Source organism: Convolutriloba macropyga, chromosome 8 (assembly GCF_964194025.1).
Source record: "Convolutriloba macropyga chromosome 8, txConMacr16.3, whole genome shotgun sequence".
Lineage (NCBI taxonomy): Eukaryota > Metazoa > Xenacoelomorpha > Acoela > Convolutidae > Convolutriloba > Convolutriloba macropyga.
This window is the reverse complement of record NC_134475.1, coordinates 37919237-37991325: the sequence shown is the minus strand read 5'-3', so window position 1 is coordinate 37991325 and position 72089 is coordinate 37919237. Positions and strand designations below refer to the sequence as shown.

General features: G+C 36.2%; 1 protein-coding gene across 2 annotated transcripts; it reads left to right on the top strand.

Annotated features, from left to right (window-relative positions):
* The first annotated feature begins 19990 nt into the window (after positions 1 to 19990).
* Positions 19991 to 58871, top strand: LOC142344715 (uncharacterized). Of its 2 annotated transcripts, none has more exons than XM_075396590.1 (4): positions 19991 to 21079; positions 32400 to 32555; positions 46313 to 46483; positions 57826 to 58871. In XM_075396590.1, exons 1-4 carry the CDS (start codon positions 20365 to 20367, stop codon positions 58668 to 58670), a joined length of 1887 nt encoding a protein of 628 aa, XP_075252705.1. In that variant the 5' UTR covers positions 19991 to 20364; the 3' UTR covers positions 58671 to 58871. The 2 variants fall into 2 exon arrangements, with proteins under 2 accessions (XP_075252705.1, XP_075252704.1); XM_075396589.1 differs by having other exon boundaries at positions 19995 to 21079; positions 32400 to 32551; positions 46309 to 46483.
* The last annotated feature ends 13218 nt before the right edge of the window (positions 58872 to 72089 follow it).

The window sequence follows — 72089 nt, the reverse complement described above, 5'->3', positions numbered from 1 at the left end:
ACGGCTCTCGTAATACTACACTTTGTAAAGGCGATTGCATTTAACCATAGCTTCAGGTTCACCACAGCCGGGTCAATATCGGCAATAGCGATACCTCATGACTGATGCAGATGCAAAGTACCAAAGAAAACAATGGTGTGCATGAAAAGAAGCGGTTGGAATGAGGGGTGAAGTTAAACAGTTATGTTACGCTACTTTGTCTTTTTTTTTGGTCGAATAATTAACTTGAATAGGAAAAAATTGTTGGCAGTACAATTCATCAATTTTTGCAGTTTCCCACTAAATCATTTGCGAATCATGTTTCTTTAATTGATTTTCTTTAAAATTCAATTAGTTCAGACCAAATTAGTTTACCCTTGAAGAATCAGTTCGGAGACGCTCTCTCAGTACTAAAGGGGGCACAAAAATTGAAACAAAACAAGGAGGCTCGGTAATGTGCGTTCGCACATTAAGTTCCGACCCCGCTCATCTACATTTTTCACTTAATTGTCTACCAAATGAGGAAGAGATAAAAAAAATTAACATATCAACATATCGTTCAACAAACTACTAAAAGAAAAAAAACAATCTTTTCTAGAGGGCCTATGAGACCTGTGGTTACCATAATATGACTACCAGAAAAGACGGCAATAAAAATCAAATAGTTACAAATATTAATTACGACCAAAACTCCTTTTCCATTTTTTTGAAAACCACTGATAACCAAATCAAAATGGCATCAGGTAAAAAGTATACTAAGAAGATGAAACGGTGCTTTTTGGATCAAAATATGGAATTTTTCCTCAGTGAGAATTGGCAACAAGTCGGCTAGAAATGAGCAAAAGCGGCAAAAGTTTATTAAAACATTGCTTTTTTTTTAAAAAAAAGAATTAAATTCGAACTGATTAGAAACATTACGCATCAAATGAAATCATTGAGAGAGTCTTTTATTTCTCAATAGAGGGCGGCTGAGGCCTTTCATTATCTAGGCTATGTCATATGACTAGAAAAAACACGACAAATACAGGCAAAAACGAAAATATTGCTCGAAAAATTATGCACGAAAACGATGTCCCCCCAATCAATTAAATATTAAGCTGATCACAAAAAACAATAAAAATCTTCGTTTGCATTTTTTGCAGGTGACAACAGTTGAAAGTCAAAGGAAGCGCATTATTGCGATAACAAAAACAAAACAAAACAAAGAAAACAAAAACCTACAAAAAAAGGTCAAATTTGCAAAAAATCACGAAAATTGGTTTTATGAAAACTGGTTGTTGCAAGAAGAAAGACCATTTGAGTAAAATTAAAACGTTATAAAGAGCAAATTGTATTCCAAAAGATAAATGATGTGAATTGTATATAGAGATGCTTAGCTACAATTTAGCTGAAATAAAATTGGCAGATCTCAAAAATCTATCTATCACTTTTATTAAAACTAAATATTTTCAAGTTTCATAGCCAACAAAAGCCTTCGACTAAAAGAGTAGACAGTTTGTCTTGCAATTACTTGGAAAACTATTTGCGACCGTTATTAATGAGACTAAATCATAAGACTATAAGATAACATTAAAAACAAGCTGAACTAATAAGTTTCACAAACAACTTTACGAAACCACAGCTTTGAAGCCATTAAATTTAACAGCGATTAACCATAAGATGTTAACCGCGAGAAGATAACATCTTCATTTGCGTCTCTTTTGATCGTCATAACATCTTTTTGTAAAACGACTATCACAAAATGACAACAAAAAGAACCATAAAAACTGAAAAGTATCTAAACTTCACAAAATTCTTCTGAAACAAATTGTCTAAGCCCTGAAGACATCATTTAAAAAGTTTAAGCAACAGAAAATTTATTGTTATATTCAAGAAAACAATAAAAAGAGCTCTAAATAAAGATGCTACTTTACAAAAATGATACAACATTGTAAAATACGAAAAAAAAAAAGCAAACCAGATCAAAAAGCGTTAAGTTGAAGAATACTATTACTTTTTTTAGAAATTTAATTCGTAAGTCAAAACAGCCATTTGTTATTTACTGATATGAGTTATTTAAGTTCACTTGTTTATCTGGAGTCGGCCACTGAGACCTCAAATTACACAATATTTGGCATACGACAACAAAAATTAACAACAAAAAAGGGCAAAAATAAAAAACTCGACCAAATCCTGCAAGAGAACTGTGTCGCAGCCTTTCAAACTATAAGTTGTGAAAACAAAAATTGTGTTCAGTTTCAAATATTGTAAAGCTTTTTTCAGTTTGATTAATAAATAATGTGACAATTTACAAAAGAAACAAAAACAACAGCGAAAATGGGCAATTATTCACAAAAATCAGAAAATTTTGTATGAAAACTCGTAGTAACAAAAGCAAGAAAACCTTCTGTTAAAACAATCGGCCACAAATTTAGTTTTTATTTTATATAGAAGAAAATTTGACCTGTACTTACGGATAATAAGCAAAATGTTGACTAAAATAATATAAAAAAGTGACAAGTTCAAAAAATCACAGAAATTTCCTTAAAACAAATACATTCAATAACATAAGAGACTTTAGGTAACAACCGAATGAATAGAAAAGGTCCACTTGCACATCTTGAGGAAGAAATTTAGATCTTTGATTGGTTAAACTTAAAAATCAGACTGCCAAAAGAATAACAATTGAAGGCAAAAGACAAGAATTCATTTAAATTTTACTAAAACTCTTCCTCAAAGCCATAAAAACCCTTTGGTTCTCTGAAAACAAACTGTATCTACATTTGGCCTCAAATTTACAAAAATTGGAGTTGTGATTAACGGAGCCCTGAATAAAAAATATTGTCAGTAATCAGTAAATAACATTAAAAAAAACAAGCAAAATATTTTGAAAAACGGCAGCATCAAACTAAAAGTCTCTGATTCTAAGAGTCCATGATATTATGAAACCTCTCCCGGATTTTGTTGCGCGCCCAGCTAACCGACCAATTGTTCCAATTATTTGTGAATTAGACCAATTGATGAGTTGATTTCTTCAAATTGTGAAAAAAAAAACATTTTGTATAATTATTGAGTTAATTCTGCAAAAAACGGCAAAGTTTTGATTCCTGAAGACTTTCTTACGGTGCCTAAGTGCAACTAGCGCTCTTTTTGAGTTTAGGGAGTCTGTGTTAAGGTTTCTAGGTCACTACGTCTGGCAAACTTTAATAAAGTGGACCAAAAAAGCATAATTTGTACCTTTTTTGTTGAAAGTTTGAATTTTGAAAGTTTTATGAAAAATATTTGCCAAAAAAAACTTCATTCAAACAATACAGCAACACTCTTCTATCTCTAACGGTAATAACAACATTCTGCCGTTAAATGTTTTAACTTATTTTGAATTATATTAGCGAAATTGTGCCAAATTTTAACAAAAATTACTGAAAATGTGAACAAAAACAGTCGAATATTCACAAAACTTTAAACCACGATAACTCCATGTAAAACACGAAAATTGAGAAAATCTTTTTAATTCCGTATTCTACGCTTGACGGGCTTTTTAATGATACCACTCACAATTCTCTACGATTAATTTATCGGTCGGCCAAAATTGACTGAACAAAAAAAAACCCAGTTAAGTATATAGTTCTTCCCTCCCCACTAAAGTGGGGGTCGGAACAATAATGTAAATTCGAGCAATTTTGTATTTAATAGAAACAAAATAATGTGAATTCGAGCTATATTTTCTAAATACACTAAATTACTGGCACAGGCTTTCACCATTTGTCAAAGCAATTTAAAACAAAGAATAAGTTTTTTTTGTTTATTCAAAATTACCAACTTTTTCGCTGAAAATATCAATTGACTTAAATTATCTTTTAAATTCCACCAATTTCAACCTTTGGTGCGTGAGCTTAAAACTTAATCTTTCACCTGGATGTCTTTTCAGTTCGTGCCGACCTTACTGGTGCCATAGCACTCCTTTCATTGAAAGAAGTTAGTTCGTCGGCAATTACTCAACTAGTTTCGTGTTTGCTTTTCAATGCGCGCAAGTACGCTGGATAGAAACTGAGCCACAAATTCAAGTTTAAATTCGAGTTTAAGTGCGTCATTTCTCAGCCAATTAGATCCGAGTGTTAAAATGTGTCTAAAATACGTTCTATTTTGCGTATAAAGCTCAGAAACGGTTAATTTAACATTATTTTCAGTAAACTTACTAATGAATTAAATCGATTGCGCTCTTTTTAGGCTTAATATTTGTAAGTTGCAAAATTGTATCGGTGACTGATCTCAGACTATGTCCTGTCAAAACACATTGCTAGATTTGCCGTTCCTGGTGCATTGGCTCTTTCCTTGATGTGATAACGAGTAAGTTGCTTTCTGAAGTACGAAAATACCTCAAGTACTCCGAAATAAAGTGCCGATAGATTATGTTTAGCACCTACATTTTCGATGCCTTGCCGTGAAGATAGCCACCAGACCCCACATCAAATATTGTGGTGCATTTATACACGCGCCACATATTCCGAGCTAAAGACGCGCCCACTCGTTCAAACTACCCACTACAACGCACTGCACGTGATTACGCTAACGGGTAACTCGGAAGAAGCCAAAGCCGTCCTTCAGAACTTCTGCATGGAGGCTTACTTAGACTCATTGGATTCCCCCGAGAATTCCCTCAATAGCAATAGTTCGAAGGAATTGGTGCAACTTTCCATCTAGGTGGGTTCAAGGTTATTAATTTTGAAAGTAATTTACCGGATCTGGCTGGCCAAATTGACTGGTCTTGTCAATACACTGTATTGAAAGTGATCAATCCATGTAAGGGAGAGTAATTGCATGTGCTCGGCCTTACGTGGGAGCTCAACAAGGACTCTTGTTTTGAGTAGAGGTGCCATCCGCACAGCACCATCACAAAGTTTAATGGAACGCCCGGTGTTAAGTCTCGTCTAAAGTCTTCAAACCTATTGGTATTGTAGGATCATTCACAGTGGGTGCACGTTTAAAACTGAAGATCATTCGGTGTGTCAATGGCGTGTCAGTCTGGGGATGATGAGTTACCTAAAGAAATGATTGGTAGGTTCCTTGCGTGATGCGTTGAACTTCCAAGAGCAGGCCGCAATACCAATTACTTCTCAGTACTTATCGAACATCTCGAACTCCACATGTTTGGTCATTGCTCTCAAGATGTATTTAGTGCTGTCGCATTTCTTAGGATCAAAGTAACGTATCCTTCCGGTGAGACTAAAACGAGCTTGCATTTGCCCTGGGCGAGGCCCGCGTGGTACCTTTGAAGGTAATGACCGGGCCATACTTGGAACCGCAGGCCGCTCTCCTCATTGCATGCTTAAAAGAAAATCTGTCGAGCGTTGACTGTTACTGTGATCAAAGTGTTCACGTGGACAGATAATACGATCTTCTTGCAGTGGAAGAATTCGATTAATAAGCGCCAATGTTCATTGCAAGCCATGTGAGTGCATTTTTGGAGAACATCAGATTTTACCAATTGAACCACGTCGTCACCTCTGATAGTGTTGCCGCTGCTGGCACTCACAGAATTTTCGCCGATGTTTTGCAATCTACTAACTGGATGAAACGGCCTCACTGCTTTGGAACTACACACTTTTCGAGCCAAACAGTGACGACATAGATAGCATCAAGCTCGGTGTTCTACCCATGGAACGAGATAACAGCTCGCCAATGCCTGAAACAGCGAGAATTTCTACTCAGTAACCAAGTAAAGTTCTGATCCCGTTTGATAAGATCATCTCTTATCAAGAACTCCTCCGCATAACATCTTTCATGCTTCGTCGCTTAACATCACACAAATTGCCGACTCTGCTGAGATCTACGAGGCCAAGCGCCATCTTCAGTACTTTGATCAATGAGAGTACTTTTGTTCCGTAAAAAAGAACCTTTTTGATAAGATAACTGTAAAAGCAGCCGCATTGCTCAGTTGTTAGCGTTTATTGGGCCTCATGGTCCCATCTGGTTCAGGGGCTTGGTGGAAATTGACTTCGAAACATCGTATCGTATTGGATGCGCTTTGTACTTTAATTAATGTGTGTCTGCGACATACGCGAAAATCACCATCAAGGCACTGACTGTTTGCGTTCTGAAGTACTGGAGCGTTATGCCGTCGTACAATTACGTTCTTCGCTGCGTTCGATTAAATCGATCTGTTTTTTGCAGGAGGTTTTGCGCGACAGTCATTGAGCCAACGATGGCTGAGCATCCTAAGGAAAGATTTGCATACCAATCTTCCTTTAACAATTCCGAGGTCGATTTTACTTCAGCCCCGTTTTTCGCCATTGCTCGGCTGACTAGCAAGAAGAGGTGGGGATTCCTCATAAGTGGATTGTCTACTGGTGCTGTCCATGTAAAAGCCAGCACTTCCATGGACACTAGTTCTTGCGCAAAAGGCGTCGAGTGGTTTGGGGATTGCCTGGAATGATTTTGTGTGATAATGGTGTTAATTTTGTTTGAGTGGAGAAAGCTGCGTGAATGTATTGAAAAATGGAACGCGATCAACATCGCCGGGGAACTTGCGCACAAACACAATGGCATAAAGTGGAGGTTGAGTCTACCCAGTGCAACGAAGCAAGGTGGCATCTGGAAGAGGCTGCTCTGTAGTTTAAAGAGATTACTGTATATCAATTTTACTTTTTTCGCAGTTGATCTCGCAGCACTGAACGCACGTCCGTTAACGCCGGTACGTACCGACATGTCTGACCTACGCGCAATAACTTCTAATCTTTATCCCTCAGTAACCAAGCAACAGGATCTCCGTCAATTGTTGGCGTTAACGAGTTCATCATAATTGATACGCCGTCTTATCTAAATGCAATTTGGCCGCCTTGGCTCAAAGAGTATGTAGTGGTCTGATCCGTAGATCTAAGGCGGTAGACGCTTGCCGAGAAGCACCAAGATGGGTGAACTAGTTTCGATAGTCAGGATAGTCAAAGAAAGCAACCCTAGGGTTTTATCCCACTGCTCGAATCGAAGATCTGCTTTACGGTTCCGGCGGCGCTCTGTGGTTGTGCGTACGTCGTCACGGTTGGTTGTCCGCCCGCTCATTAAGCTTTTCCCAGTCTTCTCAACATCCATGTATAAATGTCCATGTACAAATGTTTTACCATGTCTAAATGTCCCGAGTGCGCGAATTGATATTTTCTGACAGTCTTCATTTTTCAAAGGCCCTAGATAATCCTTTGTCCAGGCTGTCGCTTTGATTAAATTGTCAGATCTTAATGAAAAGAGCAATTTTATTCCATTTTTCTCCATGACTCAGGTCGTATCTGCTTGTTGTTCAAAAGTTGACGATCACTATTTTAGAGGTAAAACATTGCGAAATCTTACTCTGATTTTTTTAGGCTGAACTTTTTCTTCACTCTTGAAAATAGTTGTGTTATTCTCTTTTGTGATTATCAGAAATGCTGAAAGCTTCACAATTATCGAAATTCACTGTACAGTTCATTATTTGAAAAGAAACTTCAATAGTTTTTCTGTGGATGAAACGTCAACAACTTCTTTTAACTGGTTTTTACTTAAGCTGTTGAGTTTTAGCATAGTAGGTTTCAAAATTTGACTGCAGAAATTCCAGGACCCCTTGTTTATTCTATCCCTTTGTGTTTGTCTCCGAGAGTGTACGAGATTTTGTAACTTGTTTTTTCGCATCTTCCATTCCCATCATTTTTGGGTCGTTTGCTCTCTCATTTCACTGCATACCATTGATTGCTTCGCTTTGGAGTTTTTTATGCTTAGTTTTCAGGTTTTTCTACGATTTTATTATCTAATGAAATAAATTTTGTTCTATTTTTAAACTTCGTGTCGGAAGCATCTTTTAACTCTCCTGAGATCATAAGGCGATGCTCTATAGAATTAGGTGTGACCAGTTTCGCAAAAACTTTTTGAGAAGGTTTAACTTGTGTTAAAATTTGTTTTTAGTTTTGTTTTATTTAGCTCTTATGCATCAAATGTCTAAAAAAACATTTTGAAGTGAATTTAAACCTCCAACTAGCTCTTTTTAACGAGAATATTAGCATTTAATTAATGAAGTGTTCTTCCCATCTCCATTTTTTAAAATTTCAACTTCGAAAGCACTGTCAGGACCTTTCACCAGTATTTTAAACGTTTGAACTGTTTTGATTTTTTGTGGTTTTATCTTTATTCTAACTAACAGCAAGGGTTTGGTGGTGTGCAATTTTTTATCATCTTGGGGAACCTGACATTTCCATTGCCAATTTTCGAATTCGGCGACCTTATAATTTTATTCTTATTTTACCGGTGTTTTGTTTTCGGGCAAATTTCGTTGATATTTCAAATTTGATGCAGTATACGTTGAATTGTTGACGATTGTTGGGCTCGAATTCGAGAAATAAGTTGTATATGTGTGCTTATGACCAAGTTTCCTCAGTGTCACCAAATGTCATCAGCGCCATAGAATGAAACTATTTTTACGGCAAGGGTTATTGTTCTTGTTTTTGAACATTCACTTTCATTAGATTACTGCGAGACAACTATCAGATAAAATGCTTTTCGCGGAATAACTAAATCGTCAGCTTACTGAATTTAAGATATTTTTCCGTTGGTATCGCCCCCAGCTTAGTGGGTGCACATTATTTGCACCCCGGACGCACGTACCTTGTTTTTACATGGGAGGCGCTCTGTAACTGGGGCAGCATAACGTACGCGCGGCACAAACAGAAAAGATCCTCAATCTAATCTGTATAATTCTAAGAAATTACATAATCGTAGACTTAGATCTCTTTTAGACCCAAGATCGTCTCTTCGTAGATTTTCTTAACTGCTCTTTGACGAAGTTTTAAGCAATTTTTGTAAACGTTTGTATAAAACGTTTATGCAAGAGTTTTGTCTGACCGTTTTGACTTTTTGAGTGAGTTTTATGGCCTTAACTTTTTACATTTTGCGTGATCTAAATCTCACTCGCAATTGGTGGCAATTTACTAGTGGTCAAGTGAAAAGTGCGCCTAAAGTGGTGTCCGTTTTCACTTCAAATTTTATTAGTGATGTATAATCCTATTCCCATCTGCTCCAGGTAAACCCTGTGTAACGGCTGCTGTCCTATCAAGGACAAGGAAAACATCTCACCACCCAGTTCGTTTCAGCGGTTTCAAAACTGTCCGGATATTACGTTTCTGCAGTTGACTTCTGTGAACTCTATTATCCGCTGTTCTGTACATTACCGTTCCAATACTTCGCAATCAATTGGTCGCAATAACTAATAGTTCATATGCGCCATTCATTGGCAAGCCCACAATTCGAACAAAAAAATTAACATAAACTATATTGGTGGGCCTGGATTTTTATAATTGATACCAAATCTTAATACGGGCAGACTATAAAGATTTGGAACTCTTTGTAAACAAGTTCTTAGATTAACCTATCAAGGAACTAAAATCAGCCTAAGAAATTGATAGTTGAATGAAACAAGAACGCACAGATAATCTGCTCTATTACTCTACTTCTTAGAACTTAGTCATTGAAGTTAGGCTGTACAACCACTACTGATGATTTACAGAATCACGACACAGTAGCACGTAATATACTGCTCAAATAGTGTGCTTCAATGCGAACTGTATGTCAATTTGATCCGACCAAAGTTGCAAAATTCAACTGATTTTTCTTAATTTTTCAAGCTCTTTTTTTGCTGCTAGTCGTGTGATTTTACATGTCAAAAAAGCATCTCTGATTGGTTGTAGATTAAGATGTCGACAGTGTGAACAGTTTTACCATAACGTTTCTTTTTTAGTGTACATTTGATGCCTTGGGAACTTTGTTAACAATCTAGATTTTTATCGAATATTCTGTATCAACAAGAGATTGATTCGCAAACCAATAATAAAGAATCGGATGCAATTTTTCCAAGTCAGGTATACATCGTAATACTGTTGGGCTGATATTGACGTTGTTCGAGTTTGAGTTTCATTTCATGAATGATAATCAGGTACTAATAATACCTACTAATTATAAATGTTAACAAAGCGAACAAATCAATTTGGCTTCGATAGAATGTAGCATTGAATTTTGCTCGTCATGCTATTCTTTTTTTTACTGCTTTATTTAAACTTGAGATGATTTGTATGAAGATCAGCCTTCACACCCTGCACTCGAGAAAATGGGCTAAAATAGATTGAAGCTCCCAATAGTTGTTAGAGAGCAGCTTTTCCGGCATTGGTCGGTTAAGTTTTCTACAGTTTAATTTTAGTGTGCTGACGATTTAGTTATTAGGTTAAGGCATCTGCTTAAATCTCCATCAAAATTTGTGAACGAATCCGTCGCAATTTAAAGCCGTTTAGCTGATGGCTTCAAAAACAATTCATTGAACTGAGGTTTGTCTAGTTTTTGTCTAGATTTAATTTCTCTAATTTTCAAAGCTTGAGAGCTTAAAAGTTCCAAAGCACAAAATGTAGTTAAGGATTTCCCTGGTTTGTATTTTCTGTTGGAGATTTCAGTTTTTTTAAAATGGACATATTATAGCTAAAATTCAAGTCTCGTGTGGGTTTAAGAATAGACTGTGATCAGAGGTCTTGAAAGTCTGATCAGAGGTCAGTTCGCTCTGAAAAGTCTGATCATAGTCTGTTTATAGCATGGTTAAGGGTCTGATTTTGAGCCTGATCATAAGCCCACTATAGTTTTGACAATGGTCTGGGTATTGTCTGATCAGAAGTCATCTTGGTCTGAACAGAGGCCATTTCGGTTGGGAAAGTCTGATCTGAGGGTCTGGAAAGCTGATCAGATCTTTTCAGTCTGAATACTCTGACCATACCTCAATTAGGGTCTAGACCTCAGCTTGGGTAGCTGTTTGGTACAATTATTTCAAAACCGAACGGTCGGGGACCAATTTTTTTCTCTGAATAAGATGTCTTTCAGAAGTACTATTGGAGCAAAAAAAGAGCTTGACGTATTCATATAGAAAAATAAGGTAAAACTAATGGTTTTTGAAACTTATCCCGGAATACTTGAATTGCTTATTTGCTCTCAAACGAAGTTTGTAGCAATTACATAAGTCCTGTTTCTTTTTTATGCGATTTTTCGTCTGACCCATATGAGTTTTCGTCCTTAACACTGAAGAAACAGGTAGCGCCCAGATGGCATTAATTTTATTAGAGGCCCCTAGCCACGTTTATTAGTCCTTCAAGTGCTTAGTGTGATGAAGCTACCTGGAAGGCCATAGTTTAAGGTTAAAAGGTCAATTGTTAGCAGTTTTTGAGCCCAAAATTTTCCGATTTTTCGTGTTTTGTCATTTTTTGATTTTTTCGCGGGACCAGTCGCAAATTGGTTCTGGTTAAAGTTGATAACGGTCATTTGCCAGACTTAGGTACTTTTCATGATCTTTTTAACAGCTATATGTTTTGGTAATCAAACAAAAACACAAAAATTTGTACTAATTTCCACATTTTTTTCAATCTTTTTTATCATTTTTTATGTTTCTCAAGCGTCAAGAGCCAAAGACCTCCTCTGTGGTTTGCTAATAGTTTATTGTATGGTTTCGAGATGTAATATCACAAATGTTAGCATTTTTTTAAAAGAAAACTTGCATTTTTTTGTCAATTTCTTTTCACATTTATTGTCATTATTTAGATTTTATCAGCCTCAAGGGTCAGAAACCTCCTCAGGGTTTTAATAATAAGTTACTGAAAAATTGTTCTTGGCAATGCAATAGGTTTCAGCTTTTCTATCACAGTTTTTAGCGTATTTTAGCATAGCATATTTTTTCAAGTTTTTGAAAATTGTTTATAGATCCTCCAGCCTCAAGAGCCAATGAACCTCTTCTAGGGCTTGATAGATTAGTGCAGAGTTTCTAGATGTAATTGAATGTCTTTCAAGATATTAATGTTACAAATTTCAACAATTTAAAAAAATTTTGCAATTTTTTTCGAGTTTTTTGAATAACTTTGATTTTGGATTTTTCGGGACCAGGGACCTCCTCCGAGGTTTGATAATAAGCTGCTGCCTGTTTTCTCGAGCTAACGGAATGGATATCAATATTTTAATGACTCGAGTTTTAGCAATTTTTTGATAATTTTTTTTTCAAATGTTTGAAAAATTTTTATGGTGCAAATTAATGGATCTCTGAGCCAGTGAAGCGATTTAAAGCGTGGAATAGGGATACTGGATGGTCTCTTGAGACAATGAAATGGTTCCGAAGGTATTAATATCACGAATTTTAGAAAGATTTTGATAAAATTTGCAATTGTTTTTGCAATTTTTGAATAATTTTGTCCTTTTGAGTTTAACGATGATTACTGGCCAACAAAAATTTTGAAGTCCCTCTTTGAGATAGAAAATTGACTTGAACAATTTTTCACTGAAAAAGTAGAACGGTTTCTTCTGAAATTTATACTTTAATTTTTCTATATTTAATTACAGGGCTGATAAAACTAGAAGTTGCAAAGTAGAATCTGATCATTGAAAATTTTCTTAGCTCTCTCTCTCCCTCTCTGTTGGTTGGGGTTTCTTTCCTTCTCTTTCTCTTTCAAGTTTTTTCTCTCGCGCACTCTCTCTCTCTCTCTCTCCTTAATTCTTTTTTTGATGCCGCACTTTAGCTACTGACGAAGCGAACCGGTCGTTTGAGAGCAATTTGCCCGACGTTAGTTTATTTTGTTTAAATATCACCAAATTATTGCAGACATTCTCAGCTTACCACATGCATACCTCAGCTCTATGAAACAAGAAAAAAAATCGAATTTTTCTCACTGGTTTCCAAAAATATACTGGGTAAATATGGTAGATTATGCGCTCACTGCTCTTAATTTCATTAACTGTTTCAGAGTTTAAACAGATTAAATACACTTATTATCCAAAATTATTTCAGTTTTGTTATTCTCAGGTTTTTCAAACCAATAAGTAACGTTTATGGTTTTCCGTGTACATAAATATATAACTAAGCTTACTGAACAGAAATCTTGTGTTGTCTGTGTTTCCGGGGTCAAGAATTGTTTTTTCTTCCAAAAACGAAGTCTTCAACATTTTCCAAGTTTTATTATATTTCGAAGAATTATCAATAGTTCTTTTATTCAAACTAGCTTGGAATGTTTCAAAATGTATTTCCAAGTTAAAAATTTAAAACATTCAATGCATTTCTTTGTGGATATGTAGTTGTGGAATCCTAACCTTATATTTAAATACGCCTTTCCCCTTAAAACAATATGTATAGATTTTTTACTGTGATGGAAGGATATAGAGAAATCAACTGTAATAAAGTCAATCAATAAAGCTTAGGAAGCTAAAACGTGGTTACATAAAATTCATGACTTCTACATTTCAGATTTGACGATTTGACTTTTCTTACATGACTATACTTGATACCATGTCCTCCTATTGCTACTATATCCAACATATCCCCCCTGAGTGTCGGAGACCAAGATACTGCCAAACTTGAATAATCACCAATTTTGGCAAAATACCAACATATTATCGTAGAATATCCACCAAAATTCGCAAATTAGCCAGAGTATCGTTGAATATCCACCAAAATAAAACCCATATCGTCCGTTTTCTCCGCATTACCCAGTGACTTGGCCACATTCCCAGTAGGTTGTCTACGCCTCTCAAAAGTAAAATAAGCTGAAATAACCTAAAACAACCAAATTTATCAAAATAATGGAAAATAAACGAAAATGGAAAGTAATTAAACAAATATAACAAGCAAAGTGTTTTAATGCCAATTAATTGTTGCAAATGAGTAATGAATGCTCAATTAGGCCAAGTGTTTTTCGTAAAAGAGGAGAAATTATGTGCTAAACTGGACGAATTTCGTCATAGTTTGGGAAAATTTGGTTCTTTTCCGTACGAAACTTGACTTTAAGATTGCTTGTGTTTGTAAATAATATCAATTTTCATTACTGACATTTTAAAGGGGAGCAAAATTGTAATAAATAACCGATAAAAATAATCGGGGAGAAGAACAAGCTTGCAGCCAATCTGCAAAAGCTGCAATTATGTCAACATAATGGCAAGGTTGTTCAACTACTGTCAAATTTCTCAGATTCAATGTGCACGTGCTTGACAGTGAGAGTGCTTTTGCACATTGAACAGAACCATGAGCCTTTTGGATGTGCTCTTAAGCCAACACAATCTAAATAAATCCATTTGATGAGGCCGTTTTTGTTACAACATTTGAGCATTGTTCGATTATATGGCTCATTACAAAGACAATAGCGCTCTTGAAAAGATAATTTTGTTTGACTGATAGCTCTTTTTGACTGATTTTGGCTGATAGCTCTTTTTGACGGCTAAAGGCAATTTGCACGGTTCTAGAATTTGTAAACTAACTGTTTGGCTCACCATTCACTTGTATTTGTGCTGTGTTCAACTCATGGTTGAAGAAGACGACTTCATGTGGACCAGAATAGGGAGACTATCATGGCTGTTGTACACGGTCAACACGCAGCCATATATGAGAACATTCAGAGATTTCTTTCGGAATAAAAATGTCTTTTCCTTAAAACTTGATTTTGTTTTTCCCTCTGAGGTGAAAACTAAACAATTTAGGTGACTTTGTAGCTGGCGATTATGCTCAAAAGATAATTTCTCTAATTGCTCGTGGAATATGGATTTCGGGATTAGAACATCAAGACCAGTCGTGGCTGATAATGCAGAAATTCCGTTATCGTCGGTTTAATTCGAATTCCAAACAGAACAATAGGCAAGGCTCTGAGCTAATCAATTTTAGCCATTTTTAAAGCCTCTTTAACTGTTCTATGAGATCTTTCTATCTGACCATTTGATTAAGGATGATTAGCAGTTGTTCTTAGCCAATAAAACCAATAGTTTTTGTTAAGCATTCGACAAGTTCTTTCGAATTGAGAACCTGTCTGTGGTTATGTTTAAAGGCACGCCAAATCTAGATAACGACGACTTTAGTCACTTATAACATCAGCTGTAGTTGATGATACAGGTTGTGCTGCGACCCTGTTTGTCATTCTGTCGGTAAACGTTACTAGATACTTATGAGGAGCAGCTAAAACTGCTTCATGTGGTCCCACAGTGTCTAGGTGCATATGACTAAATCTGGTAACGCCTTCATTAATCTGGCATATATTAAGTTTCGTGTGTCATTTTTTTTCTATTGGCACTGAAGACATTCTTTGCACCACAATTTCATAACTTGACCAGCTTTTGGCCATGAAAATCTTGCTATAATCATCCTTATCGTAACTTGCCAATCAGGATGAGTCATGGAACTGGCTGAAAATAGGAAAGCTGTCTGGCTTGTCGAGGACTGTTGTTGCTAGATGCGGTTATTCGACGAAAAGTGCAAGCTGAGGGTTTGTAGTCCGTAAAAACAAGTTTTTTTCTGCCTTCTATGATATGACGAAATTTAATGGTTGCAGTATAAATTGCAAGCAATTATTTGTCGAATGATTACGTTCTGCTTGTGTTAGACGTCTAGAGAAAAATGCTAGCGGTCGGTTTTTGTCCGAGTTCGATATCTCATGGAGAGCTGCACCAAAAGTTGTTTCTGAAGCATCAGTTATTAAGGACAAGATGGTATCTAGTGATATATGGTGAAGTACTGATTTGCTCAAGCTACCTTCAAGTACGCTAAAAGATTTTGAATGCTGGGGAAGCCAATCATAACTGGGTTCCATGGTATTCAAAAGCAAGTTTGCTTTATTTCTTTCTCTGTTTCTGTGCTGGCTGACTTGAATTAAGAAGTTGCTGTAAGGGCTCAATAATTTGTACATATTGGAGAATTTGCTTCCTGTAAAACAAAACCATGCCCATTGTTCTTCGGAGCTGTCAACCTTTGATGTAAGTGCTTTAATTCCGTCAAAGGAAATTTCAATTCTTAAGAAATCGACAGTCTCTTTAAGTCATTTGCATTTAGTCAGATTTACACGCAAGCCATATTCAATCTCGTTGACAAGCGATCAAGTGTTTCAAGATGGGACTCAATATCAGAGGACGCTACCAATACGTCGTCTGAGTACAAAAACACATCTGATATGTTCTGAACAAATTTACGAATGAATCGTTGAAATGTTCTTCCTGCATTCTTCAAAGCGATTGACATTCTGATAAATTTGAACAAACCAAAAGGTGTAGTTAAGGCCGTTTTTTCTATGTCAACTGAGCGAATTGGTATCTGATGACATGCTTTGACCAAGTCAAGTTTGCTGAAATTTTTTTCTGCTTGTAAGCTCAACCATTGAAAGTTGAGTAATTGGATAACTATCTCTGACAGGTATGTGGTTAAGAGATCGATAGTCACCGCAGGGATTCCAATCGCCAATTTCGTTCTTCGGAACGTTATGCAAAGTTGATGAAAACGGACTCTTAGATGGCCGTATCATACCGAGCTGTTGCGTTTTATCAAAGACATTTTTGGCAATATTTAGTTATTCTGGAGTCAACTGTCTTGGTTTAGCGAAAACTTCAATTTTCCGGATGTTTCATATTTGTGGACTGTTATGTTTTGCTTCGGCATCCTAATTAACGTCACCGAAAAAAAACATCGGAACAGTTTTCCATGGTTGCTCTTGGCCTATCATTTTTAATTGACGAAAAGTGATTGTTAACAACCTGTACTGATAAGTGATTGTCTTCAACTGTTGTTAAACATCATTGTCTCGTGTAAAAACCTGTTAAATTGTCAGTTAAGTTGAGGTTATCATAATTAACTGTAATTTTGAATTCTTTCAGGAATTCTCAGCCAAGAATATGGTCTTTGACATCTGCTATAAAGAATGAAAAGGGAATTGTCCCTCGGAAAGAAGGAATCGAAATTTATAACGACCTTCTGCCAAAAATTTTACTTGCATCATCATTAACTGTTTTAAGTTATGTAACAGTAGGAGTTACGAAGTTTGTTTTAACAAAACTTGGCATAATTTTTGATGTCATTGAACCTGTGTCTGCTATGGAATCAATTGAATTTTCTCCTAATTTAGCGGCTATGCGAATGCAGAGATTACCCCCAGAGGTTGCAGCACTCAAACTAGGGGTTACTAGTTTGAAGGACTTGCTAAAGAGTTTCGTCGAGACGTTGGCTCTATGTTTTTTTTTTGGCTTTTGTCCAGGCCACTTACACTATGGTTTGCCTGATGTTGCTTTTTCAGCAAAATAGAGGTAATAGCGACAATTTTTTGGTCTTTGACCTGCTTTGAAAGGTCTGTGTATTCTCGATTGACCTTTAACTTTGATTGGTTTACTTATTGGTTGGTTTTTGTTGAGTGCTGATTGTACATCTTGGTCTTGTTACTCCTGGTTTTGCTGGCATCTGATGAGTAGAGGCTGCTAATACATTTGGAGGACTTGTGGCAACTACATTGTTTGAGTAGCTGTAAATTGTATCAGCTAATTTGGCAAATTGTTCAACAGGAAGTTCTAGTTGGGCTGAGGGCGCCGTTTTCTCAGAAATTGGCATTGTTTGCATTAACCTTTGCTTTATTACATCGTCAGCTAACGTCAAGGTACATTCGGCAAGCTTTCGTCGAATTCGCATCAAGCACAATGAAGATTTTCGACCATCCAATGAGTTTATTCCTAGGGCTTCTTCAATCATTTCTTGTTTCGACTTCCGAAAAACACCGCAGATATGATCTTTGATGTCTCTCTAATTGTATATGCGCATTGGAATATTGATCGCAACGTCTTCAGGAATTGCGGCAAGTATGTGATGAAATTTTGTCATACCGACGAGGACAAACCGAGATTCCATTTGACGGAACCGTACTTCATGATTTGACCGGTAGAAAATAGGAGGTTTCACAGAAACTCTTCCAAAGTAGCCACCTGAAGTTAAATGTTGTTGAGCGAACAATATTATTGGATCTACTGCTCCAGCTAGAGTTCGTGATCCTGATTGAAATTATCCCCTAATACCTGAACCTACCGAACCTGCAGCTTCAACTGACACTGTACCCGCCATACCAATACCTGTTTTTACCGTACCCGAACCTGTACCTACCAAACACTGACCAGTACCTACGAAACCCTCACTGGTACCTACTGAAACCGAACCCAAACCTACCGTACCCAAACCCCTCAAACCTGTACCCACCGGGCTACCCCTCGAACCATCCATCGCCGTAAAACCAGTGATGGAAAATAACGGGGCCCCGAAAAAGAAACAAATTTAAGATGTCGAACAAAGGTAACGTTCGACTGCAATATTGTTCCGATGAAACTATTTAATTTGATTAGCCTGAAGTAAAAAAATAGTTATTTAGCTTCTGTATTAGGCGTTTATTAACAGTTAAGGGTCATCATTGTAGGAGTTGGGGAATCTTAACCTTATATTCAAACACGCTTTTCCCTTTAAAACAATAGGTATATAATTTTTACTGTAATGGAAGCATAAAGAGAAATCAACTGTAATAAAGACAATCAACAAAGCTTATGAAGCTAAAAAGTGTTCACATAAAAATCACGACTTCTACATATCAGATTTCATTATTGAACGATTGGACTTTTCTTACATGACTTACTTGATACAATGACTTCGAAATGCTACTGAATCTTACAGATACTTCCGACGTAAAAAATGCTAAAATTAACATTTTTAAAAGTTTTGCTATTTTTTCTCACATTTTCTGTTCCCTTTTCTCCGACCAAAACAGCATTGTTCCCATCCTGTCTATTTACCTGTAGGTATTGCTCTATTTGGATATGTCCAGCTATGTTTTTTTTTTCTGTTTTTGGTCTCCATCAAATTTTCTCTCGGTTATTTGGTCGCGTTTCAAGCTCAAAACAGTCAATTTTGCTCAGTGTTGAAGTCGTCCTGAAACTATAATTTTGTCATATTATTACCTTGCCAAAATTGGTTGAGGTCTGCTCTCACTTGGTGAGTTGGAACTAGATATTCAAATCTGAATTGGAGGTTAGCTGGATGGATCTGATTTGAGCCGAAATTTTATGTAGCACTTTGTGTTTAAAGTTAGCTTTTCTTTGGTTTCCGATCTAAATTGGTGTTTTTGCAGATTTTTTTTTTCACTGCTCTATTTGATATTTAGGTATAAACGGCCTATTTCACAACTAGTATCCGCCAGTCTGTCGAAATGGTTTGCGCGAGCTCAAACACTTAATTATTCAGTGAGTTATGGGAGTTCAGTGAATGTGTATGTTAATATCGAGAGATTGTATATGTAAATATACAGATTATGAGCCGTATATCGTTATCACCGTTTCGGTACTCTGTCTCATTCGGCATTATTAGACATCAATTCTTTTTCTTGACAAAATTCGAAACTAAGTGATCTCTACTGTGATTTGAATTGCAAATTGGCAGTTTAACTATCTTATATTAAACTTATGCTTATGTATTTATAGGCTATATAATTTATCGCTTGCACATTTCGCGCTCTTATGTTTTTGTTTAATGCTGTAAAAATTTGTAGCCGAATCTGTATTTAAACTTTAATCATATTCAGGCCAGGTCTTTCTTTGATGTTAGTTGATTTTTGTTTGATGCTTTTGTCATTAATGCCATTAGTGATAAATATCAACAATAACAAGCATCTCTGGGTTTTAATCATCGATTTATACGTAACAGCCCGTTTTGTTTTCGCGGAATCGCCATACAGAAGTTAAAATGTATTAGTGTTAGTTATGAGTCTTGATGATCATTAATAGTTGCTGTTTGCAATTTATTTGTTTAGTTACGTTCTGTAGTTAATTCTTCAAAAAAAGAACATTATTAGCCGTAGCAGTCGTAATAAGGGAGTTAAACAATTGTTACAATACTGCCTGGAGTGTAGTTATTTAGTTGAGTGAATGAGTTTAATTAAATAACTTAATTCTTAATTACAAATTATCTCAGGGTTTTTGTCGATTTGTAGTTTTATCTCAAAAAGTTTCTCTTGGCTAGTTTTTTTCTTTTCAATCAATTTTTGGCTCTGACAAGTATTGCGCAATTTTACGTAGCGTATAGTGAGAAATATTTTAGACATAAAATTATTGCGACAGCCTTCAATCAGTATGTGTAATCGAGAGTTCATTTTGAATAATTTATAATTGTTTTTGAATAATTTATAATTGTTTCAGATTTAGCGCAGATTACTTGAAAAATGTGAATTTTCTACCGCTGTTTACAATTTTACATTGCTAATATAGTTGATGTTTGTATTCGTGTTTCAGTTGCTTGCATGTTTGATTAGAGTTACGGCGGAGTTTAGAACAGCGCGTTTGAGTTGTTCATTCTCGGTGAAAAAACCATAATTATATATGTGGTGTTGCTGTATTAGAAGAGCAATGCGTGGTTATTCATGTGACCATGATCTATCGTCATCATTAGTAGATTTTGTTTTACTGCAGCTGAACAGTACTAGTACGACGTACAGACCGTGTTTTGTTGACTTAGTTTAGTTTGAAGCAACTTTGGAGTTGTGTTATATTTGAATTTGTCAAACTGACGTGACGCTACCTTGCTTTGGTGATGTGTTTAAGCCAGCAGGTATAATGCTGAGCGAAATTTCGAAGCAATTACTTGAATCGGAGGAAACCTCGTTGAATTCTTCAAATCAAGAGTCCAGAACTGTATCTGAGTTGGATAAAACGACCTTGTCAAACGACAGTAGCATTTCTGTGGCTACAACTACTAAAGATAGTTTTACAAGTGCACATTGTAATAATAATAATAATAATATCGTATATGATGGAAATGCAACAACGAACCCGTGGGCAGTGGTGCCTGGTAGCAGCGACGCTTTGTCAAATCAAGGTATATCTGGTCCTGCAGTTTCTGAGAGCCAAGACTTGCCGTGGAAGAGCGGTGGAACAAGTTCAAGCGTTGACGTGACTATGGCGACAACGTCCTACACAACACTACCTGAAAATAGGTCTGGATTGTCAGATTCTCTGCAAGTTACTACAACTGATAACATCGCATCAACTAGTCTAGATATACATAATCAATCAGTAAGAAATGGCGCGACAATGCATACGTTACAGCATGCAGCTCCAGGAGTTGTAGGCGGACCTTCCTCAAACTCGAATTTGGGCGGGAATGAAGGACCTCTGAATGGTGTTCGTGGTGGCTTAAATGTGGATAGTCTAGGAGTGAACATGCCACTGGGATCTAATCAATTTGGGTTACATGGACTGGGTGTTGGAAGTAGAATGTCTCCCTTTGCTCCCAGTTTCACTCCAGCGTTACAGCAGTTGGCGGCCACAGGTGTGAATAGAAGACTTTCGTTATATTCAGTACACTTCGTTTCATTGTGTTTCGTTCGTGTGTTTGCGATGTTATTAATAGCCGCACAGCGATAGCTGGGACTATTGTTGGCCTTCTCTTGGTTTTTTACAATTCAAAGAATTTGAATTGTATTGGGGCGCTGTCTTTTTACAATTCAAAGAATTTTTACAATTCTAAGAATTTGAATTGTATTGGGGCGCTGTCTTTTTTTATTAAGATCTGTTCACACATTTTCATGACTTTTGAAGTCAAATTGGAGTGGTGATTTTGGTCACGCCGAAACAGGAAATGGAGCGAAAAAGCGAGTGGTTTTGCGGGGTGAATTTTTTTCGCTCTAATTTTAAAGTAGAGTGAGAAAACGGTGTTTGAACAAAAATTCGGTTTCTCGGTAGGGGTTTTTTGTTCACATGCGGCAATTTCACTCTGATTTTCACGTTTTTTTTCGATTTTTTGGATCGGATTTCTTTCTAAATGGTTTTCCCAATCCATTCAATACTCATTCTAGGCCTAGTTTTTTGTTTGAATTGAATTTTCTTTTCTCGCTAGTGGTTATTTTGTTCACATGCCGCATTTTGACATTGATTTTCTGTTTTTTCTTATTTTTTGATCTGATTTTTTTTAAATGGTTTTCTCAATTCACTCATAGTCCATTCTTGGTCTAGTTTGGCTGTTTAGTCAATGAAAATTCTTTGAATTATACGTCAGGACTTGTCCTGCTATGTTTTTTAAGATCTGTTCACACATTTTCATGATTTTTGAAGTCAAATTGGAGTGGTGATTTTGGTCACGCCGAAAAAGGAAATGGAGCGAAAAAGCGAGTGGTTTTGCGGCGTGAATTTTTTTCGCTCTAATTTTAAAGTAGAGTGAGAAAATGGTGTGTGAACAAAAATTCGGTTTCTCGGTAGTGGTTTTTTGTTCACATGCTGCAATTTCACTCTGATTTTTACTGTTTTTTCGATTTTTGGATCGGATTTTTTTCTAAATGGTTTTCCCAATCCATTCACAGCTCATTCTAGGCCTATTTTTTGTTTGAATTGAATTTTCTTTTCTCGCTAGTGGTTTTTTTGTTCACATGCCTCATTTTGACATTGATTTTCTGTTTTTTCTTATTTTTTCATCTGATTTATTTAAAATGGTTTTCTCAATTCACTCATAGTCCATTCTTGGTCTAGTTTGGCTGTTTAGTCAATGAAAATTCTTTGAATTGTACGCCAGGACTTGTCCTGCTATGTTTTTTAAGATCTGTTCACACATTTTCATGATTTTTGAAGTCAAATTGGAGTGGTGATTTTGGTCACGCCGAAACAGGAAATGGAGCGAAAAAGCGAGTGGTTTTGCGGCGTGAATTTTTTTCGCTCTATTTTTAAAGTAGAGTGAGAAAATGGTGTGTGAACAAAAATTCGGTTTCTCGGTAGTGGTTTTTTGTTCACATGCTGCAATTTCACTCTGATTTTTACTGTTTTTTCGATTTTTGGATCGGATTTTTTTCTAAATGGTTTTCCCAATCCATTCACAGCTCATTCTAGGCCTAGTTTTTGTTTGAATTGAATTTTCATTTCTCGCTAGTGGTTTTTTTGTTCACATGCTGCATTTTGATTTTGATTTTCTGTTTTTTTTTCTAATTTTTTGATCTGATTTTTTTAAAACGGTTTTCTCAATTCACTCATAATCTATTCTTGGTCTAGTTTTTCTGTTTAGTCAATGAAAATTCTTTGAATTGTACGTCAGGACTTGTCCTGCTATGTTTTTTGTTTCTCTATGGGTGTGTGTCACTCTAAATGAAGGTTATTTGAGATCAGCTAATAGAGGCAGCAATAACTTATACAGATTTTCAATCAAAATAAAATATTTTTTTGTGTCTCTTTTACTGTTTTTTTAGACTGCCGATCTACGAATCTATTGCGGCTATTTTCTGGCAATATGCCAGCTATGTTCGAAATTGGTAAATTGGCAAATTTGCTAAATTTGAGCAGGAGAATGCAATATAACTTATCATGATTGTTTATTTATAGATGGCGTTTTCGCACCTAATTTCTCCTTGGAAAAAACAGCAGTGCTTAATTTTTTTAACTTTTAAAAAGTGGATATTTTTTTGAAGCTAGTTTGCCTAAATATTCAAAAACTGCTTTGATTTATTTGCCTTTTGATCTTTCGAAAATCAATTTGACAACGTTAGAAAAAATTACATTGAATTCATTTCAAAGCCCGTTTTCTGGAGGATTTTTAAGTTAGTTTTGCTGAGGAGTTATATAGGTTCAAAGGTTTTTCAGAAATGTCTACGTCTTCGCCCAATGTTCCACCTACTTTCAAACATTTTTATTAATAGCTGCACAGCGATATTATTTGCATACTGTTGGCGAGGGCTACTATCGGCCTTCTCATGGTTTTTTTATGACTCGAAGTTTTTTTTACCGGAAGTACTATTCGCTCAGGCGGCGTTTTGACCCAAAAGCGAAAGTGAGTAAAATTGCCGTGTGAAGTAATTTTTCTGAGCGAGAGAAGTTTTTTAATCATGCGCTGCGTTTAGTGAATGACTTTTTGACTGTGAAGTGTTTTCGACAGAATATAGATATAGATAACGATTTTATAGATAAGATTTCAACATATAGATTTTTAGCCGTTTTTTCGTGTAATTGGCCCAGTTTTTTGGCTTGTAATTTGGTTTTTTTGTTGAAATAGAATTTTATTCGATGACATATTCAAATTAAGCTTTCGGAATTTGACACCACAGTGTTTTTGCTTAATAATGCGTTTCAAGTTCAAACTGAGCACATATCTCTTGATTTTTTTGTTATTTTTTTGGCGTTTTTCCAATAATTTCTCAATTTTTGGATTTTCAGCCGTCTTTTTCCCAAAATCATTTTTTATAGCAACCTCCCATTGATAATTTATATACGGAATGCTTCTTTCTACTGTGAGGTAATTTTGTTCTATAAAATTGTGCACATGCGCATCCGATCTTGATAGTTGTTTCCCAATTTTTCTCTTTTTTGTATTTTGTTATGAATTACTAGATTGTTTTTCTTTGCAACACAAGGGATTTTAATTTCGTTTTACCAATAATTCATTTGTTCTGTTTGTTGGCGGTAAGTTTATGAAATACAGTAAAAAAATTTTATAAATGCAGTTTTAAAAATTTTTTGACATTTTTTTTGAAAAATATTTCAACGTTTCCAATTCTGTTTTCAATACTTTTTTAATCGGTACAGGAACAGAGCTCTCGTTTTATTCTAGTTCTAAAATGCTAAATTTTGAAATGTATTTGTTATTCTTCATTTTTCGTTTTGAATTTTCTTTTAAATTTTCGAGTATCAAGTGGTCTTTTTGTTTGTAATTCTTAAATTGTGTCTATATTCTGTACATTCTAGCATCTATCCCTCTAGAAATCCATTAACAACTGCATTTTTCTTTGCTTTGCTTTTTTCAGCTGTTAAAAAAATTTAACGATTTTTGATTTTTGTCATTTCTTTGGTTTGCAATTGATTTCATTCAACAGAATAAAACACTGAGAATTTGCTGGATATAATTTTGCCCAATTTTGTCTGAATAATACTTTCTTCACTTTTTTGGGGCGAATGGTATTGTTTTTTGCCTTTACAAATTTTTCTTTTGCTTTTCTGTGATTACTTTAATTTTCAAATAGTCTGATTTCATTTCGTGTATCATATCTCCAACAAGCAAGAAGTATATCTTATTCGTGTCTTAATTAGAGTGATTTGAAAACTGAATTTAATGGTTTCGTGAGTCTTTGTTTCTAGTATTCTTTCTCGTGAAAAATTTTGTTCAGTTGCTAAGATGTTCATCTATCTGCCTTCACAATGTTTTCGGGATTTACAGTTGATTGCGGAGTTGTATCTTTTCATATCCCACATCATAGTTATTTCATGAAATTTTATAGCGCGGTCAGTTTTTTTAGCCTATAAGTATTTTGACCATCCTAAGAATATTGGACATTTTTTAACGTTAACAAATGAAATTTTGCTGCATTTCTTTCTTGTGGAGACTGCTGTATAAATTTCAGCAATTTGATGGCTAAATTCAAATATTTATGGTATCAGCTGCAATTATGGTTTTTTATGAAGCTTTGACGCTTCGAGTCGCTTCCGGAATTCTTCCGGCTATATTTTTTATTTCGTCGTCAAATTTTTTGTTAAGACTATACGGCGTCACAACCACTTCAAATCTGCTTTTTGATTTATGCAATTTCAACTGAAGGGCGTGCGTTACTTTATTTCTCAATCTTAGTGCAGCTAGTTTTTTTGTTCAATCGTGTGATCAGGTTTTTGGTCACACGTGACTTACCTCACCCTCAAAAATGACTTCTTCACTTTGAAATTGACTTTTAGTTACTTTAATTAAGAAATAAGGTCGAATGGGTGTGTGTCACTCTAAATGAAGGTTATTTGAGATCAGCTAATAGAGGCAGCAATAACTCATACAGATTTTTAATCAAAATAAAATAAATTTTTTTGTCTGTCTTTTTTACTGTTTTTTTTTAGACAGCCGATCTACGAATCTATTGCGGCTATTTTCTGGCAATATGCCAGCTATGTTCGAAATTTGTAAAATTGGCAGCAAATTTGCTAAATTTGAACAGGATAATGCAATATAACTTATCATGATTGTTTATTTATAGATGGCGTTTTCGCACCTAATTTTTCCTTGGAAAAAACAGCAGTGCTTAATTTTTTAAATTTTTAAAAAGTGGATATTTTTTATTTGAAGCTAGTTTGCCTAAAAAATTCAAAAACCGCTTTGATTTATTTGCCTTTTGATCTTTCGAAAATCAATTTGACAACGTTAGAAAAAATTACAGTGAATTCATTTCAAAGCCCGTTTTCTGGCGGATTTTTAAGTTAGTTTTGCTGAGGAGTTATATAGGTTCAAAAGTTTTTCAGAAATGTCTACGTCTTCGCCCTATGTTCCACCTACTTTAAAACATTTTTATTAATAGCCGCACAGCGATATTATTTGCATACTATTGGCGGGGGCTACTATCGGCCTTCTCATGGTTTTTTATGACTCGAAGTTTTTTTTACCGGAAGTACTATTCGCTCAGGCGGCGTTTTGACCCAAAAGCGAAAGTGAGTAAAATTGCCGTGTGAAGTAATTTTTCTGAGCGAGAGAAGTTTTTTAATCTTGCGCTGCGTTTAGTGAATAACTTTTTGACTTTGAAAAGTGTTTTCGACAGAATATAGATATAGATAACGATTTTATAGATAAGATGTCAACATATAGATAAAGATTTTCAGCCGTTTTTTCGTGTAATTGGCCCAGTTTTTTGGCTTGTAATTTGGTTTTTAGTTGAAATAGAATTTTATTCGATGACATATTCAATTTAAGCTTTCGGAATTTGACACCACAGTGTTTTTGCTTAATAATGCGTTTCAAGTTCAAACTGAGCACATATCTCTTGATTTTTTTGTTATTTTTTGGCTTTTTTCCAATAATTTCTCAATTTTTGGATTTTCAGCCGTCTTTTTCCCAAAATCATTTTTTATAGCAACCTCCCATTGATAATTTATATACGGAATGCTTCTTTCTACTGTGAGGTAATTTTGTTCTATAAAATTGTGCACATGCGCATCCGATCTTGCTAGTTGTTTCCCAATTTTTCTCTTTTTTGTATTTTGTTTTAAATTACTAGATTGTTTTTCTTTGCAACACAAGGGATTTTAATTTCGTTTTACTAATAATTCATTTGTTTTGTTTGTTGGCGGTAAGTTTATGAAATACAGTAAAAAAATTTTATAAATGCAGTTTTAAAATTTTTTTGACATTTTTTTGCAAAATATTTCAACGTTTCCAATTCTGTTTTCAATACTTTTTTAATCGGTACAGGAACAGAGCTCTCGTTTTATTCTAGTTCTAAAACGCTAAATTTTGAAATGTATTTGTTATTCTTCATTTTTCCTTTTGTTTTTTCTTTTAAATTTTCGAGAATCAAGTGGTCTTTTTGTTTGTAATTCTTAAATTGTGTCTATATTCTGTACACTCTAGCATCTATCCCTCTAGAAATCCATTAACAACTGTATTTTTCTTTGCTTTGCTTTTTTCAGTTGTTTAAAAAATTTAACGATTTTCGATTTTTTGTCATTTCTTTGGTTTGCAATTGATTTCATTCAACAGAATAAAACACTGAGAATTTGCTGGATATAATTTTGCCCAATTTTGTCTGAATAATACTTTCTTCACTTTTTTGGGGCGAATGGTATTGTTTTTTGCCTTTACAAATTTTTCTTTTGCTTTTCTGTGAACTTTATTTTTCAAATAGTCTGATTTCATTTCGTTTATCATATCTCCAACAAGGAAGAAGTATATCTTATTCGTGTCTTAATTAGAGTGATTTGAAAACTGAATTTAATGGTTTTGTGAGTCTTTGTTTCTAGTATTTTTTCTCGTGAAAAATTTTGTTCAGTTGCTAAGATGTTCATCTATCTGCCTTCACAATGTTTTTGGGATTTACAGTTGATTGCGGAGTTGTATCTTTTCATATCCCACATCATAGTTATTTCATGAAATTTTATAGCGCGGTCAGTTTTTTTAGCCTATAAGTATTTTGACCATCCTAAGAATATTGGACATTTTTTAACGTTAACAAATGAAATTTTGCTGCATTTCTTTCTTGTGGAGACTGCTGTATAAATTTCAGCAATTTGATGGCTAAATTCAAATATTTATGGTATCAGCTGCAATTATGGTTTTTTATGAAGCTTTGACGCTTCGAGTCGCTTCCGGAATTCTTCCGGCTATATTTTTTATTTCGTCGTCAAATTTTTTGTTAAGACTATACGGCGTCACAACCACTTCAAATCTGCTTTTTGATTTATGCAATTTCAACTGAAGGGCGTGCGTTACTTTATTTCTCAATCTTAGTGCAGCTAGTTTTTTTGTTCAATCGTGTGATTAGGTTTTTGGTCACACGTGACTTACCTCACCCTCAAAAATGACTATCTCACTTTGAAATTGACTTTTCTTTCTTTAATTCAAAGAGATAAGGTCAAGCGAATCTGTGTCACTCTAAATGAATGTTACTTGAGAGCAGCTAATGGAGGCAGCAATAACTTATACATATTTGTTATCAAAATATAACATCTCATCCTTTAATGAAAAGTAAATTATTTGGTCAGTCTTTTACTGTTTTTTTTTAGACTGCAGATCTACGCAGCTTTTGCGGCTTTTTTTCTGGCAGTCTGCCAGCTATGTTTGTTATTTTCTCTCGAACGAAACTTGAAGCAATTATTGTAAACGCGTGTGTGTCTTTTTTATGCACAATTTTGGCCTGACCGTTTTCCTGTAGGACATTCTTTCGATTCCACTTGAGTGACATTTTACGATTGATCCCCCAGCTTAGTGATCAGATAATCTATAGCCCCCCCCCCCCCCCCACAATCATGGTGATTATACCATAATGAGGGTTGCTAAAATTTCATGGGTGTGGGCTATAATGGGAAAGACTCGTTAAGTGTTTAGTTAGACTGGTAATTTCTGATTTACTTTTGCGGACTGTTCTATGTATTTTCCCAGAACTTGTAATCATCAAATAAAACAAACTTTATTGACTGGCTCGTATCATTACCAGTTAGAGCAGACCCCGTAAATTTCCAATAAACTTAAAATCGATAGGTCCATGTTGAAGTTTTAATTTGTCCGTTTCTGATCTACGGATTTTGCGCATCTGATCTACTTGAAAAAAAGCACTTCTCAACAGAGTCAAAATAGAATCACATAAAACCCAAACACAATTACTTGTACATCACTACTAAGCTGATGGGGCCTGTGCTTAATGAGCCTAGGTAACAAGTCTACAAAAAGGGGAACAGTTCAAAAATACATAGAATTTGTTGTATTAAGTAACTCTTGGGCAGTCAACGGGAGCCGTCATTAGTGACAATAAGTCTTAAGACTACAAAATAACTAAAGTTGCAGGTCAGACTCGTAAATTCACAAATAATTTACGAAAACAGTGATGAAGCCATTAAAACCATCAACTTTACTTATGACGCGGCATTTGAACATCAATTTTGGCTGTTGTTTAAAGGGGCAATGTGAAAAGGTAGCAAATAGAACCTCAGTGACCAGTATCAAACACTCATTTTTTTAAAAAAAACTCATTGTGTCTAAGTCACAACATTATCCATTAAAAAAATCCAGTAGAAATTGCTTTACTCGAAAGTAGACCTGTCAAGAATGAGACCAAGTTACAAATTACGAAGCGAAAAACGCAAAATGCAGACATTGACTTTCTTGAAAACAATTATATTCAAAGTCATTAAAAACATGAGCTATCAGCTGAAGATATTTGATAAGTTCGTTTTTAGCTCCATAGGAAGCTATTACTTATGGCTTCCTATGGAGGTAAAAGTGAACTACGTGTAGGTGTGAACTGAAAACATTAGATAGTTTTACCTCTACCTCTTTAGGACGTTTGATTGATTCGACTGTCAATATATACTACAAGTCAATATTCGACAGTCATAATACTACAAGAGGATGAGCTAATGAAAGCAAAACCCAATAATTGTTCAACAGTTTACGAAGACACTTTGTCGGAGCCAGAAAAACCATGAGCTTATAGATGAAAACATAATATTTCTTCCTTGTGCTTAATTTGAACGGAAATGGTCTCTCATTTTAAACTGGACAGCACACCATGCAATCCGCCTCCTTTCTCATTGTTTAAATCCACGATAAGACCGAAATTTGCCTTGGTATCACTGCGCGTCTACAAAAAACACGTCATTATTCCAAATCGTAGCGTGATACTTAATTTGGCAAGAGAAAAAAATAATATAACCAGATTAAATGATGCATGTTTGATAAATATCTATTTGATAAATAAGGCCGGCAAATTATTAGTTCCATAACACTTCCGTAGAAAGCGGAGGTTAAAATAGACCTCATCTGTGTAACATCAGACTGTTTCAGCAGTTTTCAGGTCTGTACTTCCAGTAAATTTAATCGAAGTGGTCCAAAGAAGCGTATAAAGTTTTAGCTAAAAAGTTGGATGAATGGGTTCAAAAACTGTCTTCTGACTTTAGAGATTAAACCAATAACGCTAATATTGACAATTTTAACATATTTTTCATCAAAATTGTTTGAAGTGCGTGCAAATATTACGAAAACAAGAACAAAAAACAACTGAAATCAAGGGAGTATTCAAAAAAGTTTAAACCGCCAAAACTCTTGGGAGAAAGCAAGTTTCAAAAACGTTTCATTTCATATTCTTTGCATGACAGCGTGCTAATGGCATCACTCACAACTTGGAGCGATAAATATATCGATGGGGCAAAATTAACGGAACAAAAAAACAGTTGAGCATATATTTCCTCGCCCCACTAATGTGTGGTCAAATTGTTCATCAATTTTCCAGCCTATTGGAAATCGTAACATGGTAGCATTCTCTCAAGAAAAAAACTAAGATGGAGATTTGTTCCTGCAGTTTGTTCTCTTAATAAAAGAAAACTACTTTTTCTTCTCCCTTGCCAAATTGCTCGAATAAAAAATAACTAGTATTTTTGCTAAAATATTTTGAAGAAGGATTGTATAAAATGTTACGTATGTTATCCCTTCGATACTTTGACTGCTTAAAGGAAATCAGTAACATAGCTAGCTGATTGCCTGAAAATAGCTGCAATGGCTTCTGAGGCCATAGGTCTCAGGTTTCGTTTTTGATTTTATTTTTTTGTGTTTTTATTAACTGACCTTAGCTAATTAAAGTCAGCAGAAGTCAATTTGAGAAAAATATATTGCGAGTTAGGGAAGTCAAGTGTGATAAAAAAAACTGTATCAGGCAAACCAACAAAAAACTCTAATAAGAGTAACAATCGTCGCGCATGCAAATCAGTCGAATTAGCATGACTGTTTGAACAAAAAGCAGATTTGAAGTAAGCGTGATGTCATGGTTGTAACAAACATTTGACGACAAAATAGAAAGTTATTCGGTAGACTCTGGAATCGACTCAAAGTCAAAATTCCCTTAGAAATCCAGCCGATTACTTTTGCGGAATGAATAGTTTATTAAATATATTGATCATTTCGAAACCAAAATAGAAGAAAAATATGAGCAAATACTAACTTCAATTTGATGACTAATATTCACAAGTTGCGACTCCACAAACAATCCATCGCAAACGATCTTGTGATTCCGTTGAGTTTCGTACAATGAACCACTGCCATGCAATATAAGGAACAAAAAGCAAAACATTGAAACCCGAGGAAACCAAATGAAAATTAATATTCTGTTATTTTTTTTTGCAAAATTGACTAAATATTGCGACGTCCCACCAATTGTTCCTAGCATATCTTTCAAAACTTTTCTTGGAATTATGACCATCCTATACTGGACAGCAACACCATGCATAACAAATAAAAAGTCAGAAAAAAATTGATCAAAAATTTCAAAAATTGCTTCGTACAGTTAAAGCCGGTGTTTTGACCATTCAACTGTCTTGTCTTGGAATTGTCAATGATGAAGACTCTAAATTAACAATTAAACAAGAAAAACTTCCTAAAAGCGCAAACAGAAAAGAAAGAGACCGTAAAAGTAAAAAGATAGGCCTAACCTCAAAATAATATACAATTCAAATAAAAAGCCAAAGCATTTGAAAACCAATGTAAATAATAAAATTACCGTTGCTATTTGAATACGAGCTCAAAAACTTAAAATAGCGTCTAAAACGGAAAACCGACAACAAATAGCTCAAAAATTGCATCTTTTTACTAATATTTACTACTATTTAACTCAGGTGGTCAGTAATGCTTCGAAACGGACGACTACTGGTTGATATAATTAAGAAAAACCACATTAGCCGAAAAAAATTAAAATTATAAAAACTGCCTCGAAAAAGCCAGCCGCACGTTATCAAAAAGAAATTGGGGTCTCACTGATTAAACTCCCCCCCCCCTCCCTCCCCTCGCTTAGTGGTCAGATAATCTACAGCTCCCCCCATCATGGTAAATATACCATAAGCGGGGCTATAATTTTAGAGGGGTTATTTTTGGAAAAACCCAAATTTTGCTCGCTTGGTGCAATTTTCTTGAACCTAATTTCCCCGCTCTTTCGAAACTGGTATGTACAGAATCACCCCCGTTTCTTCTCTACGGCCTCCAATTTTGTTCAGCAACAAGAAAATCTAAGTTTGCCAAGTGCGGCATTGGCTTCTTTATCCCAGTTTGAAACAACTACTGTAACTTCTCTTCGAGTCGTAAGAAAACCACGGGTAAGACAATAATAGCTCTGCTCAAGTATTGTTATTGTATATATTAAGACGGAATCAATATATTTTTAATGTTTCAGGTAACCAGAATCAGTTATTGCAGAACAGTCTATTGAATGCAGCCCTGCTTTCGTCTCTTCTTCAACAACAGCAGCAACAGATTGGAAACGCTAGTTCTACTCCAGCGACTAATTCTCCCTGGGCCGCATTGATTGGGGAACAGCCCAATTTGGCGAGTGCATCCTAATTTCCACCTTTTCTGTTAAAAAGTTTTTACCATAATGATGTTGCATTGCTTGCTGGATTTCATTACGACAGAGGTATAGCCAAATCGTCACGGGCAGATATGGCCGATGCGTGTATCTCATGTTCGTTTTTACTTTGTTAATACATTGAAAATGGAACAATATTGCGGAAAATAGCTACTTTAGCAGAAACCGGCAAAATGGAAGGGAAATTAGCAACCCGTGTTCGCAAAAGTGTCCTAATCCTAGCCGCGAAATACAAGTACAAACTTTATAACCTGTTTTTCGCACGGCTTGTATCACGCATCTGCTTCATCTATGTGCGATTTTTCGCACGCAATGTAGCTTGATTTCGCATATAATCCGCAATTAAGCCTAACCTAATTACTACTTATTTAATTAAGCGTAACTTATTAATACTAGCAGTACTTTATTACTACTTATAGTACTTTATTACTACTACCTATTAGTACTATTTATCACTACTTATTAAAATCGGCCAGTCCCACATTGATATACAAAGCCTTTGATGTGCGAGGGATTTTTCGGAAAAAAATTAGCTCCATCTATGTGTCGATTTTTCGCACGCAATGTAGCTTGATTTCGCATATAATCCGCAATTAAGCCTAACCTAATTACTACTTATTTAATTAAGCGTAACTTATTAATACTAGTAGTACTTTATTACTACTTATAGTACTTTATTACTACTACTTATTAGTACTATTTATCACTACTTATTAAAATCGGCCAGTCCCACATTGATATACAAAGCCTTTGATGTGCGAGGGATTTTTCGGAAAAAAATTAGTTTTTGTGGTTGCATGTATTTAAAGCACTTTAAAGCTTTGAAAGTTTCAATTAAATCTTTATTAAAGTGCTTATTGCATGCTCAAAATGCGCGCAAATAATAGATACCTAAATTGAGCGGAAACGTGCTACAAGACTTGTAACCTACTTTTCGTTCTGAATGTTCTTTTTTTCGCAAAATTGGCGGAACCACTTTTGCGAAAAGTAAGATACAAAGGATGTCTCCTAATTTCGTTCATTGTATGTATCTAATTTTCGAGCCAAATTTACTAAGGCGGAAATTTTGGGGTATACCTCTGCGTCGTAATGATGTTTTGTCTACCACGGACGTTATTAAGCATGTTCTAAGCGTTCCGAGTGTTTTTTTGCTTCAGCGCGATTATATTTCTCTACAAAACTATCACGGTATACGTTTTGTTTAACTTTTTACACTTGTGGAAATACTAACTGCTAGTTTCTTTATAGTTGCTAGATACTGCGTAGAGTAACTTGAGTGAACTTCTTGGAAATCCAGTAACAGCTTAGAGACAACTTTCCCAAATTTTGAAGTTTAATCTGACAAAGTAAACAAGCAAGCTCTTATGCAAACAAGCTCCTTTGTTCGAGTTCGTAGATGAAGAAGTTAACCAATGAAGGTTTAAGCGTCAAAAATTTTCCAAGAAAACTTAAAGCAATTTCTCAAAATTTCTTAGTTTTGGAACTCCACTCGATTAGAGCTGGAGCACAACTAATTCAAGTTATTTAATTTCAATTTTAAAAAAATATATAACCTAACAAATATAACATAATTTTTTCTGATGTCTTTTGTTTCAAAGTAATTGAAATCTTTGGCAATTTGTATTCCTCTGCGTCATGAAAAAGTAAATTTCGTGTCTAAAGAATTCGTGTAACGTTAGAATCTTTCCTCAATTGAGCCAGACACGGGCGTACTCGCACTCAATTCTTAAATCTTATTGCCCTAAACGTCCCAGTATTTTACTTTGATTTTCAACTGTGTTGAAATATCTGAAGCTTCACTCTTGTTTCAACCCATAATTATTTTTTGGATCACTTAAGTTTAAATTTCTGAAACCAGTCAAGAAACACAGATTTTAACTTATTTTTTAAACAATTTTGCTTTGAGCTCTAATTGATTCAAATGTCCGGGGGGGAACTTTGTAAATACACAACTGATTGATGCGAAAGATTTTATGTATGAAGCTTTTGATTAAATATGAAGAATTCGCGATTTCACTCTTGATTTCCTTTTTACAGCAAACTCTGGGAAGAAGGTTGCAAGAAGATTTTGCGATTTGTTCAGTTTTCCATTTTCCATTCACAACTCAGGAGACAAAATTTTAAAACTGGGAATTGTTGTTGGCTAACTACCACCGTACACGGCTCAAACTATTTTTGCTTATAAAAATTAATTTGACATGACTGAAATACGATACGATGCAAAAAAAAAATCTCGATGCAATAAAATACGATACGATGCAATAAAAAGAACTCAGCGTCTAGCATGAATTCATTTGCATGAAAAGTGGACTGGTTACTCAGAGACATAACAAAAGTAATGAGAGACTTAGTTTGCCTTTCCTAGCCCTACACCCAGAAAGCAGTTTTAGTTTTCAGCGCAGCAACAGCATTTTTTGTGTGTCTCTGTTGCAATAAAAGCTCGCCTTAGTTTCGATGAAATGGACATGGAACGCACTGTTTTTAGACTCAATGTCCCCCTGATTAAGAAATGGGCTATGAGGGCTGCCTTGCTTTCGAGTGTTCCATGATTACAGCTTCTTTCTGGGTGTAGGGCTAGGAAAGGCAAACTAAGTCTCTCATTACTTTTGTTATGTCTCTGAGTAACCAGTCCACTTTTCATGCAAATGAAATCATGCTAGACGCTGAGTTCTTTTCATTGCATCGTATCGTATTTTATTGCATCGAGATTTTTTTTTGCATCGTATCGTATTTCAATCATGTCAAATTAATTTTTATAAGCAAAAATAGTTTGAGCCGTGTACGGTGGTAGTTAGCCAACAACAATTCCCAGTTTTAAAATTTTGTCTCCTGAGTTGTGAATGTCTAAACTATGGAACTCAATGTTGAAGTCGGTTTCATTCAAAACGGATTATTTTTTAGAGGTGTTTTTACATTTCAATCTCTTGATTTGCTTTTAAGGTTGGGCATTGGACGCCCCAATCTGCTTCTTTAGATTGCAAGCTCAATGAATTACGCTTTGCGTTGCTAATCTTTCGTTTTTGTGTAGTAATTGAGAAAAAGTTTTTAATCTTGACTTAGAGGTTCCAAGAGAATTTTGCAACCGGGTATGCTTTTTTCAGGATTTTTTCTTTGCTGAGGTATTTGCGAGATCTGAAACTGGCTATCAACAAACAGTTTCTTTATCCTGTCAACACCAATGACACCACCTAAAATATCGTCACAATTTTTACTCCAGAACGTTGAAATTAAAGTTTGGTTGGCTTACCGACATGATACGGATTGACAAGAAATTTATTCTTTGGAGCAGGATTATTTATGCACTTTAGTTATTTTCTAGCATATCTTCCAGGTTTTCTAAGGTCGCAGCATCATTGTAGAAACTTGTATTTCTTTGATTATTGCTTTTTATCAGCGGCATCTGAACAACACCGTATTTCTTGCGTAAAGCTAATGTAAACAAAGCGATCTTGAGATTTTTTTTTTCGTATATTTGTCCCTGTATGTGTTGAACCTCCTACACCTTCTGCAAACTGTTTTTATTTTCAAATATTTAGCCAATTTCCTCGCCAGTTAAATCTGCGATAGCTATACATAAGAGGCATCCTAGGCTTTTACTTATCTCAATAGTTTAAAGTATTGGCTGTTTGCCAAGTGCAATAAGTCTGAAGGAGGAAATTTCTTCTTTCTCTATGGAGCAATCTTGTTAGCAACACATCTTTGAGATTGGAACTTGCGCAAACTGTTATAACTGAAGCATTGAACCAATGATCGTATCTGCACTAGATGGCCGTGAGTTTCCGAATATTTTTTCAGTAGCTTTTTTTAGTAGCTGCTTTGGGTATGTTTAATTTCAACCCTGGACGTGGATCAGAAACATTGAGGATATCTTGGTACAGAGGTGAATGTTTTGATGCTTCAAAATGACGTTTCAAATTGTCCTGCAACTGTTTTCCAGTCTACTCTTGAAGTAAGAGAACTTTGGCAGAACTTTTATTAGATATTTTACTCGAATCTCGATGATTGGCTTTAACTCTAAAAGCTTGGAGTGCTTGAATTTTTATCTTTTTGATGAACTAAGGCTTAAAACTTCCCACCGGAGAGAATAACTTTAATTCAAACGATAGTTCATCAAAAAGATAAAGTTCAAGCTTTCCAAGCATATGAAGTAGACGATAGAAAATAGGTTGAATCATTAGTCAGCCGAGACTTCACATCACTTATTCAATCACAAACGATGTACTCAAGGGTTTAGAGGTAAAGCCAATCATTGAAATGAGGAGTCGCTGAAGTAGAAAAAGCCAAAATTTTCGTAATTCGAGAGTAAACTGGAAAACAGTCGCAATACATTTTAAAGGAGAAGCATCAAAACATTCGCCTCTGTAACTTGATATCCTCAATGTTTCTGATCCACGTCCCGGGGTGAAATTGAACATACCCAAAGGGGCTACTGGAAAAAGCTCAAAAATTGCTTGGAAGCTGACGACCATCTAGTACAGATACAGATCATTGGTTCAATGCCTCGGTTGGAATTTTTTGCTTAAGTTCCAATCTCTAAGATTTATTGCTAACAAGATTACTCCATAGAGAAAGAGTAAATCAGTTTCCTCCTTTAGACCTATTGCACCTAATAATATTTTACACTTAAATAAAGTTTTGAAGCTTTTACAATTGAAGCCTAATCGTAGAGAAAAGTTTACCAGAAGGGTTTACGATGCCAATAGAGATTAGTTGATGAAAAAAGTCTTTCCCCTAAATAACCAACCCTATAGTTTGCCGTACGAGAAAGAAGAGTTCTGGGGACACAGAGCATAGTTTGCATAAGATGTAAATTTAGCCCTCTATCTACCGCTGAAATTGGCAATCAGTACGTCCAAAACCGCAAAAAGCTAAGCTGAGTTTTTTTAAAACCTCCCACCGGAGAGAATAATTTTTATAAAAAACAGCTTTGTTAAGTTTTGAACGTACTGTTTGCCATTTTAGCCGCTGGAACGACGGCAAAAATTTTAATCTCCTTTTGTTAACTAGGCTCTCTGTGTTCACAGAACTCTTCTTGCTCGTACGGCAATTTATAGGGTTGGTTATTGAAAGAAAGACTTCTTTCGTCAGCTTATCTAATAAGACCTGATTGGCTGGATTCGTAGGATAGAAAAGAACAATATCGTTTTCACCCATATTGATGATTATTGCGGATCATCGTTTCTCCCATTTCGTCGCAGCCAGTCTTCAGTGAAAATTTGGCTTTCTCGAGCCATCTTGCTATCTACACTGAAAACTAAGGGTCTGAAAGAGATGTGTTTCTTCTGTCGTTTTCCCATTCTCTGCAGTTTTAGTTTTCAACGCAGCAACAGCATTTTTTGTGTGTCTGTTGCAATAAAAGCTCGCCTTAGTTTCGATGAGATGGATATGGAACGAACTGTTTTTAGACTCCATGTCCCCCTGATTAAGAAATGGGCTATGAGGGCTGGCTTGCTTTCGAGTATTCCATGATTACAGCTTCTTTCTGGGTGTAGGGCTAGGAAAGGCAAACTAAGTCTCTCATTACTTTTGTTATGTCTCTGAGTAACCAGTCCACTTTTCATGCAAATGAATTCATGCTATACGCTGAGTTCTTTTTGTTGCATCGTATCGTATTTTATTGCATCGAGATATTTTATTGCATCGTATTGTATTTCAATCATGTCAAATTATTTTTTATAAGCAAAAATATCTTGTCGTGTACGGTGGTAGTTAGCGAACAACAATTCCCTGTTTTAAAATTTTGTCTCCTGAGTTCTAAATGTCTAAATTATGGAACTCAATGTTGAAGTCGGTTTCATTCAAAATGGATTATTTTTTAGAGGGGTTTTTACATTTCAATCTCTTGATTTGCTTTTAAGGTTGGGTATTGGACGCCCCAATCTGCTTCTTAGATTGCAAGCTAAATGAATTACGCTTTAAGTTGCTAATCTTTTGTGTTTGTGTAGTAATTGAGAAAAAGTTTTTTTATCTTGACTTAGAGGTTCCAAGAGAATTTTGCAACCGGGTATGCTTTTTTCAGGATTTTTTCTTTGCTGAGGTATTTGCGAGATCTGAAACCGGCTATCAACAAACAGTTTCTTAATCCTGTCAACACATGACACCAACTAAAATCTCTTCACAATTTTTACACCAGAACGTTGAAATTAAGTCTTGGTTGGCTTACCGACAGGATACGGATTGACAAGAAATTTGTTTTTTGGAGCAGGATTATATATGTACTTAAGTTATTTCGTAGCATGTCTTCAAGGTTTTCTAAGGTCGCAGCATCTTTGTAGAAACTTGTGTTTCTTTGATTATTGCTTTTTATCAGCGGCATCTGAACAACACCGTATTTCTTGCGTAAAGCTAATGTAAACAAAGCGATCTTGAGATTTTTTTTGTATATTTGTCCCTGTATGTGTTGAACCTCCTACACCTTCTGCAAACTGTTTTTATTTTTCAAATATTCAGCCAATTTCCTCGCCAGTTAAATCTGCGATAGCTATACATAAGAGGCATCCTAGGCTTTCACTTATCTCAATAGTTTAAAGTATTGGCTGTTTGCCAAGTGCAATAAGTCTGAAGGAGGAAATTTCTTCTTTCTCTATGGAGAAATCTTGTTAGCAACACATCTTTGAGATTGGAACTTGCGCAAACTGTTATAACCGAAGCATTGAACCAATGATCGTATCTGCACTAGATGGCCGTGAGTTTCCAAATATTTTTTCAGTAGCTTTTTTTAGTAGCTGCTTTGGGTATGTTTAATTTCAACCCTGGACGTGGATCAGAAACATTGAGGATATCTTGGTACAGAGGTGAATGTTTTGATGCTTCAAAATGACGTTTCAAATTGTCCTGCAACTGTTTTCCAGTCTACTCTTGAAGTAAGAGAACTTTGGCAGAACTTTTATTAGATATTTTACTCGAATCTCGATGATTGGCTTTAACTCTAAAAGCTTGGAGTGCTTGAATTTTTATCTCTTTGATGAACTAAGGCTTAAAACTTCCCACCGGAGAGAATAACTTTAATTCAAACCATAGTTCATCAAAAAGATAAAGTTCAAGCTTTCCAAGCATATGAAGTAGACGATAGAAAATAGGTTGAATCATTAGTCAGCCGAGACTTCACATCACTTATTCAATCACAAACGATGTACTCAAGGGTTTAGAGGTAAAGCCAATCATTGAAATGAGGAGTCGCTGAAGAAGAAAAAGCCAAAATTCTCGTAATTCGAGAGTAAACTGGAAAACAGTCGCAATACATTTTAAAGGAGAAGCATCAAAACATTCGCCTCTGTAACTTGATATCCTCAATGTTTCTGATCCACGTCCCGGGGTGAAATTGAACATACCCAAAGGGGCTACCCAAAAGCTCAAAAATTGCTTGGAAGCTGACGACCATCTAGTGCAGATACAGATCATTGGTTCAATGCCTCGGTTGGAATTTTTTGCTTAAGTTCCAATCTCTAAGATTTATTGCTAACAAGATTACACTATAGAGAAAGAGTAAATCAATTTCCTCATTTAGACCTATTGCACCTAATAATATTTTACACTTAAATAAAGTTTTGAAGCTTTTACAGTTGAAGCCTAATCATAGAGAAAAGTTTACCAGAAGTGTTTATACGATGCCAATAGAGATTAGTTGATGAAAAAAGTCTTTCCCCTAAATAACCAACCCTATAGTTTGCCGTACGAGAAAGAAGAGTTCTGGAGACACAGAGCATAGTTTGCATAAGATGTAAATTTAGCCCTCTATCTACCGCTGAAATTGGCAAACAGTACGTCCAAAACCGAAAAAAAGCTAAGCTGAGTTTTTTTAAAACCTCCCACCGGAGAGAATAATTTTTATAAAAAAACAGCTTTGTTAAGTTTTGAACGTACTGTTTGCCTTTTTAGCCGGTGGAATGACGGTAAAAATTTTAATCTCCTTTTGCAAACTAAGCTCTGTGTGTTCCCAGAACTCTTCTTTCTCCTACGGCAAATTATAGGGTTGGTTATTGAAGGAAAGACTTCTTTCGTCAGCTGACCACTATTGGCATCGTATACAGCTCTTTTAAACTCCTTTGCAGAGTTGGCGTAGTATTTTTATAGAAATATACCCACTCCAATTACCAACAAAGCCGACGCGTCAAAATTTCCAAAATTGCAAGGGGCGACTCAGGCTCTATAACAGTGAATGGCGGCGCTGTTTTTGTGTATTTGACTTGCTATTCCACTTGATATGACCTCAACTACTGAAAAGAGCTAAAGAAATCTATTGCAAAAATAGCTGGTGGAATAACTGCCAATTCAATTAAAAATTTCTATCTGGATTTAAATCAAACTGATGAAAGCTTTGTTACTGAGTCATTTCAATTAGCTCTCTTCTGCTTCTTTCAATTATTTCTTCTCTGCTTAAACAGAGTTAAATGCTCTTTATATGTAACATGCCACAGTATTTCTTCTATACATGCCACAGTGGTTGTGAGTTGAACAATGACGGAAAATGTTGCAATTATGGGACCTTAAATTAAACCGGTATTTTCATTTAGGCATTTTGGTTTTCTCTGGATTGTGCAAATTTCTGACAAATTTGGGCATCATTCCAAGCATCTGTTTTTTTTAAAAAGAAATCGGAGATCTGGGTTTTTGTTGAGGCTACATAGTTGAGGCTACTAATTTTAAAATAGTTTCAACTTTTTACAACTTGCACAAGGGTACTAATTTTTTCAGAGACATTCATTCAAGGTACATTCCTATGTGTAAGAGTATAGTAGCAAAGTCTGCAAAAAGTGGTTGAGTTCTTGGAAATTGTTTTCTTTCGACCATGCACGAGTTGCAATGTTTGCTTTATCGCTAGAGCACACAATATTTTGAGGTTATTTTTGTACCACTGATTAAAGTTAGCTTTTATTTTTACCGCCAATGGTGGCACAGATTGCTGCTGTGTTTAGAGAGCCACGACTATCTCTTTTGATCTTGCTGAAAAATTTTATCTACAAATTTTGATTCTGAAAGCATTTCAAGTAAGTTTATTGTGTTTCTGAACTAGCGCTTCTTTAATTCAGGAACTCCTTGTGCTCTTTTTGACTTTTCATTTGTTTGCAAAAAAAGTTGGTATACATCCGAATTTTATGTACTTAAATTTTGTATTTTTAAATGTCCAGTTAAAACTGTGCGGCATTTTTTCAGTGAGAAAAATTGATGAAGTAAATTAAATTTGCTCACTCTTTTTGAGTGATAGGTAGTTTGCCTTCCAATTAAAGTTTGTCGCGTATCGAGATTTTTCTTTCCTGTTCACTCTAAGTGTTCAGGCTCGATAGCGTCTAGGATTCTGCTAAGAAGAGAATCATTCAGAAATGGATGCTATGGGATATTGAAAACGATGAGTTGTGCCGAATACGAAAAGAATAATTTTTTCAATAAATCTAGGTTGCTACATGTTTGTTCCGACATACTATAGTGGGGGATTAATCATATGCTCAGATTTTTTGTTTAGTCAATTATGGCCGACCGATGTGTTTCATGTAGAAAGATATAAGTGTGGAAAGCCTGTCGAGCGTGGATTATTTTAAATGGAAGTTTTGAATTAATCTCGAATGAAGTTTGAAGCAAATATTGTAAACGTGTGTGTGTCGTTTTTCTATGCAAAGTTTTTGCTTGACCGTTAAGTTCTAGAACATTCGTTTGATTTTACTTCTCGGGTGACCTTTTCACGCTTGGCTTCTTTTTTACGTGACCTAAATTGATCGGAAATTAAATCTGTTGCTAAAACTAAATAAACGATTGTAAGATAAGCTGTTACAAGGACATGATAGCCGCGTGGTTAATGCTTTAGTCTAGTACGCCAGAGGTCGGGGGTTTGCACCTCTGTTCCGAATTTTTTTGCGCCCTTGAAAATTCTCTAGGCTACAGCTCCATCTGAATTAAATTTCCCCAGATGTTTGAAGACAATTTATCCGAAATTCGTGGGCTTGTCCATTTTTGGTTCTTTTTCGGATATTTGTAATTAGTTTTGTCAAATTGTGGTGAAACGGCTTCAATTACAGTATTTCTCATTTCCTCAGGAACCAATTGGTTTTTTATTGATTGGAAATGGAGCTTCAAAATTTTGTCTTCGGACTATTTTGGTTCACTTTTTTAGTATTTCTTGCTCAAATTTTTCTACATGTTGATTCGTTGCCCTCTCAATATTGGTTTTAGTTTTCAAACATAATAAAGGGCCGCTGGATTGTTTTATCCAGCTTCTGCAAAAATGTTGGCTGGGTTTTTTTGACAATTTAGCTTTAAATACTCAGAGTCAGCGTCAAATCGGCCATTTTCCTCTCGTTTCGTAAATATTTGTCAAAAGCACAGCCGGGAAAACTGCGTGATTTTTTTAAACTAATATTTGCTCTTCCACTATCGAGCACAGCGATCTGTAGTCAGAGTTCTGCAAGTTTTGAAGATCGAATTTCTTCGTGTCGTGAAATATTATTGGTAGCACTCGAATTAATAAGTGATGTAATGAAAACAAAAGTCTGAAAAATTTGACCAAAATTATTTTCTTCTGCCGTAATTTTCTGTATTTCCTTGAAACTGTAAAGCAAGAACGACACTGCCAGATAAACCACTTGCGCACATTAAAGGTTCAACTAGGAGACGCGACGTTAACTAAAAAGAAACAATAACAAAAATAAAGCAATAAGAGCTTAATTTTTTTTATGTCTGTCACATTTTCCATTTTCATTCGCAAGAGTAGATAAAAGAGGCTAAAATAAAGCAAATCTCTGTTTCAGCAATTGTTAAATTGAACTAAGGTATCTATGTGAACTAACATTGACACAAAATAATATTGTTAAACTTAAAAATTGGACTTGATAACTTTAAAAAAAATTGTCGCTAAACAAAATGTGCTGACATATAAAACCTTTGTTGTATATTATTGGTTTCCTTTTTTGGGTTAATACTGCAATCATTACTATTGCCAGAAACAATATTTCCTCAATGACTTTCAAAACAGAACGTTGGGATTGTAAAAAGAAACTTTTAGAAATTTTTAGGCATATTGCCCTCGGTTTTTAAAGCTTTTTGATGATTATAGGCTGATGGGCTTAAATGAACTTCTTTGCAAGGAAAGTTGAAAAGGCTCGTATTTGACCGAGAGTTAGTTAAAAAAAATTGTTCTAAAGAAATGAAAATTCTGAAAATGAAAACGGTTCAAATAGCTTGTACCCACTGAAATTCTCAAACATCCCAACTCGAATTAGGATCTCATATTAAGTTGAGATAAAAGACAACTCATGACAATTGGTATTGAAAAGTTAATTATTCTATCGAAATCTGCTCGTTTTAAACAATCATCCTTTCTCCCCGTGAAGTCAGCTGTAATTTTCTGTTTTCTGAAATTTTGTTCTCTTGTTCTTTTTATTAGCGGGACTGCAATCATTGATGCTCGCGAATTTGAATCTTTTTAAGAGAAAAGCAGTTGTCAGCTATATTGTAAATTTTTATTGTAATGCCTCAGCATTTTTAACCGATTCTTCAAGATACCATGCAACTTCATTTTTGTTCGTTCTTTTCGAACCCACCTTAGTGCAGGATGTACTTTATGCTTAACTGTTTTTTTGTTCATTCAGTTTTGGTCGATTGGTATATTCTTCGTAGAGAGTTGTGCGTCGTTTTATGTCATCAGAAAACCAGTACAGCGTAGAATTTAGAATTAAAAAAGATTTTTTGAATATCATTTTTTTCCAAGCATCGTTATCCAAAATGCATTATTTAATTTTGATATAATTTTTTTGCTGCTATATTATCTAAATTGTATCATTTTAATTAAATTTGGAGCAATCACTCTTTAGTTTTCAATGGGCAGTAATGTCAAGGCTAAATTTGGTCGCATCGTAGTTTTTGTAATTCAAAAAGTGTGATTCTATTGGGGATGTCTTTTAAAATTTATGCTTACGTTTTGTTCAGGTTTTTTAAAGACAAGAACAGTTTCTTGTCAACAATCAGTTATTGAAAGCTCACCTTTACGTAAAAGTGAGGACACATGATCATATACTATGTTTTCAGAGATTTCATGGTTTTCTAAGGCTTCCACAAAGTGTTTTCTTTAACTGGAATTGAGTTTTTTTCTGCCCGTATCTGTTGTTCTTTTTGAGGTCTCATGATTGAAGTTTTATTTCCGGGGAATTATTTCTGTCAAATTGTAGAGTAGTCTTAGTAAATAAACGTTACATTTTCTTTCTACAGGAAGAATATACTTTATACTAGTTGTTTTTAATTAAAGATTTTGTGGCTCTGATACATCGAGCTTTCATGAAAATTTGGTGAGTCCCGGATATTGGAAAATTTTTGAGTTTTCTTTTTTCGTTTTCATGTCAGATGGCAATTTGAATGACGATTCCCTCCTTGAAATGCAAACAGTTGAAAGTATAATATGGCTATAATTATCAGCTCATGATTTTCACAGCTTCGACATCGTTTTCACAAAGATTAACCGAGTTTTTGATTTTTGAATATTTCTGTCGCTTTTTATCTCTCTGTATGACAAATGCTGGATATTGACAGTTCTTAATGGTTTCCTAGGCAGGTATAAAAGAACCTGTTTCATATATATATATATATATATATATATATATATATATATATGTGTGTGTGTATATATATATATGTATATATATATATATATATATATATATATATATATATATATATATATATATATAGAGATATATAAATCAGATATTGATATTTGGTCTGATTTAACGTTAGTTCTTGTTAATTGATTTTGTTGTTTATCTTGTCTTCTAGTCTCATCAATAGCAGGTCTTATCGGCTGTACAATTTGGCCTTATTTCATTCATTGTCCCACTAATGACTGAACCCAATGGCTCCGATGAAGTTACATAAGAATCCAGTCTAGTATTTTTAGATGAAAGCTGATGGTTGTTATGGCTTGTTTATTTTTGTTTTTCTTGACTTGCTACCGAGTGTCTATAAGGGATGGCCAATTTGCTTCTAATCGAGGAACAAGTTTATTTGTTTAGTTAAGGTTTCATTTGATGCTATTTTTTTAAAATAGATATTGAGTTTGACCATAATTAATGTATTTGTAGTTTGTCTCGTCTCGTAGTTCTACTAATGACATATATCACTGGCTCGCCAATGCGGTGTTATTTAGTTAATTTAGTTGTTTGCTTTTGAAACAGTTTTTTTTGTAACTCAATAACAAATTACCTCAGAAGAGCGTGTATTTTTGATAGTTTTCTTTCTCTTCCTCATATGGTAGACAATTAAGTAAAAAGTGTGGATGAGTGGGGTCAGAACATTATGTGTGAACACACATTAGCGAGCATCCTTGTTTTTTTTCGTTTTCGGATTTCTTTAAAATGTTTTGAATGATTTTTTAAAATTTTGCTAAATTTTCTAAAATTTTTTTATGGAGGCGAAATGCTCGATGTTGTTCTGTGTGCCGACCGGGCGATTGAATTTAAAACAAAGTATTTAACATTGATCGATTTTTACTTGCCTCGAAGGCTCTGATTGATTTTTTACTTGATTTTTACTCTGATCGAAGACTCTATATATCTACATATATCTACGTTTTATCATTTTTGTAGAAAATAATAAGGCACAATAGCTAATTCTGAACAATTCTGAAATTATGAACAATTTTGTGAGTTTTTCAATGTAATTTAAAATTCTACTGAAACTTATAGTCGTAGATTTAACATAGTCGTTAAAAGAATTTATACATAGCGTGTGATTTCAGGCAGGACTTGGCCGTGCGGGTGTGCAGCCTGGTAGTGGGGGTGGTCTAGGTGCTTTTGGTCTGCACCTTCATAACCTGCAATCGCCTGTGGCAGTTTCCTCTGCAAACAGGCTGGGAGGAGCTACAATTGCTCCGAATCAAGTCACCAATCTTCTCAATCCATTCCAAGAAATAGGTTAGTGTCCCAATGTGAAGTCAATGAATTGGTCAACGAATTCTGTGCTGTGAAAATGCAGGAAGCCTGCACTGCCAAAGTTCCTAAATACATTGCCGCAGAGGTTGAAATGCCACAAATTTTGCTGCATTTTAAAAATAGTAAACGCTGGTTTTAAGAATAGGTTACTTGACTTTGAAAAAATAACATCAAAAGTGGGTTATAGGCAAGGGGTACACACGCCTGTTGTTCTCTCCACGTTCTGGTGGATAAAGTTCGACCCCCAGCACCACGCATCCCTTCTCCCGCCGGACTCTGCGTAACTGAAAATTTACACTGGAAAGAGGAAATGTTGGTGGTTTAGATAACCCTTCTCCCTTTCCCCCTCCCTCGCTCACTAAAGATAGGCTCCCTAAACTTCAGCTAGCAACTAGTAAAGGAACTATAGTAACTTTCAGGCGCACTACTAGAATAGATAGAAAAAACTTCGTTACCATGTGATTTGTTATTCATGACTTCATTTTCTAATTTTTTTGAAGCTAAAGTTTTCATGAATTGGCTAACGAGAGTGAGACAAATAAATTTTAATTATAGCTGCCGAGCTGCAAGCTGAGTGTAGCCATATTGTGGTTATCTTGGTTTTATACAATTCAAAGGATTTGAATTGTATTGCGGCGCTGTCTTTTTGTTACGACTCGAAGAGGAGTATTGGAGAAATGTCTTTCTTTTAAACAATTATATGGAAGGAAATTCTGAAGCAGGAATTGAAACGCGTTTTAACATTTTTGGAGGTGTTTGGGTGCTGAACATAAATTAAGAGTGCAACTAAAAGAGTGGTTTTTGTGTTCGTATTGCGGTGTAAAAAATTTTCTGTATGCGAGCGAAAATTTTGTTGACGTGCGGCTTTTTAAAAGTTTCTAAATTTATCGGTTTAGAGGTTTAATTATGAAATCGTATTAATTTTTGGGTTGTTTTGATACAGGTTTGGCTGAATTTACCTCCGTTTTTATTCGCCTACGGCAATTTGACTTTGATATATTGCTCTCAAACGAAGTTTGTAGCAATTGTATTAGTCCTGCGGTCTTTGTTTTTATTGTTTTTATTCTGAGATTTTTGTTTGACTGATTTTTTTGTCGGACCCATTAAACTTTTCGTCAACAAACATGGGATAAACAGGTAGCGCTCGGAGGGCATTAAGTGGCCGAGCAGCTTTCTTAGAGCCTAACGCTTTACTAGTCTCTAAGTATGCAATTCACCGAAACTGTTTTGAGGAGACAATTTCGGGTGTGAGGGGGTGGTTCTTAGTCTTTCAGGGGGTGGTTCTTAGTGGTTCGGGTGTGAGGGAGTTTGACCCCCTCAGTCAGCCACCCCTTCAGTAACCTCCGCAACCCCAACACCCGTCCATCCTCCTCCAACCTGATATTTTGGATCCCCTGTCGTCCAGCTCTCACAACCCAACCCTCCCACCATCGCTTGACCCCCCCCCATCGCCTAACCCCCCAACTATGCTCACGCCAGCCGCCCTCTCTGATGCTAGCATTCATGAGCCCCAGCTGGCTACTACCGAAGCCAACCGCTTGCCGTTTGAGAGAAATTCGCCCGACATTTATCGGTTATGTTTTTTTTAAAATAATTTTTGTTTTTTTTTTATCGGATTTTACTAAATGGTTTTCGCAATCCAGTCTTCAATGAGAACAGATTCAACCTAGCCCTCGATGTATTTTACGATGATCGTCTGAGCAGGTTGTAGGCCAGTGTTCTTGAGACGTGTTTTACCCTATATAACTGATTTTTGCCTTTTTTTGAAAAAAGGGGTAAATTATCAAAAAACGAGTTAAAACTTTGAAACAACTGCATTGTTCGCAAATCACTTGTCTATAGCTCAATCAAACAACATTTGTGCAAAAATTTTGAAAGGACATAGTGAAAATCAATAGATAATCTAATAAATTTATATCTCGACTCCACCAAAAAAAAACGAATTTGAGAAGAACGCTTTAATTACTTATTTTACGCTTTACTGGCTTTCCAATGATGCCCCTCGCAACTCTCTACGATAAAAAATATCGATCGGCCAAAATTGACTGAACAAAAAAAACCAGTTGATCATATATTTCCTCCGCCTATAAAGTGGTGTCGGAACAATCAACCAAGAAGTGTGTTTGATCTTTCTCTTATTTTACCAAAACTAATATAAGTAAAATTTGTTCATCAGACGCTGCATTTGACAGCTGAAGTAGCGTGTAATATATCAACAGAATTAGGTAATTCGAGTTCATTACACTGCCAACTGATAACAATTTTGTTTGCATATTCAAACACTACAAATGTTTCAAACAAAATTCTTATCAGATTTTTGCCAGAAAAATTATTGGCAGCATTTGCATAATCAGAACTTTGGTCGGAACTTTGATCGCAGTAAAACTATCACTTGGTTTGTCAGCAGTTCATTATCTTCTGCCAGTCAATGCTGCAATGTTTTCTCTTTATTGTCAATAGATAATTAATACAAAAAGGAATGCACATGATATCAGGCATTTTTGTCTATTTTAAATTACTCTAGTTTGTCGGAACTTTCTGTGCCCTGTAGAAGCTGTTCGGTTTCTTGTTGAGAGATATAAATTGTTGTTCGAAGAGGTCAATTAATGATCCCTCATTATCCTCCGGGGCGCTCCTGTAGACCAGACCATCTAGTATTTGACAACTGTCAAAAGTTTGACAAGGGGGAGACAAAGTTAAATGAGCTACGTTGGTGACCTTAAAGCATGCTGTTATGAAACAATGTGAAATACAATATTCAAAACATAACGTCTGCCTTTAATTAAATGGAATAATTTGTAGACTAACACGGCGGATTAAATTTGGTGCATAAGTGAGACCTCTGAAGATGGAACATTGTTTGAAAATGTAAACATTTTGTGCTTTTTCTAAAAGTAATAATGAATGTATATTAATCATCTTTAGTGATTTTAATTCGTCGTTCAGCCTCCACCTCACCGTTTCAACTTATTAAAGGAATCTGTGTTCATTATCCCAATTCGCAAAAAATCTTTCTCATCCCGTTAATTGTTCTTTCAAATTGCCCGGTGTAATCTGTTGTGGTCTCACGATAGTTGTTGCGCTTTCCCCGTTCACTGGGAGGGGGGGGGGGAGCTGAAATGTGGGAAAAAAATAAACAAACAAATTATGTTTTAGAAATAAAGTGTTTTAGAATATCTGCATCGTTAAAACTAGCATTGAGTCGGCAAAAATAATTTTCGGAACTTTATAGGGCATTTTTGCATATTTAAAATGGTAAACTTAATACTTTGATGTCGACAGAATTTAGATTTGGAGACAGAAACATTTGGAGAGCAAGCTTATGATAAAAACGACTTTTACGAGCTCGGATTGTTTTGGTTCTTTAAGTCTATAGAGAGAGCAGTTAATCAATTTTTTTCGGACATAATTCAACTGTTTGCTTTTACTGTTTGCGCTATTGTTGTCCGTCGGTTGTTCGAAACCGTTAGCTGATTGAAGCTGTCCTTGAAACGATAAATTTTGATTTTCTCGCCCACTGATGTGACCGTTTTCACTTTCTATTTAACCTTCTGAGATGAGAAATTGTTCGAAACTGATTGGTGATCTGAGAACCAAAACCGTTATCGGACAAACGCTGACCTACAGCGGAATTGCGTCGAACGGTTGAAATTCCTTTTACTCGAAGTTTTAGTTTATTTTTGCTCTACCTTCTTAAACAAGAAATGATTGGAAGTAAGTTGCATGAAAGGGGTTGCTCTGGGTAAACTCTTTTTAGTGATATTGAGGAAGGACCTCAATTTGCTGTCTTTTAAGTGATCTCGATATCTTTAGTTTTCCTGCGTTTCATTTTATTCTATCTAGGGATTGCTCATTAGTAGAATCTTTGCTCGGGTTGTCAATACGCGACTTCCTGCAGACATTCCCCTTTAACCCGTTTCTTTACGTCGTTTGACGAATATCCTAATATCTCACACTTTTCTAAATTTTTATCACTGAACATGTTCTTATTTGTTTTTGGGAGTTGACTGTACTGATTAACTTTTCTCTTCTTTGTCAACTGTTTGCGAGCAAAAGTAATGAGATGTCGAGGCAGAGGCATTATCGGTGCAAATCGGAGTTGGAACCCCCCTGCAGATTATATTGAGGATTGATATTAGGATTGATATTTGGCACCTTTATAATGGTAAATATTAGATGTAATGGCTATTCCACACACCTCTTGTTAGGCTACACGGAACCGTCATTGCTGCAAAAACAAGCATTAGTCTGTTCATAAGATCTTACGACTAACAATTTATAAATAAATTTAGCGGTGTATTAAGTATAGTTTAATAGCCGCCCTCGTATGCTCAGCCAACTATTATTGCGGCGCTATTTTTTTACAATCCAAAGGATTTGAGTGTATTGGGGCGCGGTCTTTTTACGTCTCAAAGAGGAGTTATGGAGATTTATTTAATCGATAGAGTTGTTCTGAAACAGGATGTAAACGTCACACGTGTTAAAAACTTTAATTTTTGTCTGTTGTTGAACAAAATTGAAACACGGAGAGAAGAGAGAGAGAGAGTGGTCGTTTTGTTCATACCCGTTTTGGGCAGATGAGCAAAAAAGTAGGTGTTAAAAATCGAGCGAAATTTTGCTGTGACCACATGCGGCTTCTGATAGCAGTATAGTAGTTTTGAATCTTAATTTTTCCAGCCAATGTACTTCTCAAGTATTTTAATCTTAATTGTACGTTTGGATGCATGTTTGACCATTGCAAGAAAATATTGAGTTAGATGCAATTTTGATTTATTTTGTGCTGCAAAAACCTTCTGAAATGGCAAAAATGACAAAATAGATCAAAATTGCATCTAAATCTGATATTTTCGTCCGATGATCAAAAATGCATCTTAACGTACAATTACGGGTTAAAATAGTTGTGAAACACATTGACTGAAAAAATTAAATCCCTTTGCAATTTGTTTTTGTATTTGGAGTTTTATATTGAAGTGTTTTTAAATTAGTTGGGTCATCTTTTCTTTTGATTGATATTGATTGTTTTTTGTGGTAAAGATATTTGATTGACTTTGCTTTGACAACGTTGGCCGATGTTTGCATTGTTCTGCGCACATCTTTGTAAAAGCGGCAATAGGGAGCTATCATTGGCCTTCTCTTGGTTTTTATTTTGTCAAGATTTTTGTTGAAAACATATGAGGTCACGCTCACTTCAAACCAGCTGCTTGTTCGTCCCTTCATTCCACTTCGACTGAATTCCATGCGTGACATAATTCTTCACTATTAGTTGAGCGAGTCTTTAATTGCTCTCAAACAGAGATTTAGAGCTATTGTATTAGTCGTGGTTTTTATGCGATTTTTCGCCTGACCGATTTTTTTTCTGACCCATTTGACTTATCGTCCTCAATTAACGGTAACGGCCAGAGGAATTAAGTTCTCTCAGTACCTTGCGGCTTACTAGACGCTAAGTGTGATTCACCAAAACTGTTTTGGAGACATAAATTCTTGATGTGAAGGTCGGTAATTGGAGTTTGACCCCACTACATCAGTCCCCCTTCACCCCCTCAAATGCCCAGCACAGGTGGATCGTTCTACTCGTTCCTCAGAGCTCTCGACGACCCTCCTCCTCCCCCTCCCCCACTCATGTGCTCCCCCGCCGCGCTTACTCCGCGCCCCCTAAATTAAACCAATTCTAACATCCCTAAACCGTAGGGAGCTGCTGACGAAGCCAACCGCTCGACAGTCGTCGGAGAGCTATTCGTGCGACGTTAGTAGGCTATGTTTTTGTCCATTCGTGTGATTAGGTTTTTGGTCAAACATGACTTAACTCAATCTCAAAATTAACTTTCCTCATTGAAGGAAAAATTATTTGAGTGTATATCACTCTAACTGAACGTTATTTCAAGGCAGCTGATAGAAAAAGCAATAAGTTTCTATATTGCGGGTCTCTTGGTTTTTACGACTCGAAGAGGAGTATTGATATTCTACAGGTTTTTTTTAACAGAAAGCAAGTTTGTTCATGACTTCAATTTTGACTTCTTTCTATTCGAGCTTTTACCTCAGTTTTTGATTGTTGACTTCTGTTTTCGAAAATTGGACTTTAACAATAGCTTAGTTTGTAATGTATAGTAATTGGTAACAGTCTGTATTTCAAGGTGAAGAGGTCAATTTGAGAAAAATTGATCCCATTTAACTATCTACCCCGCCCCCAAGAACTGCCGCCCCCCCCATGTACCTACCCCCCCCCCCCCCCACGTACCTACCCCTCCCCCCCCCCCCACGTACCTACCCCCCACCCCCCCCCCCATGGTCTACTATTTTTGTTTTTTTTTTGTGTTTTTTTCGATATTCTGATTTTGTCCGAATTAGGGAGATTATTTTGCACGACGATTCGAGTCGTTTCCGGTATTCTACCGGCTATGTTTTTTGTTTTCGTAGACTGATGCTCTTTTTTGTTATGCATTTGTTCTATAACAATCTTCGCTTGACTTTTTCATGGCCTAAATTGCTGGCATTCAGAAATTATGTCTGTTGCTAAAACAAAATTCGATTGTAAGATAAACGGTGACAAGGGCCTGATAGCAGAGTGGTTGATGCTTGTGATTCTCTCACCGAGGATTAAAGTTTGAACTTGTCCCTTGTCAAAATTTTGTGCACCCAAAAATGTTTTCAATGTTAGTTTTTAGTTTTCTCTTCGAATTAAAATTTTTAAGGTGGCCGCTATAATTTTTCTCATTTCTTTGTGTTTCTATCTGTATTTTACTGCATGGAAGTCTATCTCGCAGCTATTTGGGAATCTTGCTGGTGGCTATATTTGAGAGCTATTCGATTGGCTGTTTTAATACTGGGGACATTTGAAAGTTTGATGGGCCAGTTTTTACTGAAATAATTTTAGTTATTTTGTGTTTATTTCTTTTTTGCTCTTTCGACTTTTTAAATTACTTTTTGTTGTTTAGTGGGACGTATTTTTAGTAAGAGATTTACAGAGGCGATGTTACAAGATTTCCTCAAAACAAAGTTTGGGGCCTCAAAATTTGCCCTTAGCCGCTTTTACTAGGCTTTCCAATGCTTGTAGGAAAAGGTCATTTTTGTAGTTTTGAGACCAAAATGGTGCAATTTTTCACTTTTCTTGAGTTTTAGTCCAATTTCTGAGCTATATGTCAGAGCTCAGAAATTGATATTGATTTTTAAAAGTTATTGAAAATTTTTGTATTTTTAAGTTTTTCGATGTTAGAGTTAGCTGAATTTTTTTAGGACCTGGAAATGGGTTACGCAAAGGTTTCTATAGAGACAGAATTCGTTCTGAAGATATTAACAGCACGAATTTTGGCGTTTTTTCTCAATAAAATTTGAAATTTTCATTTTTTGACAATTTGCAAGTTCTCTAGGATTTAACATTAGATTGCTGTAGAGTTCCTAGTGGCAAGGGAATGCTTTTCCGAATATTAAAAGGAAACTTATTGTGATGAATTTCAAAAAAAAATTGAAAGTTTTGATCATTATTCGATTTTTTCAATCATTAGGGGCCAAAGCAACGTTTTTGGGCTTCAAGATAGATTACTGATTAGTTTTTAATGTTAAGGAAAAGTGATAATATTGCGCTCTTTCGCAAATTTTTGTAATGTTTGTTTTTTTTGAGGTTTTTGACCTCTAGAAGCCAACGAAGGTTTTTGAAAACTTGGGTACTAAATTTTAGTTGCTTATATTTAGTTTTACGAACAAAGGCGTCAAAAACATGAGCAATTTTTTGAAGTTTTTGCTACTTTTTCTAACTTCCTTCTGTTTGCTGCTTATATGTGCAGCCTGATTTCTGCTAGCCTGCATGTTTTTCTGCAAATTTTAGCAATAAAAAATGTTTTTGAAGACGTAAGTATGCAGAATTAGACCACATTGCGATGATTTCCGATTAGTTTTCGGAATGTTATCTGTCGCGTTCAATTTTTCTGAGCTCAAGTCGTCAATGAAACTTCTTATGAGCTCGTTCTTTCGTTTATGCGTACCTCATTTTGTATTTTTTTCGACATTTTACTTGATCTTTTTGAATTCTCTAGGCTTATTTAATTTTTCTCTCATTCTGCTCAAATTGCTTTTATATCGGTTGATCATTAAAGCAGTCTAAATGAACAGAATCATTATCAAAAACGAAATCAAAATTAATAAAGGGATAAACCTGTAAAGCCCAATTTTAGATGCCGGCTACTTCAACTTTGTTCTTGGACGTTTTTGTTACCATCTCTAATAATTATTTGTATTGATTCTGGCATCTGTATCCTCTCATTAAGAAGCAGGAGTTTGTCTTACAACACAATCAATTCGAAGTGGTTCGCACTTTAATTTTGTTTTCGTACATTAATCAATTTTTCATTTTCTGTTCTTTCAATCCTATTTGGGTTTAGGGGAATCAACGGCGTCTTTTTCCGGCGATATACAGCGTATGTTTCTTTCTTTGATGCTCCTTGTCTTTAGCTGAACAAAAACTTTGATAACGGTTCTATTGGGAAAAGGTGGCGTGGAATCGAAAGAGGCGAAGACGGGTAATTATAAGCCTTCGTTCTTATTTTTTGTTATATTTTTCCTCAGTTTTTGTTGCAAAAATTGATTGGTAAACGAGATAAAACAAGACAAAATATTGTATGATATGTAGCATTTGGCTGGGTCTAACTGATCTTTTCTTCGAATGGATTCTGGAGTCTTCTTTATTTTTTTATGTGAGCGACACCGGAAGCTCAGGGAGTAAATAAATCTCAAATACTGTTTTGGTGATCCAATTAGAAGAGCGAAGAAAGCAGCGTTTATTTTGATCAAACCTTCTTTTGAAATATCAAAGAATATGGGTGGGTAAAATATTCACAGCGATTGAATTGTTTTTATCAGATGCGGTTTTTTAAGCAAGCAACTTTTTCTTAAAAAAATTTGTTTGTTATTTTATAATGAAGTTTTAATCTTGTTGTTTTGATAGCTCTTTGAAATGTCGCGGTAACCAATGGAGGTTACACGCTAATAGGTGCCTTTTTTTATCCATTTTGCAGATTTTATAGCTATTTCGGTGATATAAGCATTTTCTATTCCCAATTTCGATACAAGCTATTAAAATTTTTTTTTCTTACAGTTTCTGTTTTTTAAATGCACTTTCTGTTTTCAAATCTATTTCGTACAGTTTCTGTTTTTAAATTTAAAACAAATTTGCGTTATGTTTCGTGAGAAATTTATAATATTGATTGCGTGAATCTTTTTTTCTAATTTTATGGAGTTTTTTAATTGAATTTTCCAATTTTTTGGTTCAATTGGATAATTTTGCTAGTTTCTTCTTGACCGACTTTAATAATTTGTTTACACATTTTTTGTCTGTTTGATGTCAGTGACAGGTAACTTTTAGAGTAGTGATTGATTGCTCTCACGTGACGATTATAACAATGATTATAGTCTCGGTGGACTTATGCTATTTTTTACAACCGATTTTTTATCTTAGTTTTCGTCTGACCTATTTGACTTTTGGTCCTGAGAAACTGTCTTCTACTAGTCTTCTACTAAGTATGCGATTGACGGAAACCGTCTATGAGAAACCTGCACCTTGCTCCACCAGTAATCCGCCGCTAAACCCCCCGCAGGCTTTCGCTCCATTTTTTAGCCATTGGCTTTTGTGACTCTTAGCATTACTAGTTTTCAAATTTGATTTTTTTAGGTTTAGCACGTGTTTGCTGTATGGGCGTTTATTTGTTATTTTTAGTTGGTAGTTAATTTTTTCATTGACTCGGATACGATTATTTGAACAGTTTTTGAGAATTTGAATCTGGCCGACAGGTGTTGTAAATTCTGTCTTTTGTCTCTCGGTGGAAGTAGTGGAAAATGTATATCTCAACGTTGAATATCTTGATGTTGGCAAAAACTTCAATAGACGGATATATTTTGTGACTCATTTTCCTGCCAATTTTTATAAGAAAAAATATTCGCTGTTTTCCAGTTTTTGTATTTTTATAGCTGCGAAGCTGTAAGCTGAGCGAAGCTATATTGCGGTGCTCTTGGTTTTTTACAATTCAAAGAATTTGAATTGTATTGGGGCGCTGTCTTTTTTTAAGATCTGTTCACACATTTTCATGATTTTTGAAGTCAAATTGGAGTTGTGATTTTCGTCAAGCCGATACAGGAAGTGGAGCGAAAAAGCGAGTGTTTTTGCGGCGTGAAATTTTTTCGCTCGAAATTTAAAGTAGAGTGAGTAAACGGTGTTTGAACAAAAATTCGCCTTTTCGATGGTGGTTTTTTGTTCACATGCGGCAATTTCACTTTGATTTTTACTGTTTTTTCGATTTTTTGGATCGGATTTTTTTCTAAATGGTTTTCCCAATCCATTCATAGTCCGTTCTAGGTGAAGTTTTCTGTTTAGTCAATGAAAATTCTTTGAATTGTACGTCAGGACTTATCCTGCTATGTTTTTTTTGTTTCGTCGTCTGACGCTCTTTTTTCGTTCTACATTTGTTCACACAGCAAAGCTGAAAAAGTCAAATTTTCTGAATGACTTCTTCCTCTCACTAACGGCATTTGCGCGCGTGACGTCATTTCTCACTCGCTTTAGCGAAAGTTTTTTAATTTATTTGCGTGATTAGATTTTGATCATACGTGACTTACCACACTCAATAAAATGACTTTTGCCTTTTAAAACTTGAGTTTGCCTTTTAAGTTTAATTTGAATTTGTTTAAGGTCAAAGGAACTCATATGCGCAGTAAAGGTCCCTAATAAGAGGCTTCTGTGGAATGAATTTAAACATGCTTTATTAATTTATCGCTGAATGTTTTTTACCTAATTTTTTGAGCGGTGTCGATTTTTTTTTCAATTTAGATCTGTATCTGTTTCTATCTCTATTATATGGCATGCAGGTCTATTCTTTCGCAGCTATTCCGGCAATCTGCCGGCTATGTTTAAATTTTTTCTGTTTTTTGTAATTTTGTGCTTTGGTTTTCTTCGGACTGGAAAACAGCACTACCGCTCGTTGCTTGTTTGCTTTTTATTTATACGTAGGGTGAATGCTGTGTTGTCTTTTTAATTCGTTTTTGATAATTTTGAAACCGCCACTCAAGTTACGTTGTTTTTATTTTTCATTTTAAAGATTTTTTGGAATTCCTTTGTTCACTTTAGTCTATATAGAATCATATGCTTAGTTTTTAAAAGTTTTCCGATATAACTTCTGATAGCTCAGTTGTTAGTTTTTCAACTCATTGGATTGTTATGGTTCTTAGTAGCATACAGTACAGTAAGTAATTGTTATCCCCAGATAGTTGTTCATTCTGGATAATGTGAAATAATTGTTCGCGGGGAAGGAAACAGATGTGACATGTTGACAAATGTGATTCAGGAACTTCTTCGTCATCAACATCATCGCCCAGTGTCCAGTCGCCACAGCCTCAAACTGCAGTGAGAGAGGCAGCATCAAGTGATACACGAACGGCTGCTTCCTCATCGGCGGCTATCAATGCTGACCGTGGTTCCAAATCAAGTCGGCTGGACGATAATTCCACCAACAATTCCCTCGTCATGGGAATTGGTGCTCAACTTGAACAACATGGAGGCTATCATGGTGCTAACAGTAACGATGTCTCTCAAATGAGTTCGAACAATGGACCCGTATTTGCACAAGGTGCGTTTGATGCATACGATAGGAATGCTGACGTTCACGATAATACAGCGTTACAGTACCAAAATGAAAAGCTCTCTCAACCCACAATTGTTAATAGCCATGTACCTGTATCAACCTCTTTTATTCCACAAGTTTCTAAGCCCTTCCAAAAGCACCCGGAGATGCAAAGCAGCGTCCCGACTGTTGTCGGATCCCCTGGAGTTTCGTCAAGTGGTTCCGAGAGCACACTATCAAGTCCAGAAAGAGCCAGGCTGAAAATAGCCAGATCTCACTTTTCAGACTTGTGCAATGTATTTAAACCAGTGGATGTTCTGTTCGTGTTTGCGGACACGCGCGACCTGGCCATTTTGCCTGAAAAGCAGGAACTGGCAGCCATGATAGTAAACTTGACGAGGACTAACAAAGACTATTTAAGTTTTGTTAACTACTACAATAGTTTGACGCATGTATTTCCCTTCGAAGAGTTTAAGAAGGAAATAATCGACAACTTCCTACTGGAAGATTACACGCAAGAGATGGAGTTTCTCAGAAAATTGTTCCTGAAAGCAGATAAACGTGCTTAAACCATTCGCTTGCTAGTCCGCCTCTTTCGCAACCTCATCATGTGATCTACAACCTACTCAGCTTCAGCAGCGACCATATATTGACTGAATTAACTTTTAAACGTCAAACCCGGTTATTAATTATCCCTCGTTCAGTGTGCTATAGATGGAAAAGCTTGTATTTATTTATCGTTCGAAAATAATTGAACACATCTATTTTTGCTCTTTTTAACGACACGCTATCCATATAGATGTCAAAATTGTCGTTGTCCTCGTTAACGTTAAAGTTAAAATTAGGTTTGAGGTATATGAAGCAGTGCTTGTCAACGTGTCCTTCATTTTCGATTTGAGACACCAGAACAGTAATTAGTAAAATTCAAATTAACGCTGCTGACTATGTTTTTGTCACCAAAGTTCTTTCCAAATTTGCTAATTTTCTGAGCTAGGAGGGCCTAATTTGTTCTGATCGTGCCACAGGGAAGTGGATAAAAACAAAATAACAGCTGTCAGAGCCCTAGCTTTCGTCGTTTTGAATTTTACGCTAAATCGCAAGTTGATTTTATAAATATCTCAGTGGTCATTGGAGCAAAAATTTTTCTCCGTGAGGGAACACTGTACTAATTTGGAAGAAAAATACAGAACTAACAGTTTTTAAAGCCGCCGTCAGCCTCTCAATGACTATTGTTTAGGCGCTCTCCTCTTTTGCAATCCATGAATTGGATTCATTGGTGCTCTGTCTGTTTTAAGACTCGAAGAGGCTTTATGGTTTTCTGTTTTTTTTCTAATAAGTGAGCGAGCAAGAAAACCGGAAGTTCAGGGAGTGAATAAAGTTTGCGAAAGTTGTTTCAGTGAACAAAATCGATGAGCGGAGAAAAGAGAGAGTGGTTCTTTTGTTCTTGCCTTCTTTTGAAACACAGCGAAAAATGTAGGTGTGACAAATTTTTTGCTAAGCGAGCAAATTTGCTCACGTGGTGCATTTTCGATCTTTTTTGTTTTTTGAAACTTCTATGTTGTCCAAGAGGTTATTTCAGACTTAAGTTATTGTTTTGAGGTTGTCTGGATAAGGTTTGGAAAGTTTTCGGTAATTAAAGGGAGTTCTACGCTAAATTGAAGGCTTTTCAACTAATTCTTTGATTTTAAGGCTATTTTAGCGATTACTGACCTATGAATTGCTCTCGAATGAGAAGCAATTATCGCAAACGTGTATCGTTTTTATGCGAATTTTTAGCTTGATAGTTTTTAAGTTTTTTAGATTATTCTTTGACTTCTAAAGCGACTTTTTCACGCACTTGATTTTGAGTGATTTTAATTGCTCTAACTCCGAAGTAACGTTTGTTGTTCAAATAAAACCGATTGTTAGATACTCGATGACAAGGCTCTGACAGCCAAGGGGATAAAATTTCCGTGGAGGTGAAGGAATCGGACTCCGGAGGTCGGGGTTGGAATCCTACCGTGGGCTCTTGTTTTCGCAGCCATAAAGAAGTCTTTATTTAGGCAAAAGCCCCAAATTAAATTGCGCCGCCTTTCATCCGAGAGCAATTTCTACGACGTTAGTCGGTTTATGTTTGTATTATTTTGCTTTTATTGTCACTGGTTACATGCTTAATGCTCATGGGTGGTTTCTATTGCAAATTAAATACCCGTTCTTTGGTATCAAGCAAATTATTTCGTCAATTTTGTTATGTTTTTTTGATTTTTTCGACTGTTCCAATTTGTGTGAGCAATTAGGTTGTCTCGAGTGCTTGGTATATTGTTTTGCCTTTGTATTTGTACTAATACAAATTGATTTTTTTTGTTATAAATTACCTTTTAGTTAATTTTTTTATTCAGTTAAAATAATTTTCCTCTTCTGTGATGCTCGCAATAGAAATTCGACAGGCTACTTGGCAAAGATATTTTCCATTGTTTTCAGGATTGGTCCGGCTATGTTTCTTTGTAAGAAATTTTTTACAACTTTTATCATGACTTTGAGCTTTCAAAACGGTATAAAAAGATAAAGCTCGGTGGGCATCAAGGTTCATAAGAGGTCCCTAGCCGCGTTTAGGAGTTTGCCAGTTTTTTTTCGAGTTTTTTGCCAGTTTTTGATTGTTTTGTGGGAGCAGTCTAAAATTGATGTTTTTGAAAGCTGGTGAAGGTCTTTTACAAGGCATAAGTACTTTATGACCATTTTGTGAGCTATATGTTTTGGTACTCCAAACATAAACACGCAAATTTATACTCATTTTTAAGTTTTTTAAATTTTTAAGTGTTTTTATATCTAGGTGCTAAGGAACAACCTCTGTGGTTTTATAATAGGTAACTGTTTACTTTCTGGCGGCAGTGGAATGGTTTTCAACATTTTAACATCACAAATTGTTGCATTCTTTGATAAAATTTTCATTTTTTATTAGGTTTGACTTTCATTTAATCAGTGTTTCCGGTCGCAGGGTCCAAGAAACTTTGTCTAGTGTTTGACAATAGGTTAGTGGAAATTTTTCATTCGCAAAGGATTGGTTTTCAACAATTTCAGGTCACAAATATTAACAATATTTTTTATATAACTTGCAGTTCTTCTCACTTTTTTTCGAAGTGTAATTTCTTGAGATTATTCCCAGGGGTCAAGGAAACTCCTCCAGGGTTTGATGGAAGTTGACTGTACGGTTGGTAGAGTCACTGAAATGGAACCCAAAATTTTATTATCACGCTTTGTTTACATTTTTTGTGACAATGTTTGACATTTTTTTGCAGTGCTTTGAAAAATATCATGTTCCGACTCTATCGATATTTAAGCGTCAGTGAAAATTTTCCCTGGCTCGAACTTGGGGTACGATATTTTTTTCGCAAGAAAGGTTCTTAAGATACTAATATCACCAATTTAATCAAAAATTCGATGGTTTGAATTTTTCAAATTGTTTTGGAATTTTTAACCATTTCCTGAGTTTATCGACCTCCAATGCCAATCAATTTCTTGCTGATGAATATTTCTGATGGGTTATAGGATTGATTCGAGAGGCAGGCTACAGAAGTTGTTTTGAACATAGTGTATTTGAATAATTTAGAAACTGAAAAAAAATTGCAATTATCGGTTTTTTTCATGTTTATCTTTGGTGGTGACAATGAACCCCTTACAAGGCACGTGGGTTAATGACTATTTTTATGTGGATAAGTTTTGACCTTCAAGGTAAAAGCTTCAGGAGTCATAGCAATGACTAAATTTTGGTTTAGTTTGTTTGGTTGTTTTAGGTTCTACAATTTTGGGACTGTATGCCTTTTTGGCTGCCAATATTAGTTGATGCGCTGTTCAGATGCAGTAGTTCTAACTTTCATTTTTAAATTCAATTCTTTGGATTGTTTTCCGGGACTTGTCATGCTATGTTTTTCATTTCGCTTTACATTTGATCTCGTTTTTCCCTTTACATAAGTCAGGATTTTCACGCTTAACTCCTGAATTACCTCACTCACTGTTTCAACTGAATGGACTTAATTACCTTCACGCAGTGAATTACGCATTGGAGAGAATACAGTCAAAGATTAAAGAGCAAATAAAAAGAAACTGAATAAACTGATACAGCCTGGTCATTAAGTCATAGTACATTAGGTTATCAATTTGCGTTAAAGCGGTTGCTAGCTGGCATTATTATTGAGTTTAGTAGCTTTCAGTTTAGAAGCTGAATTATATTAAGTAATAGAATCTAACTGAAACCAAGTAAGAGCACTTTTATGAAACTTAGCAAATAAAATCGGTAAATTTGTGTCTTTGCTTTCTTTTTCTGTTTCAATCCCGATATGCGTCAACGGCGGCTATATTCCGGCAATCTGCCTGCTATGTTCGCAATTTCTGCTCTCATAGAGTCGTTAGAGGGGGCAGCTACTCACAATAGCAACAAATTCAAAAAACTTGGCGCCTGGAAAAAATCAAGTTATGTAAATTGTTTTATTCTGAACTCAAGGAAGCTTTGCAGAAACAAAAATCTTAGGGTCAGGATGAAGTTTTGGTTGCTCCAGACATCAACTGCAAAAAAGAAGCTAAATTACGGTAGCAACAGTCTTCCAAATGTTCTTCAGCGATTCTCCAAGGCCAACGATTGGAGTCTAAATTAAAGTTATTTCAAAGAAAACTTTAACTGATAAAGCAGCATGGTCTGTACTGGTATCGGGTCTTTCCCATTATAGCCCCCCATGAAATTATAATAGCCCCCCATAATGATATAATTACCATGATTGGGGGGGGGGGCTATAGGATATCTGACCACTGTGCTGGGGGCTGTAATGGGAAAGACCAATTGATATTACAGTTCGTAGAGATTGTCATGGCTAACCAAAATCATGTAAACATTGAAAAAACACAATTCTGAGTTTAGTCACCTTCCAAATCTTCTTTCTTTGAGGAAAGGAAACTATTTTACACGGATTATGACCTAAAAGAGCATTTTTACGGTTGCGGTTGAGAAAATATAGTATCTCATGTGCGAAAATTAAAAATGCTATTAACTGAAGTAAAGAAAACATTCATTTTTTCCCAAAATAGATTTGCATAATATCTACAGTTCCCTGAGAGTATTTCGAAATTTTTTGATTTTCAGATCCTTATCAAGATTCCAATGTTTAAATAAACAGTGCTACTCCTTCGGTCATATTTTGAAACCTAACTTTTTAAAATGTCTTTAGCTTTTTTGCACAATTTACGCTCAAGCGATCAAATGAAACTTTTGAATAAAAATTTAACAAAACTAATTGAAATTTTTCCACATTTTGATGAAGCGAGTAAGCAAAACAAAAATTTTAGAACCTAGATAAATACAATAAATGTAAACGCACGCACGCACGCACGGAAATAAACATTTACACAAACACGCGCGCGCACACACACAAAAACAAGCAAAGATACATACGCACGCACACACAGTCACGCATGCGGAGGCTCACGCAATCAGGCAGGCGACTACATAGGCGGGTCTTTTCGCATATACTCACTCAAGCGTGCATGTACATACACACGCACACTCAGAAGCACAAACACAACTCACAAACCAAAAACAAGCAAACACAAAAATCACACAGGCACCGCACAAACAGCACATACACATACACGCGCATAAGCAATTATTTCTGGGTCACACTTCACACCCATACATGCACACCCAACACAAACACTATACACAACAAACCACATAAATTCACCAAACAAAGACCAACGACTCACACAATCACAACACACATTACTACACCCACACAAGTATACACTCAAACATTCACACACAGATACATACGCACGAAAACAGAGCCTTGCAAACATACTTAGGCGGACCCTCTATGGGCTCATTTTACAGCCTTATGGGTAATAAAAAAAAGACTGCCTATTTCTGCGCGAGAAGTAGACATTACTGAATTCCTTAGGACTAACCGACTGAGGAAAACACCGAACCTGAATTGCAATTACTTCGGTGAAAATTACAAGATACACCGGAATCAAGGCTATACATATCGTATAAGTACTCACTGAAGATTGACTAAAATATTTTGAGCAAGCATCATTTAAATGAGACGAGAATCTCTCAGTGTGTGATTGGCGGAGAATTCGGTGAGTAAGCACTTCAGATTGACATCCGCTGCATCCATCCTGGGTCAAGGGTTGTTCAAGATAAGATTGCTGAAAAATCTGTTGAACGGGTTAGTTTTTGCCGAGTGAAGTAGTTGATTAGTTTTGTCAGTCAGTGGTCCACATCCTGTTTGGATTTGGAGCCAGTGACAGGGTATTCTGTATGCTTTGTTTTAAGGAAATTCGTCAAAATAATAATTTCGTTGTAGCATTTGTTTGCCAAAAATTAAAGAAATAGAAAATTTTCCCCTCGTTAAGAGTGTTATGAGATAAAGTCAGCCAAAATCTGTTAAAAGCGACACCTCACACAAGCGCGCACACACAAACAACGCACGCAAACAAATACGCGCGCGAGCGCGCAAACAGACATGCAAGCACACACACAAAGATACAAAGATAGAGAATCGAAAACGCTCGCACACACACACACACACAAAAAGCAAATATATATACGCATGCACACAAAGTCACACATGCTCAGGCTCGCGGACGAAGGCGGTTACCTAAGCATGCGTTTACACATACGATCACTCACGCTTGCACGTACATACAAACGTGTACTCAGAAACGCGAAAACCACAAATACACCACTCATACACTAAAGACAAACCACAGCCACACAAACAAAATGGGCACCACACAAACAGCAAATACACATGCGCACGCATCCACGTGCGCCAGCACACATTACAGGCTTAAAATCACTTCACAATCATAGACGCAATAAAAACACACTAAACACAGACACCATACCCAACCCACATACACTTACGAAACAACCACGAAGCATGCTTGCAAACACAACACGCAATATCACACACAAATATGCACAAACATGCACACACAGATACATGCTCAAGCAAACACAGGCTTGCACACACATACTAAGGCGGGGACCCTCTTTGGGTTCCTTTAACTAAAGGATAATAGAGATAGGGCTGCTTATTTCTGCGCGAAAAGTAGACTTAACCTAACTCTAACACGACTCACCGACTCAAGAAAACTCTGAAGGTTAACTTTAAACACACCGCCGAAATATACAAAAAACACCGGAATCAGGGCTATACATGTCCTATAAATACTATCTGAATACTGACTAAATTATTGTGAACATGCTATATTTAGAAGAGAAGAGTCTCTCAGTCTGTGATGGGCGGAGAGTACGATAAATACGCATTTCAGATTGACATCTGCTGCATCCGTCCTGGGTCAAGAGTTGTTCGAGATGCAGATTGCTGTAAAATCTATTGAATGGGTTAGTTTTTGCCAAGTGAAGTAGTTGACTATTTTAGTCAGTGAGTGGTCAACATAGTGTTTGGATATGGAGCCAGTTAGGGGGTATTTTGTATGTCGGTTCTGTTTTTTGAAGGAATTTGGTCAAAATAATGATTTCGTTGTGGCCTTTGTTTGCCAAAAATTGAAGAGAAAAAAATTTCCGACCTCTAAGAGTGTTTAGATAAAACAGCCAAAACATGGTTAAAGCGCCACCTCACACAAAAGCGCACACACACAGACAACGCACACTAACACACACACACACGCGAGCGTGCTAACAGACATGCAAGCGCACACACACACAAAGTTACAAAGATAGAGAAATACAAACGCGCGCGTACACACATTTAAAAAGCAAATATTTATTTGCCCGCACACAAAGTCACACATGCGCAGGCTCACGCACGCAAACAAGTCAGGCGAAAACGTAAGCACGCGTTTAAACTTACCAACAATCACGCTAGCACGTACATACAGAAGCGCACTCAGAAACGCGAACGCCACAAGCAAACACCACTCAAACACTAATGACACACCACAGACACACAAACAACACAGCCACCAGATAAACAACAAAAACACATACACAGGCGGATGCCCCCACGTGTGCCAGCAAACACTACAGGCTCAAACTCACTTCACTTTCATAGACACACAATGATAACACTTTCAACACAGACACCATACGCAACCCTCTTTCATTACGAAACACTTAACCAAGCACGCTTGCAAACTCAACACACAATATCACTTACAATTATTTAAAAACATGCACACTGAGATACTTGCGCAAGTAAACACAGGCTTGCACACACGTACAAAGGTGGATCCTCTTCGAGTTCTTTTTACTAAAGCGTGATAGAGATAGGGCTGCCTATTTCTGCGCGAGAAGTAGACTTAACCTAACTCTACACGACTAACCGTCTGAAGAAAACTTTGGAGGTTAACTTCAAATACCTCGGCGAAATATACAAGATACACCGGAATCAAAGCTATACACATCGTATAAAAAAGATCTGAATACTGACTAAAACGTTGTGAACATGCATTATTCAGAAGACAAGAGAGTCTCTCAGTCTGTGATGGGCGGAGAGTACGATGATTTCAGATTGGCATCTGCTGCGTCCATCCTGGGTCAAAAGTTGTTCGAGATGCAGATTGCTGAAAAATCTGTTGAATGGGTTAGTTTTTGCAGAGTGAAGTAGTTGACTATTTTTGTCAGTAAGTGGTCCACAACCTGTTTGGTTATGGAGCCAGTGACGGGTTGTTCTGTATGCCGGTTTTGTTTATTTAAGGAATTGTGTCAAAACAATGATTTCGTTTTGGGCTTTGTTTGCCAAAAATTGAAAAGAGAGAAAACTTTCCCATCCTTAAGAGTGTTGTGAGATAAAATGAGCCAAAACTTGTGTAAAGCGCCACCTCACACAAGCGCACACATACAAACAACGCACACTAACACACACACGCGCGCGAGCGTGTTAACAGAAATGCAAGCAACACACACACAAAGGTACAAAGATAGAGAAATACAAACGCGCGCGTACACACATTAAAAAAGCAAATATATATATATATATATATATATATATATATATATATATATGTATATATATATATATATATATATATATATATATATATATGCCCGCACACAAAGTCACAGATGCGCAGGCTCACGCACGCAAACAGGCCAGGCGTGTACGTAAGCACGCGTTTAAACTTACAAACGATCACGCTAGCACGTACATACAAAAGCGCACTCATAAACGCTAACGCCACAAACAAACACCAATCACACACCAATGACACACCACAGCCACACAAACAACACAGGCACCACATAAACAACAAATACACATACACAGGCGCATGCCCCCACGTGCGTCAGCCGACACTACAGGCTCACACTCACTTCATATTCATAGACACACAATGATAACACCCTAAACACAGACACCATACGCAACCCTCATTTACATACGAAACACTCACCAAGCACGCTTGCAAACACAAAACACAATATCACACACAACTATACGAAAAAAAAAGCACACTGAGATACTTGCGCAAGCAAACACAGTCTTGCACACACGTACCAAGGTGGATCCTCTTCGAGTTCTTTTTACTAAAGCGTGATAGAGATAGGGCTGCCTATTTCTGCGCGAGAAGTAGACCTAACCTAACTCTATAAGACTAACCGACTGAAGAAAACTTTGAATTTTAACTTCAAATAATTCGGCGGAATATACAAGATACACCGGAATCAAGGCCATCACATCGTATAAATAAGATCTGAATAGTGACTAAAATGTTGCAAACATGCATTATTTAGAATAGAAGAGAGTCTCTCAGTCTGTGATGGGCGGAGAGTACGATAAACACGCATTTCAGATTGGCATCTGCTGCATCCTTCCTGAGTCAAGAGTTGCTCGAGATGCAGATTGCTGAAAAATCTATTGAATAGGTTAGTTTTTGCCGAGTGAAGTAGTTAACTATTTTCGTCAGTGAGTGGTCCACATCGTGTTTGGTTATGGAGCCAGTGACGGGTTGTTATGTATGCCGATTTTGTTTAATTAAGGAATTGTGTCAAAACAATGATTTCGTTTTAGGCTTTGTTTGCCAAAAATTGAAAAGAGAGAAAACTTTCCCATCTTTAAGAGTGTGGTGAGATAAAGTGAGCCAAAACTTGTTTAAAGCGCCACCTCACACAAGCACACACACAAACAACGCACACTAACACCCACACACGCGCGCAGGATCGCAAGCAGACAGAGAATTACAAACGAGCGCGCACATACATTTAAAAAGCAAATTTGTATACGCACGCACACAAAATCACACATGCGCAGGCTCTCGCACGCAAAGAGTTCAGGTGGGTACGTAAGCACGCGTTTACACATACAAACGATAACGCTAGCACGTACATACACACGCGCATTCAAAAACGCGAACGCCAGAAACAAACACAACTCACGCACTAATGACACACCAGAGCCACACAAACAACACAGGCACGACATAAACAACAAATACACATATACAGACGCATGCCCCCACGTGCGCCAGCACACACTACAGGCTCAAACTCACTTCAATTTCATAGACACACAATGATAACACACTAAACACTGACACCATAAGCAACCCTCATACATGTACGAAACACTCACCAAGCACGCTTGCAAACACAACGCACAACCTCACACACAATTATACAAAAACAAATGCACACTGAGATACTTGCGCAAGTAAACACAGACTTGAACACACAAATAAGGCGGATCCTCTTCAGGTTCTTTTACCTAAAGGATGCTAGAGATAGAGCTGCCTATTTCTGAGCGGGATGTAGACTTAACCTAACTCTAACACGACTAACCGACTGAAAAAAACTATGAAGGTTAACTTCAAATACTTTGCCGAAATATACAAGATACACCGGAATCAAGGCTATACACATCATTTGAATACTATCTGAAGACTGGCTAAATTACTGTGAAGATAATTTTTTTAAAAGAGAAGAGAGTCTTTCAGTCTGTGATTGGCGGCAAAAAGATGGGTACGCACTTCAGATTAGCATCTGCTGCCTCCATCCTGAGTCAAGAGTTGTTCGAGCTGTAGGCTGCTGAAAAATCTGTCGAATATGTTTATTTTTGCCGAGTGAAATAGTTGTCTATTTTCGTCAGTGAGCTGTCCGCATCCTGTGTGGGTGTGGAGCCAATGACAGGGTTCTCTGTATACCGTTTTTGTTTTTTTAAGGAATTGTGTCAAAGTAAGGATTTATTTACTAAGTAAGCATTTTTAAGCCAAAAATTGAAGAGATAGAGAAAACTTTCCCATCTTTGAGTACTGTGAGATAAAGTGAGCCGAAACAAGTTTGAAGACCAAAATCAAACACATAAGCGCACACACACAAACAGCGAACACTCACACACAAGTGCACAAGCGCGCTGACAAACATGCAAGCGCACACAAAAAGATACAAAAATAGAGAAATATAAACGCGCGCGCTTGCACATACAAAAAAGCAATTAAGTAAACCCAGGCACACAAAGCGACACATTCTCAGGTTCATGGACCCAAGCAGGGGGTTACGTAAGCACGTGTGTACACACACAATCACTCACGCTTGCACGTACATACAAACGCCCACTCAGATACGCCAACAACACACACAAAAACACCACTCTCACACTTAAAACACACTACAGGCACACAAACATCACACAGACAGCGACTACACACACACAACCGCACGCAATGACACACAATAGTAACAGACACCAAACAAAGACAGCATACAGAACAATCCGCAGACCTTCATTAAACAGACACCAAGCTTTTACGCAAACACAACAAACATCACAAGCAGTTACACATCAACATGCACACACAGATACACGCAAATACAGGCTTTGCATACACATAAAAAATGGGACCCTCTTTGGGTTCCTTTAACAGCCCAAAGGGTAAAAGAGATAAGGCTGCTTATTTCTGCGCGAGAAATAGACAACCCAATTCTACATGACTATAAGATAAAGAAAACACTGAAGGTGAACTGCAATTGATTCGGTGACATATACAAGATGCACCGGAATCAAGGCTTTACACATCGTATAAGTACTCTCTGAAGACTGACTGAAAAGTGTTAACGTGCATTATTTAGAAGAGAAGAGTATCTCTCAGTCTGTAACTGGCGGAGAACACGACGAGTACTCATTTCAGATTGACATCTACCGCCTCCATCCTCAGTCAAGATTTGAATGTATTAGTTTTTGCCGTGTGAAGTAGTTGACTAGTTTCAGCAATGAATAGTCCGCATACTGTTTGGAGGTGGAGTCAGTGACAAAGTATTCTGTATATCGGTTTTGTTTTTTTAAGGAATGTTGTCAAAGTAATGTTTTTGATGTAGCATTTGTTTTCCAAAAGTTGGATAAAGAAAAATTTCCCCGTCTTTCAGAGTATTGTATGATAGAGTGAGCCGAGACTTGTTTAAAGCGCCACCACAAACAAGCGCACACAAACAAACGACGCAAACTCACACACAAGCGCGCGAGCGCGCTAGCAGACATGCGAGCACGCACACAAAGATACAAAAATAGAAAAACACAGACGTGCGCGAACACAGACAAAAAACATGTATATTTACGCACGCACACAAAGTCACCCACGCGGAAGCTGACGCACGCTGGCAGGCGAGTATGTAAGCAGGCGTTTACACTTAAAATAACTCACGCTGGCACGTACAAGGAAACGTCCACTCGGAAACGCAAGCAACGCACACAAATACCAGAAATACACTAAAAACACACCACCAGCACACATAAACATCGCAGAGCCACCACACAAATGGAAAAAACACGTAAACACTGGAACGAACCTTCGCGCCAGCACAAACTGCAGGCTTAAAATCACTTCACAATTATAGACACACAATAACAACACACAACAAAAATTAAAAACACCATACAGAACAACCCACTTACACTCATGAAATCAACACCAAGCATTTTTGCAAACACAACAAACAATATCACACACAATTACACAAAAAAGCACATACAGAAACATGCGCACATAAACACACCCTTGGGTTCTTTTACATCATAAAGGGTAATAGAGATAAGGTTGCTAAGGTTGCCTAATTCTGCGCGAAAAGTAGACTTAACCTACTTCTACAGGACCAACTGATTCAAAAAAAACACTGAAGCTGAACTGCAATTACTTCGGCAAAATATACAAGATACCGGAATCAAAGCTATACACATCTTATAAATACTATCTGAAGACTGGCTAAATTACTGTGAAGATAATTTTTTTAAAAGAGAAGAGTCTTTCAGTCTGTGATTGGTGGAAAAAAGATGAGTACGCACTTCAGATTAGCATCTGCTGCCTCCATCCTGAGTCAAGAGTTGTTCCAGCTGTAGGCTGCTGAAAAATCTGTTGAATATGTTAGTTTTTGCCGAGTGCAGTAGATGACTATTTTCGTCAGTGAGCTGTCCGCATCCAGTTTGGATGTGGAGCCAATGACAGCGTATTCTGTATACCGTTTTTGAGAGGAATTTTGTCAAAGTAGGGATTTGTGTTAGCATTTTTAAGCCGAAAATTGAAGAGATAGAGAAAACTTTCCCATGTTTGATTATTGTGAGAGAAAATGAGCCGAAACTTGTGTGTAGCCACACCTCACACTCATACGCACACGCACTTAAACAACGCACACTCTCACACACAAGCGCGCGAGCGCGCTATTAGACATGCAAGCACACAAACAAAAATGCAAAAATAGAGAAACACAAAGGCGCGCGCGCACATACAAAAATAAATATATATATATATATATATGCAGGCACACAAAATCACACATGCTCAGGCTCATGGACCCAAGCAGGGGGTTACGTAAGCACGCGTGTACACACACAATCACTCACGCTTGCACGTACATACAAACGCCCACTCAGATATGCAAACTACACACACACACACAAACACCACTCTCACACTTAAAACACACCACAGGCACACAAACATTACGCAGGCACCACACAATTAAATACACATATACACGTGCACGCAACCACGCGCGCTAGCAT

Bases quoted from the DNA above. Each gene is read 5' to 3' on its own strand.
- LOC142344715 (XM_075396590.1), top strand. From the start codon at position 20,365: ATGCTGAGCGAAATTTCGAAGCAATTACTTGAATCGGAGGAAACCTCG. The intron at 21,080-32,399 runs GTGTGAATAGAA...TTAATGTTTCAG, and splicing joins ACAGCAGTTGGCGGCCACAG to GTAACCAGAATCAGTTATTG. The intron at 46,484-57,825 runs GTTAGTGTCCCA...AATGTGATTCAG, and splicing joins CAATCCATTCCAAGAAATAG to GAACTTCTTCGTCATCAACA.